The sequence below is a fragment of the Amblyomma mixtum genome, chromosome 3 (genome assembly GCF_055824585.1).
Source record: "Amblyomma mixtum isolate Tamu chromosome 3, ASM5582458v1, whole genome shotgun sequence".
In the NCBI taxonomy this organism is placed as follows: domain Eukaryota; kingdom Metazoa; phylum Arthropoda; class Arachnida; order Ixodida; family Ixodidae; genus Amblyomma; species Amblyomma mixtum.
Genome location: NC_143014.1, coordinates 105980312 through 106051798, shown reverse-complemented (window position 1 = coordinate 106051798; position 71487 = coordinate 105980312). Strand labels below are relative to the sequence as shown.

Genomic DNA, 71487 nt, shown 5'->3' with positions numbered 1-71487 from the left:
TTCTCGGCTTAGTATTCTCTGATGCGTCTGGCCATGTTTGAGGTCCTGCTTTGCCTCACCCTTTTTTTTTTTTCCCCCGTTAGTTATGAAGCGACCACGCGGGGTCTCCACCGACGTCAGCGCTCCCCGCAGAAGGGCGCAGCTCCTGGCTATGCGCGTCAGGAGGGCTGCCTGCCGGCCAAAGAGGTCAGCGGAGTCCACGCTCGAAGAGAGCAATAAACTTGTTTCAATCACTTTCGAAGCTGCACCTACCCGCGTGCGCAACCTGGACGGCACGATTGACTCGTTATAACTGCCGCGGGAAAGAAACATCCCGCCTCCGTCCCAGCGAGATAAGTAAGCAAGAGCCCGTGACAATGAAATCTGCTATATGCACATGCACGGAATAGGGCGACAAACGAAACCAAGAACGAAACCGAGCTTGTAGTAACCTTAACACGATGACTCGAGTTACGGGAGAGATGGAAGCTGTCACCCCCCCTTCCTCCTCTCCCCGCCCCGTCTTCCGTGACGAATCAGGGCCGCCAGTCATGCCCGAGGCGCGCCCGCGGTATCCTCCTGACACTTTTCGGCGCACAATGTAGTCCCGATGGCGCACTTGTCTCATTTTGCTTCCTTCCCTTATTTGGTTGCTGTTTCCCGGGCGTGCGAACAGAGGTCCGCGCCGCCAGGAAGCGGCCCGCTTACGAGCGCGGCCTTGACAAGGGCAGAATTTAAATGCTTTTCCCGCGCGAAAGAAAGGAGACGGAGCCGTCGTTCGCCCACCGGCACACGTCATCATCGTGAACGCAGTGCGCGGGCGTGGGCGACCAGCGGCGCCCACCGGGGGCGCGCGCTCCGCTCGCGTCCCGCGCTTCTGAATGAATGCGCCAACCCCTCGGCGACGCTGCGGCGGCGCCACCGGATGCTGGCGCTTCGGGACGCATACTGGCGGGTCCCTATGCGCCTCGCCGAAACGTCTCCTGCGCGGTTCCTCGCCTCTGCCCGTGAACTGATTTGCCCGGACGTGAGCGAACGGCGCAAGCCCGCGTCGATCGTCTTTTTTTTTTTTCTGCACAGTGACGTGTGCTCAGCGCAGCCTTCGCAAGCGTCACGCCATGAACTGTGCGGTAATGCAGGGCAGGCGGGACAACGCCGTGAAGCTCGGTCGCGCAGCCATAACTTGTGTTCTTCGAGAGTGGGTGAGGAGAGGAGGGAAGGAAATACAGCGCTTTTTATGAGGCCGGCGGCGTTTTGAGAGCGTGTTTTCCAACTCCATGTGCTCATCTCTATCTCTCTCGCTTCTTCTCTGTGCGCCCATTGCGACAACTACGAGAACTCAGGGGTCAGATGTCGTTCGTCCAAAAATCTATAATCTGTAGGGAGATGAAATTCAACTCTCATTGACTCCCACGAGGCAGTTGCATCACGAGTGCACAACCGGCGTCAACAAGAAGTCATCAAAATCTTAATATATCCCCGTACTTTGCTCACACTAATGTGCATAAATAGTTTCTTTCCGCGTACCATTGAACTTTGGAATACGTTCCCCTGCCCAGTGCGTTCCCTCCCAGTAGGCAGATTTATGCATGCCTTAACTAAATGATAATTTATTTATTTTTTGTTTTACCTGTTGTTCCCCACGTACTCAATATGTGTAGATTTCTCTGTTTTCAACTTTGATATTTTAGCTTTTGCTGCCATACCTTATAATTTTCTCTGTATTTACGGCGTTTTGCATATTACACTCCTGCGATAGCCCCTTTAAGGCCTGCAGTATGTTCAAACATAAATAAATAAATAAATAAATAAATAAATAAATAAATAAATAAATAAATAAATAAAATTTGACACCTGAGTACGGGCATTTTGCATCTTATTATTACAGCGCTCCAGATGCGAGCCGCCATTGCGTAACGATGCGAAGCCGTCAGAAGATTTCCGCACGTAAAAGACGACACTGGCGCGTTCTGCACTATCATATCACACCGTGAGTAGGTCCGCTGCGGTGCATCAACTAATCTCTGTCTTTTTTTTTTTACTTTGTAACTGCATATTCCGCTGCCGTGCCGGCCTTTTTCCACTTGGACAGCTTCAGTGGAGTCCCTCGTTTCCACTCCGACACCGACCACGGACCTGAAGATGAATATAGACAGAACGCCTTGCTGACTAGTGGTCAACTTTTTGTTCGCAAGTAAAGGCTACGTTCGCCCAATTCCCCCAAGTGGTATATTATTTTCTCTCCTGCTTTCGGGAAATTTTAACCAGCAAAGCCGAGAGCGAAATGAGGCATACCGCATTGGGGGGCTACGAATAAACTTCGACCACGTGCGGCTCTTCTGCGCGCACCAGAACTCAATATAAGAGCTTTTTCGTATTCCCCTTCCTCTTTATACGACCGCTGCACCGACCGTGTTCGAACCCGCTTCCCATGCTCGCTGAGCCGCCGAGGTACCAAAGCTTGACAAGGCGGCCCTCTGTGTGGATAACACTTAGCGCGCCGTGCTACTGAGCGCCGCCACTTCATGTATATACACTGTATCTTGCGAGCTTATGGAGAAAGGGGAACGGCGCGGGATAACGGAGTAATCATTTTCTGTTTTTGAAGGCAAGAAAAAAGAAGAGAGAGGGCATTGAGTCTCGAATAAATGGAGCGCAGTCACCACCACGACGTGGGCGCGATGTTGTCGAGCCGCTGTCAGGTGAGAGTCGCACCTCAGGACCAGCTGACGTGCGATCCGCGCACAGCAGCACGTTCTTCCTCGAAAGTTCGAAAGTAAAACGCCGGAAGCGAGAGAAGCGTGACAAGGGCCGTGCCTCGGAAAGTCCCTTGGGGCTGCCGAACGAAATACGACCGCGCAGTCGTTTCGAGCGGCGGTGATCATTGCGGGCGGGACGCCGCCGCAGCAGCGCTGTCGAATGTGACACTGCGTGCTTGCACAACGCGTCGACGAGTGCGCGGCGCTGGTCGCAGCGCACGACTGCACGGGCGCAGCGCACCGGGGTCACGACCCGACCGGCAGGTTTCGGTCTCGCGCCGAGGAGACGGGAACAAGAACAAGAGAAAGCCGGAAATTTCACTGCGCGAGCTCACGTACGCACACACAGACAGAGGCTTCCGGCCCGGAAGGCGACTGGTCGGCCCGCGCTGCGGCAGCGGCGTGCATTAGCGCTGTGCAAGCAGGCCTCCGCGCGAGGCACGGTGGCCGAGGTGAAAACTGACTCCCCCGCCACCGCTCGCCGCTCGGTTCATTTAATATTTGCCACCCATCCCGGATTCGCCCGGCTTCTCCGTGCGGCGTTCGAGTAGGTTCAGGAGGTCTGCTTGAGTTAGTGCACGAGGCCGTTAGGAAGTCGCGAAAGCAGACGGGGCTGCGAGACGAGAATCGCATTTATGCGTTAAGGAGCGGGTGTTTGTTCAGCGCGGGATTTGGGTCATAAGTTCATTACTTAAACAAAAAAAAAAAAAGGCGGGGGGGAGGGGGGGGGGAATCGTCTTGCGCCAAAGTAAGCGATCCATTTCCACTAGTATAAAAATTCCACAGTTCGTCGCCTCATTTTTTTTTTAATCTCTTGCCGACTTCAGCACTGGAGTAGGAATTTACGAGCCGTTGCGGGTGCATAGAAAATAACGTAGAGGCTCGAGGAACGACTGTGTTATAAAGCTGGAAAGTGAACTGGAAAGGTGAGTTTTCCAGTTTGCTTTGATGTAGCAAACGAAAAGAGAAAAATACATGATAGAATTGAAAGAGAAAAGAGGCAAACGGAAGGGGAATGCTGTATCCCGCGGTAATTGTCTGATAATTTCAGTTTACTAAAGCGCTTTGACAAAAACTTCAGTTAACGTTAGTGTAACTTTAAAAAAATATTGCATCGTCAACGGGCATTACTATGAAAAGGGCTCTGTAAATGTTATATTTTTCGACAATACCAAGTAAAAAGCATTTCTTCATTTCGAGATCATAAGCACTTTCTCTTCACTGTCAACCACCAATAAATGAAAATAAAAAAAGACATATACGTCTTCGTCTGTCAATTCGAGAGACCTTGTGTGCTATGGAATGATGCAACAAAACAACAATACTCAATCAGCATACCAGTAGAGTTATGCTTAATGGCGCACTATGAGTGTTTATGGAGGTAAGTATTTTACGGAGGAATGCTTCGAAACAAAATTCGCGTAATTCTATAGACGTCGCAAGCAGGGCTGATGTTTGTGTTTAGGTCGGAAGGAAGTACGGAGCACCCAATTTTTAAAGTTAGGAGGGGTGTGAAATGTGAAATCATGCCTAAAGTCAACACGATATGTTTGCGTCGTGGAGACAACACAATTAAAGGCGGATGCAAAGAGAGAGTGGGGAAAGAGAGAGAAGAGGTAGTCTGTTTAGAGAGCGGCACGTAGGCAGATTTCAAGATGGCGTTGCGAGAGGTCAGCCTTAATGAGAGAGAGAGAGAGAGAGAGAGAGAGAGAGAGAGAGAAGCTTTATTAGGAGGAAGGGTGGAAAGGTAGGCAGGAAGAATATGCTTCTGGCCTGCTACTCCACCCTCAAGAAAGGAAAGGAGGAATCAAGGAAAACGACAGTGAAAGTGAAGCTGGGCGATTCAGCTTGATATCTAAGTGATTTTTGAGCGATTAAGCTGCCGCTGTTCGATAGGTCGCCGAATTTGCGCGCGAAAACTCCCTTTTCCGACCGCTCTCGATGGGTTGAACAAGAAAAAGGAGAAAGTAGTCAGGAGAGCTATCAAACCTTTTTATAGTACCCTTTCAAGTTAGCTGATGCTCTTCTCTCTGTGGTCTAGTGCCCCTGAATTTTCTGAACAAGTTTGCGTTTGCTCCTGAACGTTAATACAAACGCGTTTAAGCCCTCACCACTCTGCGAGGCGCAATTAGGAGATAGCGACCTGTGTCAGGTAATTACTATGGCCCTCCAACCAGTAATTAACGCAGCAGCCTGTTTGTTCCCAACTCTTCATCGCATCGCCTCTAATAGCCCTCATGCTCCTCTGAGAAAAGAAACACCCTCAATTATTGCCATCATCTAACCCAGCTCCGATTCGATGAAGAGATCAAGCGAAGACAAAAGGCTCGCGATCGTTGCATGCAAACGACAAAGGGATGCCTTTGAGCTAAAAAAAAAGGAGTTTACGCCGAATAGCGGTGGCTTTTCGCTCATCCGTCATGAGTTTCATCCAGGCAGCCTCCGTTGCTCGAGCGTCCGCCGGGGCCCCGCGCTCCCGAGTAAGATCGCGGAGCGGGCAATTACGGCGGAGTAAATCACTCCGTCCTTCCCGTTATGTTAAGGCGGCGATTACGGGCGGCGTCGCTCGGGGGTTAAAAAGCCACGCGCCGCGGTGACCACAGGCGCATGTGCGGCGGCGTGTCGTGCGAGCAGCGCGGCAGCCGAGCGCACTTGAGGCAACAAGGGCGTGCAACCCTCTTGTATAATGAATCTGCCGAGGGGCGCGCATGTAACGGATGATTCGCGATAAGCCCACTCGTGTAATTGAACGAGGCACTCTGACGGGTGCCGCCTCCATTCATGGCTCCGTGCGGCGAGACAATGAACAGCGGAGCCGGCGCCGGAGACGCCGCGCCGTGACCAGGCGCGCGAGCGACCGGGTGTTGCGCACGACCGTTTGTTCTGCGTCCGAATGGCAGGTGCGAATATTGCGCTTGCGGCGCCTGTTTATAATGGAGCTTATTTTTTTTTCCTGCTTCCAGTGGAAAAAAGAAAAGGTGAGACAATCGCCCTAGAACCAGCTTGTTCGGAAAACGCGTACATAAGAGGCGCCTTACTGGTTACCCCTCAGAGAGAAACGTTGCATCGGAAGGGCATCGAATCCGCGGCAAGCGGCGCATGCAGTTAAGCCGCACGGAGATTGATTGCGATTTTATGCCGCGAAGGCCTATGGCATACACTCTGCGGCGCATTGCGTGCGAGTCAAGCTCGGAGGAGTGAAGTCATACTGTCGCGGAGTTTTGTTATGTTTATCTCATGGTGGTGTCTGGTTCACTGCCGCCCACATAAACCTTATAACTTTGTTCTCCACGCTAGAGGTGACCAGATTGCCTTGGAACCACCGTAATCATGCGCATCTACTGACGGGATGTTCGAAATTGCTGTCGTTGTTTTTCGGAGCTTGATCTTAAAAGTTAACAGCCAACTTTAAAGGAGTGCGGCCGAGAGCGACGAACGTTCGTAGCCCGACGACCACCTATATTGCTCTTCTATCGCCGATACCGACTTGCTTTTTTTTGCTTTGTGGGCGCCGGTTCGACTAATACGCAATTTGCTGCTAATTCCTTCGTCTGCCAATCTGCTGTTGTGGCCACTACCACGTGACATTAAAAAAAAAAAACAGCAATAATTTTTAGGTGGCTCAACGATCTTTCGATATGAGTCGCGATAAGCGGTAGTATCTACCCTAGCTTATGTTAAAGCAAACAAGCATGCCTCATAAAATTGGTTTAATTTCTCTCAATTTCTTTGTAGTAACATTCACGACAATAAGCTACTCGGTTACTCCTGCGGCACAGTGATTCTATACCCGTCGCCCATTTCTAGATGCTTGGGGTAGCCATAAGCGTTGACTGGAAAATTCCGGCTTCTCTTGCTGCATGTGATGAAGGAAGTCCACCGATCGTCTAATGCGCGTCAAGGCGAACGTCCATGCTCCGGTCACTCTTTGCACGGATGACGCATGTGCATAAGCGCGCGTACAATAGACATGCGAGCATTCCTGTCCTTCGCGTTATCTGGGCAAAGCGGCCTCCTCCGCATATTCCATTAAGAGCTGTTATTAGTTTACGGTTGACTCTTTTCTGATCTTCTTTCTCACTGCTCCTCTTCTATTACACCAAGGCGTCCGCGCTGTACTTAAAAAAAGAAAAGAAATGAAGTGTCTCAAATGTAGAGGTGTTTTCTCAGACTCCCCGACACAGTTCTAGACATCTTGCAACATTTAGGAGCGTCTGCAAAGCAAGCGCCATTGACGACGAAATCCAGAGTTTGCTACTTCCTAAAATGCTACAGGAATTAGTATTCGTTTATCCTTTTTGCTCCAATACTCCGCGCTTTTCCTTTAGCGTTCGTGAGCGTACAAGCCGTGCGCTCACATTAAAGCTTATGGCCTGCCAGGTCTCGTCCGCTTTGGTTTTAGCGAGGCCGTCAAGAAGCCAGCAGGCTTTCGCCAAGTGGTTATTCGTCCTTGACTCGGCATTAATTGTTGAGAGATGCGCGCAGAAACGGTTGGCATGCTTGCCTTCCGAAGGTACAGGTCGAAGCGCTGCCCCCATGCGGTATCTCCGCGAGCGCATCTTTCTCTTCTTTTCCTGCCGGAAGCGCGTGGTCGTGCAGTCGTGCATATGCAACTCGCAGCCGTGCGCGCAGAAGATTTGTTCCAAAGAACAAAAGAAACCTGGCGCTGTGTTTTGTAACGAATCTTGTTCCGATCCATTCCTTTGCCCCTTGGCCAATGGTCAGCGCTGCCTTTGATAGCGCAGCCGGCGGGTTACATTGCTTCATTAATCCGAACAGCGCCAGAGGCAAGGACGCGTGTTTATGACGCCGCGCTGGTGTCGTCACTTCGACCTTTTCTTCGGCAATGTTCGCATTAAGGGACCAAAATCCGCTAGCGCGAGCCAGTGGACTACTGAGATACAGTCCTCGCTAAGCATCAGTCCTGCCGACAAAGGCGGTGGCAACGAACAGTGGAGAACCAAGAAAATGAAGCACGAATATTATGCCTGCAAAATGCAACCCCGGATGATGCGACATTGCTCGAGAGGACTGCACAAACATGTTGCAGAACCATGTTGGACATTATCATAAGCCTGAAAATTTCGTCTAGGAGTTTTTTTTTTTTTTTTTGCGAACTCAAAGCAGCCGTCGTTAACCAGTTCGAGCACAAATGAAACACAGGACACAATTATAACTCAGCCAGTGCCTGCGCACCAGGCGCCTCCAGCAGGATTCTCCGTGTGAAGCAAATAAGCAGTCCTCCTGCTGTAAATTTTCACTAAAACTTGTCGAACGAGCCCATCGTAAAGAGTGCCACTTCATGTGGACGGCGGTCGGAACGAAGTTTCAGGAGGATATAACTCGATACAACGACGCGCGCTTTGAGCTTCGCTTAACGCCACGGCGCTAATCGCCCCGGAGCGCGCCAAGCGGGAAAGCGGCCGGATAATAAAGTTAATGTATACACTTCTAAAGGTTAGAAACCTTGGCCGTAAGCGGCACTGTATGTGCTCTGGCGGCGCGCCAATGAGAGACCGAAGAGGACGCCGGATTCGAAAGAGAGTGCTCCGTCAGGTTATCAAGCATCGAGGCCGCGCGGCCATCTCTCACTGACCCCGACTCCATCGCGGGGTCGGTTTTCCGGTCAGGATGCTGGCCGCTTCAGGAAGCTCCCGCCCGCCGCCGATCAGCCTCCCGACGCATCCGCGCCAGCGCGCGCCAGATGGATGACGCTGCCGACCGAAGGTGTGTGCAGACACTGGCCGCGTCGCACTGCGCCTCCACGCGATGACGACGGTGCCGCCCAGCAGTCCCTGCGTTGCGAAAGGAAAGGTCGCACATGGGCAGACACCGAAGAAAGAGAACTGGGTAACGGCGATTTGTAATTAAATCCTTCGTTCCCCAAATTCTTCGGGCTTCGTCGTATGATGCCGGGTCGCCCTTGGGTGCAGAGCTACCGTTATCCTTCTTGCGCTGCTTCCGTTAATGTACCACAGCGCCAACGTCAGAACAATCGCTTGCGCTTGCGCGGCTTGGAGCGGTGAGCTTCACCTCAGTGACCTTGCTAATCGTGGAGGTGACCATGGAAATCCGGCTGCAGCAACGAAGGTCCCTGCGCTGTTTTCGCACATCTGTGCACAGCCGTGCAGAGTCTCCCAATTCCTCTGAGACGCCCGTGCGTATTTGTGACTTGCTCATGCTGAATGTTCGCTGTTCTGGAAAGCCTAGCAATGCTCGAGCGATTAACTTTTCCTCGAGACTCTTCATTGCAGTCACACCAGTACGAAGTAATGGTATTGTGGAAAGATCAACATTTGACTTTCGAATAATAATGTAAAGTCATAAATGCATCACTCAAAATGCGTGTTTTATATGTAATGACAAGACGCATTGCGGTGTTTTATTATTAACAAGCCCCCTTTTGTACTCGTCACACCTCCCTCTCATCTTCCCCTCAAAATCGTTTCTCGACGAACCAGCCCTAGTGAGTTTCCCTCTTTCTACTTCTCTCTCGCCTTCTTGTCCTACTGTCCGGAAAGTCATTCATCCTTGTCTCGCTTTTTTATGGCCATGATTGTTGCATGCGTGTAATGTAGCGAAACAACTGGGAAATGCCAGCATTTTTGTCCAACAGATTTAATTACTGCACTGACGCGAATCTAGCTACCCCTTCTTCACCACCCGGAGGATTCTTGAACCAGGGGACGACCGACGCTTGCAATCGAAGTGTGTCTATGTCCAGTACTTCATTTTTTTTAACAAGTTTGCCAAGAAAGCGGTGATGCTGATAATCACAGAGTTTAATTTAATTTTTTTTCTTCTCGAGCAGCCGTAACTGTTTAATGCAGAATAATCTCAAAAGTAAGCTTCGAGGATTGAAATGTGAACACATAAGCCTTTTAAATGGCTGAAGTTTAAATGGCACTTATCTTAAAGAGCTGAATATAGAATTCAAAAATGCATATGAAATGGTGGATCAGATCGTTTATGCTGAAGGAGCCTGCTGAAAGCCGGGGATCTATGCTGTTTTTTTTTTTTTTTTTCACTCTCAAACCAGGAAACTTTGGTGCCGTTCGACGTTTACATTACAAATAGCTGCTATACACGGGATCGTTTACGCTGTAATAAATATTACCCGCCACCCCTTCATTACCACCATGCGTTCGGAAGACTTAATGCAGCAAGCGTAGCACGCACTGAATGCAGGAGGAGGAACGTAACTCACGTACATCACTGCTAAATAGACGAGGACGACCATGATGTGCACGCGATGAAACTTGAAAGCAATATAGCTTGTGCGGTTTTTACGACTCCAGCCATGCACAGCTACACTTACGTGACTACAGAAAGCGCTATATTTTCTTTTTATTATGATAGATGTGCCTGTACGCTACTGCTCCCATTATGCTAATCAGTACGTCTCGCTGGCAACATGCCAGTATATCATTCGAAGTGATACATGACAATGAAGTAACTTCACACGTATGAGCGAGCACAACAGAGCCGTACAACTCTCGTTACAGTCCAATGGTTAGAGAGTTTCCCGAAGTTGTAAGGTAATAACGGGTTAATTTCTCATTAGCATTCACCCAAGCGCAGCCCTACTACTGCCAAGGAAAGCTATACAGCTTTCGTAGGAACTTCTCAGTTGAAGAAAAATTAGTCCGGGTCCGGGCAGCACTTAGATGGATGCTAATGAGTAATTACTCCCGTATGACCATAAATACAATAGAGCACTCCAAGCTTAGAGCCATGCTTCAGGATTATGTCATTCGGACACTGTGGGCAGCCTGACGTGCGGGAAGTGTTAGACGTAATGCAAATTGAGAGAACAGACCTTTTTTTAGGGTGTTTTATTCGCAGCTGCGAAAACAATCGACAAGACGTTGCTTCTGTACCTACACCCCCATCCTTCCTAATTTCTGAACAGCGGCCGAGAGCCATCCCTCTCTTGCAATAAAGGTTTTATTCATTCAATTATTCGTACATCATCCCTTGTTGCTTTGAAAAAAAAAAAAAGAATAGCAACTTACGCGTTCCCTCAGTGACTCAGGGCATGGCGATGAGCAGAAGTGGGCTTCAGGAGTGGTGGTTCAGAAGCTTGTATACTCCTGCGGGTTGTACTCGTAGGATAGCTTTTCCGCGTGCTGATAATGGGTTACAACCCCATTGCGAACAACCTTCCGCTCCTAGAAACCCACAGGAAGATTACTTCTTTGCTATTTATATATAAAATATTAAACAGCCAACCGACCTTAGCCCTCCACCATGTCTAAAAGTTCTGAACATTAGGCGAATACGTCATCACCGAAATCACGCAATACAGCCAATCCTTGGAAAAATAAAATCTTTTACGCGCAGTTTTCACCCACGGACAATTTCTGATTGGAGTTCCCTTCCAGAGTGCGCAGTTGAATCATCAAACTTTGGCCAGGCAGTGCTACAATATCTGTTTGGTTGACAGTATGATGCATTGATTTATTTTGTATTCGCACTACTTTTTTTTATAAATTGGTTGCTTTGATGTCTTCACAATGATGTATTCATAATAACTTTTCTGCTTTTTTTCCTTCTCTGGCTCTAGGCTTACTGATTAATGCCATTACATGGCCTCTGTTAGTTTCGCAGGTGACTTGTGTCATTTTCATTCTCTTGCTTGTACTTACACAATATTCATGTATGCTACTGCTGCTAGGGCCAGAATACAGATCTGCACTATTGGGAAATAAAGAAATCAAATAAATAAAGAGTGCATAATAATGTTGGCGCTGTTGTTCTTCCGTATCGTACACTGGAGCATAAACTATACGTGCAACGCAAAGTGAGAAGCAGAGTGAGCGCAGACAGCAAACAAAAACATACAAAAAAAAAACAGAGTAAAAAGGCTGCCATGAAAATAGGCGCTCATACCTTGGTAAACATCTAAGAAGCAGGTTTGCTGGCAAGCGGTCAAGGATAAACCATCGCGCGATAGATAAAAACAGGAATATCTAAATGCACACGAATTGCCTTCGAAGTCGACTAAAACGAGTCAAGAAGCCATAAGGCACGTGTAGCATGGCAGTGCAATGCCGAACCCTCTAGTCGGCTTCAGCGTTATAAATAATCGCCCTATGGATAAAATCTACAACGTGTTTCAAGTTATTAGAACCAACATTTTAGGAGCAAGTGGTACACACGTAAGGAAAGGCAAGAAGTAGTCCTTTCGGTTTTTAAACGCAATGGCCAAATGAAAAAAGCGGTTGACAAGCTTGTGTTTTTAGTAAGCACTTCAACTGTGAAATTACGCCCCAGGCAGCAAATATTAACAACAATATATCAGCATCAACATGTCATGTCAACAGGCGCAGGAATGCGCTTCAAAATGGTCTTTTTTTTTAGGGGTGTCAGTTTTTAACGAATAAAATCGAAACATAGTTCTTGGTGGTTTCCAGTAATAGATGATGTTATTTTTCAGTCTTTAATTAGCTTTGTAGCTCATCATCATCATCGGAAATAGCAGCCTGTCTACGCCCCCTGCAGTACAAAGGCCTCTCCCATATCTCTTCAATCAATCCGGTCCTGTGCCAGCTGCGAACACCTTATTTCCGCAAACTTCTTGATCTCATTCGTCCACCTTACTTTCTGCAACCCCCTGCTACGCTTGCCTCCTGTGGGAGTTCAGTCAGTTACCCATAACGACCATCGGTTACCTTGGCTTGGCAATAAATGGCCTGTCGAGGCTTAATTCTTCCTCTTCATTTCGGCTGAGATATTATTAACTCAAGTTTGTGCCCTGATTCACACTGCCCTCTTCCTGTCTCTTAATGTTATACCTATCATTTTTCTTTCCATAGCTCGCTGTGTTGACCTCGATTTAAGTTGAACCCTTTTCATAAGCCTAAATTACTGTTCCTTTCCGAGACTGTTGAAGGTTACTTTAGCTTTCTGCATATCAATTTTTAGAACTACCTTCTGCGTTGATTTCTAAGTCATTGATCATGCTTTGCAATTAGTTCCCTGAGTTACTTTGCAAAGCAATGTCATCAGCGAATCGCAGAGTGCTAAGGTATTCTTCTTTAGCTTTTATCCCCAGCTGTTGCCAATGCAGGCCTCAGAATAGAGACATTTAGAATAGGGTGACCCTATCGGTTAGGGGCATAGGGGAGCAGCGGAGCGCCAGTGCGCAGGCGCAGGACAATAAGGTCCCTCCGGTTATTCCTTTATGCCCCTAGCAGATAGGGTCACCTTATTCTAAATGTCCCTAATACCTGCTGTAAAGACGCGGTGAATAGCATTGGAGAGATCGTACCTCCCTGCCTGACACTTTTCCTTATTGGGATTCTATTACTGAATTTATGGTGCACTATGGTGGCAGTGCAGTCGCTATAGGGATCTTCCAGTATTTTTACATATGGCTCTTCTGCACCCTAATACCAAAATGCCTGCATAGCTGCTGAGTCAGACTTTGTCAAATGCTTTCTCGTAGTCTATGAGGCTATGAAGGCTATATATAGCGGTTGGTTTTAGTCTGTGGAATTTCTTTCTTACCTGTGTAAAAGTGTGACTACGGTCTATTTTCAAGTAGCCTTTACTGAAGCTTTCCTGGTAATTTGGTTGATTGAGGCGTAAGGTTTTCCGGATTATATTAGATATTGCCTTAGTGATATTTCGTAGGAAACGAATAGTACGCTGTTCGGTCTGAAATTTTTGAAGTATTTTTACGTCTCTTTTCTTATGGGTTAAGATATGGTTAGCGATTGTCCAAGATTTTGATACAGTCGACCTCATGAGGCATTACGTATAGAGGATGGTCATTTTTTCCAGCACAATTTCCCCACCGTCCTGCTACAAATCTGGAGTTACCTGATACTCACCAGACGCTTCCCCACTTTTCATTGCTTTTAAAACTTCCTTTACTTCCTCTTTTGACACCGGCGGGATCTCCAGTAGGTCTGCACTACTGCCTTTCTCATTATCGTCCTGATTGCTTCGGCTAATGCATAGATCTGTGTAGAACTCCTCGGCTACTTTAATTATGCTATACATATCGACAATGACATTTGGTCTCTTAGCGCATACGACTGACTTTTGCCAATGCCTGATTTCTCCTTGACCGCTTTGGGCAACCTCCGTTCTTGCTAGGTTCTCTTGCTAGGTTCTCTCCAGAGAACTTGCTAGGTTCTCTCTACATTATACTCCCTTACCTCAGTTACCTGACGTTTATAGAATAACTTTGATAGCTCGGCCAGTTTTATTCTGTCGGGTTAGAGGCTTTTATGCTCTGGCGTTTCTTAATCAGATCTTTTGTCTTTTGAGAGAGCCTATACAGGTACGCTATCTAACTATCTTAGTGCCTACTCCTATTGCGCACACAGCAATGATGCCCCTTGAGATTATCGTTGCTTGCTCGTCGTCTTCGGTTAAAGACGAATATGTGTTCTGCAGCGAGCGCCTGAATTTCTCTACTTTCCTTCTTATCGCTAGCTCACTGATCGGCTTCTTCCTTGCTAGTTTTCTCTGTTCTGTCTTCAAATCCAGGCTAATTCCAGACATTACCCTCCTATGGTCACTGCATCGCCCAATTCCGACCACCCCCATATCCTGCACGATGACAGGGTGAGCACACAAACGAAGTCTATTTCATTTTTAGTCTCGCCATTCGGGCTCTTTCATGTCCACTGCCGGTTCTCCCGTGTTGGGAAGAATGGTTTTATGATTTGTAAATTATTTCGCTCTGCGAACTCTAATAATAACTTCCTGCTGCTATTTCTAGAACCTATGCCATAGTCACCAACTGCCTGGTCTCCAGCCTGCTTCTTGCCTACCTTAGCATCGAAGTCACCCATCGGTATAGTCTTTTTACTTGACTCACTGCCTTTCCCGACTAACTGGTAATCATCAGTTTGCACCTCTTATTAAGCTTTATTACGATAACTGCCACCCTCTCGTTAATGCTATAAAATTTCTCTGTGTTGCCAGCCATGTCCTTATTGATCAGGAACCCTGTACCTAATTCACCTCTGTCCGCTAAACTACGATAGCATAGTACGTGTCAACCCTTTAGGAGTGTATATGCTTCTCCTATCCTCCTAACCTATGTTCCATGGCATCCCATTTAATATCCGCTATTTCCTCGAAGAACACCGCTAGACGAGCCTCATTGGACAAGGTTCTAGCGTAGCTAGTTGCGTAACTTTACTGCTAGTTACAGTTAATTAATAAAAATTTCAACTTTTGGAGATGAGTGAGAACTTGCAACTAGACTATCGGAGAGTGTCACAAGAAACAACTAATGGCGCCAGTTCTTTACTATAAGGCTTATTGAGAGTGCTAAAAAAACGGGCAACGGTTAGAAGAATGCGCTGTCGAGCTAAAAAGTGTGGAGCATTAGCAGGTGATTTGCTAATCCCACACTCCGTGAGCACATTTAATCGCCTTACCCGTGGTGCGGCCAAGTTTGCTCAGTCGCAGTCGTCATTAAGCTCGCGGAAGCGGCTGCAATTTCGGGCATCCTCAGGTTTCGTATGCTGTGTTTACCCGAGAAAAAAAGCATTCAGAATAACCGCACATCTCTGAAAATCGCTGTTTTGCGCTTTTTTTTTACACCATGTAAAATTTCAGTTGGAAACGTATCTTCACTGCATTGAACTCAAACGACCATACATGACTAAAAATGAGACAGTAACAAATACATAAAAAAAACACCTGTGTGCTCTAGATGATCACATAAAATAGTGCCTTGTTCACTTGTGACCAGTGAACCGATAATTCATTAAATCTTGCTTCAAGGGAAGTCAAACATTCTGCATTTGAAGAAGCATTTATGCATGCAGACGCGCGGCTCTGCTGAGCCAAGACCTCGCATTATGGAATGCGAACGCAGATATCACTGATGTATTGGTGTATTCGGAAAACTGTGAAGAACACTCAAAGCGCCCGAAGATGTTTATAGATATTAATTTTTCTAGTGCCAAAGCAATAACTGAGACAAAAAGAGGTGTGAAGGAAAGTGAAAATGCTCAAGAGTACGTGGACAAAAGACTAAAAAAACACCGAGAAACTACGGCGCGGGTTTCGTGCCTCGCCTACTTCTGGTCTTTATTTCCCCGTTCTTTTTACGCAGTTTACTTTCCTTGGCATGAACGAGCCAGCCCATGAGCACGTTTTACCAAAGGAGATGCACTTGTGTAAGATTTCTGGTCTGCTGTTTTCTCATGTTTTTTTTTTCCTTTTGTAACGGAAAAAGCTGTAGTCCTCGAAAGAAGCAGCGTGCATTCGGACTTCCTCAGAAAGCACTACACTGCCCCTCGGAGCCGCTTCATCTTTTTTTTTTTTTGTAGCAGAACTGCGAGCGTTGAACTAATAGGCTATGTTTCATCAGGAGCGAGCACACTCTTGCATTTTTTTCCTGCGTGCAAATATTAGTTGCGTACCATCCATCGTATGAACCCGATGAAGTCCTGCCGATTTCATGCGCCGGCAAACTAATATTTAAGCCAGGTAAACCGCTTGAAATCTTAGCGAGATGCAACGCCTATGGTCCAGGAGAGTCAACAGGCAGCATCGCCAATATCTCTGGGGAAAAGACACATTTTGCGCCCTAAAGCATTGGAAATGAGTAGTGTCGAAAACTTCTGTATCTTCAAGCGGAGTTCTCATCTGCACGCGAAACTCGCTGCGTTGAGGGCCTCCTGCTTCCATTGAGAACACTGGGCGCACACCCATGCTTGATGTGGTTAGACGGCACAGTTCTACATCTATCGTGGAAGGAAATGCAGCTGCTCGCATCCGCTAAACTAAATGATACAGTCGTGAGCAATATTAGAGGCAACAAAGTTTGAGCATTCATTTTTTGATTATTACATAATTATTTGTGACAAGCACAGCTTTTTTCTCCTTTCTAACTAGTCTTCCTCTTGGCGTATAATATCTTCAAATTTAGCGAAAAAATAACCAGAAAATGCGCAATGTTATGCATAAAGATTGTTCGCTGTCATATTGCCCACAACTGTGCGTGAGAAGCCCGCATGTGACCCTGAAAACACGCGGTATTTCATAACGTACTTTGTACACTTGATAATCTTGGGGAAATTGGCTTAAAAGAAGAACACCATTTCGTGGAAAAAAAAAAGAATTACTGCCTGGCTTCTCGCCTGCCTACCGGGCAGCACAAGTGGGAACGACGTAGTTACATCTCCTACAAGCTGCTGACATGCCAAGTTTTCAGCGGCGAACTCTGTTCAAGTTTCGTCGAAAATCAGCTCTTTTGTGGTATGCCTTAACCATCTTTGAGGTGAGTCATCTGGTGACCTGTGAAGCTCCCACCGTATTCCACTCTTGTATGGCACTCCTTTGTTGGTAGGAGGACTTGTGGCACCTGTGCTATTACCCTCTTGAGTAACGCTGAGCTGAAGCTAGTAACCTGCTGGACACCTCCGGTTGCTGCGGTATTAGAGATGGTCCTGCTACTTCCTTGTGCTCTTTCTTCATTACTTGCAACCAAATCTATGATCAAAAAGTGATACGATTTCTTATAATACTGCACCCTTCGGTTATTGTAGAAAAAACAATTGATAATAGAATGATCTTTGCGGGTTTCGATCCGCAAAAAGAGAGTAAGTGCCACAGTATTCCGCAATAGTTCGTGTCCTGCACATAACGCCGAATTCGTGACGCAGAGCGCGGTGCAACCGGCTGGGTAGATTGCGATAATGTGGGCAGCGAAACCTTTCCTACAGGTTCCAACGCCGGGGATATGGTGTTCAAGAAGCAGGAACGGCCATTTTTCATACGTACGCATGCATAAATGACACGGCCCATGCAAACTGGAGGTACACTGAACGGCTGACCAACACGTTCTCCGGGCGACTGCTTATTCTTGTTACTCATAGCGGGGGAGGTTGGCAGGTGTACGGCTAAACGTGAGTATGCGGACGTCTCCGCGTGGCCTTTGTATGATCAACGACGCGCAAAGCGGCAGCCTGTTTAACCGACCACCCGTGTGAGTGCAGGGGTCGCTCATGGTAGGAATAACTTCCTGTCACTGTACCTGCCGGTTTGAGAAAGGCACCTTGGCCATTGTGAGGCGCCTTGAGTTTGTGTTCCCCAGGAAAGAGCTGCATTCTAGAAGCTTTCTCACAGTCGGGCGCATTTGAAGCCAGCTGTCTAGTGTTTTTGAATGTTCATTTCCGTTATACGTGAAAGCAAAGCGACGCACTACTTAGCTGCTGACTACAATACCATTCAAAAGAAGACAAGCGCGACCACGAGAGTTTTATTACTAATTTTATGCTATATTTTATCGATTACGAATCATTACGAGCGAACAGTGCAGGTGCTTCTCTACACTTGTGCATATGATCGATGAAATTACTTGCTAATAAATCACTGGCATCGATGCAAAATACACTTAAACGCTGAACGGTTACGAATAACGAAAGCTAAAAACTTAAAAATCGTCGTTTGCTCTTTTTGTTACTTGAAAAGCGACTATGATGATATGTTTCGTTCATGTGCCATATATACCTCCAGCTTCCGGATGTTCAGTTAAAGAAAGTCATTAGAAATTCAGGGTATCTATGACACCCTGAAATGGGAACATGCGGCCTGGATGTGGATTGTTCAGCAAGTTTTTATTCGATTAATCGGCTCACGCCGAGAAGTTCCGAGTACGCTCTAAAGGCTGCTGATTGTCTAGCGATCGCTGTCTTCTGCAGGCGAGGCAATGTTCCAAAATTACTCAGTAAGCATTCGCGCTTACACGAATTAGCTGACTGTTGCGCTGGCATGATATGCTAATATTAAATGTCGGACACTTTTAGCTGACTTTATTGGCTGACAAAGAAAACCGCAATTCACAAACTTATGAGGCTTCAAGGTTAGTTTTTAATCGCACGTATCCACAGGCATTTACATTCAATGCTACATATTCGAAACCGTTCCTGTTGCATTCTTTTGAGTCGAGACCTTCCGCTCATCTATGTTATTTTTTTTTTAATCGAGAAGCTGATTCTGTGCAGTAAAGCACTGAGCAAGAAGACTTCATTGTCTGCGATAACCATGGCTTAGCAGACTGCAAGACTCAGTGGCAGACGCTGTTGGCACGGCTTCTTAAATACTCTGATAGTTTTCCCACGGGGCATCTATGATTCAAACACCTGATCTAGCATTTGCACTTTAACGCAGTCGTTTGAGTTACGTCACGTAGAATTTTAGCGACGGCTTCAAGCTGCTTACGTTGTCATTTTTTTTTTAGCAATGTAAACGATCTGCATGCGTTTGTTGTCTCATTGTCTTCATTTCAGAGCCTGCACACGAAGAAAATTTCTGTGGTGAAGAAATAATTGTTGGTTAGCCATAAGCACTAAGCCGTCGCCTCGTGTCCGAAACCTCAGAAATCCTTAAAAAATCCTCAAAATCGTAGATCTGCGCCCCGGACTTCGCCCTGCTGTGCGGCTACCGTGTGCGACGAGCAGATCTGCGCCGGAGCCTGCGGGCGCGCAGAGACGGAGGAGCGCTCGGCGCGGCGGAGGCAACCTTCGGGGCGGAATCCGCGAAAGCGCGGAAAACCAGCAACGCACAAAAGCGGAGAGCGCGGCTCTCGAAGGCGGAACGAAAACAAGGCAGAGAACAAGCGTCGGTCGTTTTGGGAGCCGGAGTGAGGGGAAGACGAGTCCCACTTGCATAATTCCCTCGCGGCAAGGCCCCCGTTTCTCGGGACAGCATCATCCTTGGACGTCCGTCGACGGAGGGCAAGGAGGCGCCCTCGAACCGCGATGCCCTGGGCGAGTGAGACCGGGGCCCGGCAGCCGCCTATAAAAGCGGCTGCCGGCGGCGCAATGGCAGACAGCCGGAGCCAGCCCTCGGGAGAGCCAGTCGACAGTGTGAGTACCGGCACACGCCCATGGGATACCCGGGCGCCGTCCATGCAGTGAGGCCGAGACCGTGCACCAGCGCTGACTACGCGGACGCCCAGCCGCTGCTCGCCACGCGGGGCTCGCACTCGGGATACGGCCTCGCGCAGCCAGCCGCGGCGGCGGCTTGCCGCTTTAGCGCCTCCGCGCACCCCGAGGGATTTCCCCCCAGACAATGCTCAGCATGACGCCACTAGGTGCTCCGGTCGTTAGCTCGCACCGCGAAATTCACCTGGGCAGGAGCTTTACTATGTTATTGTTTTGTAGCAAACCGGCAGCGCCGTCTGTAGCGTATATAGCTATAATTGTCAGCATACGTTTCTAAAAATTATTATTCACATAATCCGAGGTTAGGCCATTAGTCGACGTCTAGCTGTCGACTGTGAACGACAGGTAACATATTCTGTTAACGTTCCGCTCAAAACTTTATTGTAAACTACATTATTAAATATAAATAAGTGTAATTCTCACCTGCGATTTGCTTTCACTTATTCACTAATTTGCTCGCAATTTGCAAATATCAGGAAGCAGGCGCCTGCTTTCTTTTTTAATTGGCGGCTTTACTGAAGGCTTGCGAGGCTTAGTCCTTCAGCTAGTTTTTTCACTCAAAAAGGTAAAATTTGCCTCCCCCTAAAGCATACCGAAAAACAGCCCCTAAGAGAACAGAACCTGCCATAACTGAATAACTGAAGAGAGCTAGGCGGTTAATGGCTGGCAGTGCCTCTTCTCCTCTTTCACCCTTCTCCTCTGCAGCTAATTGAAAGCTTGGTTTTGCTTTGGGACAGTCACTGACAGAAACGAAATGCTAGCATTATTCTTAGTTTTCTTCTTCGTGGAGTACATTTAATGTCTTGTTTTGTACTGAACGCACGGAATAATTTTTTTTTTTTTTGGGGTGACTGCACGTTACATGCAAAACTTCCTACCTTTGCTACTGATCACTCGCACGTTTTCACCTCTAGTAATTGCGTTCTTATTACCGCTGTTGGTGGACGTTAAGGAACTTTATCATCTAGCTGAAGTTACCAAACACCGCGTTAACGCATGTGTCCTGAAACTTTCTTCATCCCAGCAGAGTGGCCGTTTTGTGCACAAATGCAATAAAAAAAAAGTGTCTCATATGCGGCTTTTCTTGTAACAGCCTGCACATTGTTCGAATATTGTTTTGGATTGCTTACTTTAATTACCTCTGTTTACTTGGAATACTAACACTTCTTAAAACTAATAGGTGTTTTGTTGTCGCATTTAAGTAAACGCTTAGCTTCATATTAACAAAGACAAGATTAAAAGCCATCCCCTATTTTTTTTTCAGGTATTTTCACCAGACCCACAACCTCCTTGAGCAAAGATGAACCACTACCTCGCACTAGGTGAGTAAATAAAGGAACACGGCAGCTTCGCGCCTGATTTAAGAGAGAGGGCACTCTCATGCCAATCACTTCGCAGCCATTAACCAATAGTGGTCTTGCAGATTGAATGGACGCCCTGAACCTTGGAACGTAATGTGTTAAACCATATTTCGATGCTAATTGGAAAGAAATTGTCTTTTCACTTTTTATTCGTTAATTAGAGTTTTACGTGTGATGGAATCGTTCTAGTCGAAGCCTCGAATTTTGGTTACGAGGTCCAAATTCGGAGTTTTTTTTGGTTTTTGGACGCAACTTACGAAAGTTAGCTCTTTAATGAGAGAAAAAGTGCTTCAAAGTATACCGATAAGTTTCATCACAGACACTGACGCATTCATGCAACTGCCGGATTTCTGAACCAACAAGCACATGCCGAATTGTATGAATAGTACCCCTAATACACGAGTCCAGTGGCGCCTTGCGCACGTGTGCGGCGCAAGTTTCCTATACAGACCTCGCGCCTAGAAGTAGTCAGATTCTGGGAATTAAAGCAGTCGTAGTACTCTGGTATGTAGGATGTAGGATCAGAGGAGTCCTTTTCTCAGCTCCTTGGAAACTGTCTTGCACAAATGAAAAACAGCTGCTTCAGAATAGCTGTATGATATTCGCGGAATATTTGTACTCTCCACGTTATTCCACTAACACTCAACAAGAAAAGCTAATACAATTGAAATTATTTTGCATAATGAATGCGTCACACTAATTTGTAGGTAAGCTCTACATATCCAGCACTCTTTCGATTCCCAAGTGCGTGCTGCGAATGCTCTTAGGAGCAAGCGTTTATATCTTCCGGGCCTCACGGCAGATATAATGCGTTGCTCTTGGGAGATTTGAGCATGTACAACTTCAGGCACACGAGTTGCGCATAAAACGTCTAACCGCACCTTACGCGGAACGAGTTCGACTCTGAACAGAAACGACTCAAAAGACGTGCTTTTAAAGATGGTATTACATTCAGCCCAAAGATATGCTCTAGCTATCCTCCGGCACAGAGGAATAGTGTGTGAAGAAGTAAAAGGTGGGCAGTCACGTGACCGGCTGCAGTTTCCATTGCGGCATGTGGAATGTGAAGAGGGAAAGTAGAGGTTATCCTTCGCAAACATCTTCCTACATCTTCCTACGTGATTCGCCCGTGCGCTGGCCAATCACGAAAGCCAGCCAGGCGGTAGTCGCGGCGTCGATCAATCGCGAACCGGACTTGCTGCATGTGAGCTAGTTTTTAAATCCCCTGTGCATTTGTTTTTTTTTTAATCTAGCGTCTTAGAGGGATCAATGTTTTATCCGTGTTGATCGCAAGAACAGCATGCACACAAACCCTGTCAGTTAAGAAACCTGAGGTGCTCAGTCTTGGGCGTTAAAGCAAAAATGAATGCAGGATTGTTGTGATCAGTCGATGTGTGTGTCTCATACATAGGAACCTCATATTGGTTTCATGGCCGTGTGATTAATACGGCACTAAGTGGGACGCTTCTCTGGAGGCAAATGGCGGTGTGAAATCGGACTCCAGCCGTTATGTTGCGTACTTGCTCAGCTTTCAAGCGACCCTCTTTTTTCATTTCTGTGTAGAAAACTGGGATTCTAAAAGTTTTTGAGTAGCGGGTGCTCTGTTATTCCAGCTTTCTGTTGCACTTTATTTCGAGAAAAGGATCAACATACCCTATTTCTAAGCTGTTAAGCAACAGACGGGTCAAGGTTACGGCCCCGCTCTCTTTTGTCTAAAAAAATAAGCAGGCGCCAGACAAATAAGTTCGGGGTCATGCTCATCTCAGAATTAGGTAAACAAATATTACATGAGCTGCACCACCTGAAACCCCTTATGTTGACGTCACGCTGACGTCACGTCCCCCTTTGGAGAAATTAGCCGCCGCAGTTGCTCCACGGTAAAGATAAAGTATGAGCTGCCATTTGCGGTTGCCCTGACGGCACTAATGTCGTAGATTGTGGGATTTTCACTTAGTATTGCTAGGTCTTACTGTTCGCACTCTCTGGTTTATAAAATTGGTCCAGATACCTTAAGCTTGGTCCTGCTTGCTTGCTTGGTCCAGCAGTTGAGCTGAGGATGATTGTTTCGGATAGAGACAGCCTCGGACAAAATGCGGTGAAATTCAAGCGAAAGCATCGCCTTGAAAATCTTAAAAAATCCGTGACATGCTGGAAACTTTTTCATGATAGTGTACTGTAGCACACTAGCGGTTGCTGGAACGCGGCCTCGTGGCTGATCTCGTGACGCTCGTGACGCCCTCGTGATTCATGAAAGCTTGCGAGTGTTCGGACGCAGATCTGATTTAGTACAGCCTAAGGAAGAAGGAAACGCCCGAACGCTAAAGGTGCGATTGGTTTTTTTCAGTTCCTGCTGTTCCCGCGTGTAGGGTAGGTGCAGTCATTACTGCTAGGAGATGCTTTGCCTCTGCGAGAGCTCCTACTCCGGGCGTTCCCTCTCTGCGTTGTAATCATTCACTGTCGCCATCGTTGCCTGCAATTTTTGGGAGGCGCCAAACGTGACGCTTTCTAGATGATCTAGTTCACTGACTTTTTTTAAGAGTGAAGCACTGATGGAATTGATGTTATCTTGTGAGAATGTGTTTTGTCTTACGCTAAAGCGCAAGATTTTAACGTCATCCGCTGACTTAGCAGCCCTGATTTTTCCTTTTTATTTGGGCAGATATTTATGCACATGTTTCCTTCTTGCATTCTTAGCTCTTGCCCTGACTGCTGTGGCCGTGGCGCTACCAAGGGTAAGTGGTTTTGCATCATAGCTAACAGGTAGCGATAATAGTTGAATATGAAGTGATAACCATATAGAAACATGATCAAATTAAACTTTAAAGTGCCAGAGTGCTTTAAAAAAAAAAAACAGAAATTGAGCCATTACTCAACCATAAGTACACACTATTGCGCAGAAAATAAAAGACATACAGTAAGGTCGCATGCGGGAGTATGTACTCATTCTCAGACGGTGGTGGCCAGGAAAATTGTAAGCTCAGGCAGGACGTCTGAAGAAACGATGATGGTAAGCAGCGAAATATTGCTAGCACTTCTGCAACGAGCAATTTCAGCTCACGTTCATTAGTTATAGCAACGGACGTGATGCGCTTAACCAGTCAGAGACAAACAACGTGCGTCGATCTACGGGAAAAAATTCTCTTGAGTTGCGGCAGGGGCGTCTGCTTGCTTGCATATGAAACATCGCCGTCGGATGCGATGTGGGAGCTTTTAACGTCGCGCCTTCGTTACAGGGACGTCTATTCTAAATGGAAAAGTGTGGAAAGTAAAAAAAAGCAAAAGAGAAAAACGAATGCTCGCCAAAGTGCATCGGAGGTTGAGGGGCACACAGGCTAGTAACGCCGGAAAAGCCACGCCAGACGTAAAGAGCCCATCATCTGCGAACATCTATGCCAACAGAAACCTCACGGTGTGACAGGCTGCCCCATTTTGTAGGGCACTCGCCGCGAGTGCGTGTGAAGCGAGGGGAGCGTCGTTGCGATGTTTTACGGCACCAATTTCTTCAGCCGACGGGAGTATCTGTCAGCTGCTGTCATCGCGGCGGTTTGATGGGCCCGTTCGGACATCGCCGGAAGTGATTAACCGTCTTCCCCGAACGATGACAGTGGGTGGGGCGCCGCAGGATTGCATCGTGTGCGCGTCCATTTGGCGAATCTTACGTCCGGCCGCTCCTACACCGCGGCGGCGCGGCATGCCGACGCATAGGTCCATCCGAGAAACGGAACTGTGACAGCCCGCAGAAAGGCCGGGGCGTGAGCGCAGATACGCGGACTCCTGCATTTAGGCAGCCTGCCCCGAGTCGAAAGAAAAACCGGAACATTCGGGCCTTCGTTCACACAGGAAGCTTGGAAAGATGGCGGTCGTTCGTGTTCGGGGGTCTGTCACTTTCCACCCTTGACGGAGGAATGTGACCGGAGCGTGTGATACTTAGCGTGGTTTTTTGAAGTCGCGTCGCGAGCGGAAGCTCTCTTAAAAGCGTACTGCGGACTAATAGTGACCAACAAACACTATAGTCGTTTAAACTGTGGTAAACGATAAAAAACTGGTGGCAGCAATCGGCACTCTAGAAATAAATGAGAAAATTGAGGCCATGAACACACAGCGGACCAAACAAACGTTGGGTATTTTTGTTAAAAACTGGGGCTCTAAAGGCGAGGAAGATGGACAGCTGCTCTAGAGAGGGTTAGTACTGCTAACCTGGGCTTAGTTCATAAACCTACCATTCACAACAAGCGCGAAACATAAACGTTGCCTCTAGAAGACTGCAGAGCATTCGACCTTACAAGCAATTGTTTAAGGCACAGACAGACCGATCGCCACTGTATAGTAACCGCTGCAGCATGTGCACGCTACCTGAGGCGTAAATGAACGCTGCCGACGTGTCTTACTAACGCCTGAATGAAGTACCGTCACGAAACCGTGGCGAACGCCAGCAATCCATCACGCCGCTCTCATTCAGCGGTGAATGAAAAACTCGTCTATCCTTTCATCGCGCGTCACTCGTGAAAGGCCTGGGAAACTCGGCCGGCCGGCTCTCTGAGCCGGACTACGTCACGGTCACGTGACTGACAGCGTGCCCATTCTCTGCCGTCTCCCATGTCCCTCTATCACATCGAGCCAAGGGGCTTTTAGTAGTGGAATATTTGGCGCAAACTTCGCTGTTACAATGAAAGCATTGTAGCGAACTATAACATAGCTTTGTCGTCAAGATTATTCATGTGACGCCCGTTAATAGTCCTGATTCTGAGGTCTACTCTTTAGCTATTTTGGCCCTGCTATTCAATGCGGATACAAATTGCGTTCGGTCCTTTACCAAGTCAGTACACGTGCACCGTAGTGCCTATGACTTTCCAGCCGAAATATAACGAGGCGAAAATTGCCGGCGAGAGATGGAGAATGGCATTTGAAAAAATGCAATATATGAACTACCTGTATTTTATTAAGCTTCTACGATGCTTTGCCCGCAGCGGCACCAAGAAAAAATATATATGTGATTAAATTATGCACAAAACATATGTCTAGAGAGTATCTGAAAATGTGTGAGGGAAGTTTCGACATGTTTTCAAACAGGGGTGCTCAAATGAAGCTTCGTCTCCTAAAGTCGCGTCAAATACTTCTTTATGGCTTCTAATTATAAGTAAAACTTTTTTCAAATATAGCTGTCCTCTAAAAATACGTGCGCAACATAGAACCTCTCGCGCATATTTCAATACTCCGATAAGTCTGTCATGGCTGCACGCGAAAAGTCTCGAAATTTTAAAATGCGTCTTGCTAGTAATGAGAACAAACTTGCGTGTGCATCTGCACTATTGTACGTATATATTTTGCCCCAACCATCGCCCTTGAAGCCCCTGTGTTGTGCCATCCTACGTGCGGCATGGCTCAAGAAGCCCTCTTACGGCTTCTTTCAGCTGCTCGCTCGCCTACACTCGTGAAGAGCGGTGCGAGCCCACACGGGCGTATATTGATTAGCGCATAGAGAAACGGCACAAATAAGTAATGCGAAGCCCCCACGCAACACGCCCGCCGTGAGACACTTCCTTTCGCGGCTGTTTCTGTCGAGAAAGTACCTGTTCTCGCAGCCACGTGCCGGGCTGCAGCGGTTCTTTTAAGAATTGCATAGCTTGCTTCATACCGTTATGCTGCTGTTACAGCGCCACTCTCGCAGCATAAATTATCCCCAACCTTCTTTCTGTGGAATGTTTTTGTTCCCTGCATAGTTCTTTTCATTTTGATGTGCTGCTGTTTTATCCAGTAAACATATGTGTAGTAGTAAGGGCTTCGGAAAAGAACCACGTATAAATAGAAAATTTAGCGGCAAGTTTTCCGTTCGATTTTAGGCATCATAGAGTCAGCGGTACTCGTATTGTGGAGTGAATTTCGGCTTAGTTTTTACCACCCCAATTGTTCACGTAACAGTGTAGAACGGGCAGTTTTTCGTCGTATCTGTCTCTTTATGCACGAAACGCAAAGGGTTATCGTCGTGCCAAGGGTTGCACAAAATCACGAAGCCACACAGCTTGAGTATATAAGTACTTACCTCGTCTGTCGAGCACAGGTACAAAAACGCGTTCCTCTGTGAAAAACAGCAAATAAAGCAGTTTACTTCAACGTTCGAGAAATAAGCAAGTGATTCATTATTCTAGCCCTGCAAAAAGGCAGCGTTTGAGGTTTAGCTCTGCTCATTGGCGAACTCTGTTTTTCTCTCCTTTTTTTTTATCTCTCTGCAGTCAAAGCGGGCAGCCTACGAGCTTCCGGACGGCGTCGAGTTCCTCGTCGGATCCGTGAAGACATCGTTCACCTGTCCCGCCAAGAATGGCTACTACGCCGACGTGGACAACAATTGCCAGATCTTCCACGTCTGCAACGTGGTTCCCAAGGACGACGGAAGCACCGAGGTTCAGCAGTACAGCTTCCTGTGCGGCAACCAGACCGTGTTCTCCCAGTTCTCGATGACGTGCGCTCTGCCCGAAGACGCCATCCCCTGCGGCAGCTCGGCCGACTTCTTCTACCTCAACGACAGGATCGGCCAGGAGAAGGTTAACCTGCACGACGACGCCGACCTGCAGCGCGCCGTCCAGATCATTCCGCGATACCAGCAGGCGCCCTTCAAGGCCTGAGCCCCGTCACCGCCACGTTCACGCGAACGCGACACCGTACCGTAGCCAGTTCGAATCGAGCCTGTGACCGTGTGGACGAAGAGTCGCGCAGACAGGAGAGGCGAGAAGCCCGAAAGGTGGCCACGCGAGTGTCCCGCCGCTCACTTCTTCCTTTCTTATTACTTTCACTGGGCTTTCATACGGCTTTTCGCCGCCTGTTCCTTGATATCCGCGCAATACCTGGCAATGAATCATGGTTACCGTATTCGTCACTAACACTGTCATATGCAAACGACAGCTTTTTGGGGGCATAGAAAACAGCGTCAATCTTTAGGGCGGCATCCGCCGAACGATCGTGCTTGATGTCGCAAAAGTAGCTTGAAGGCGACGAGTGAGAAAAAAAAAAAAGAAATGAAAGAGAGGAAGCAACCTCGCGACGCCGCCTCGGCGTTCCTTACATATAGGCACTCGAGTAACGTACAAAGTTCCAACGGCAACTCGCCTCGCAGCGATGACGCGGAAGGTGCACACCACCGCTCGCTTGTATTTTAGCTCGGCTCACCACATTGTCGCATTCGTGTCGACTCCGCCACCGAGGCACAGAGATTGGCCGTCTTTCGGCGCTAGGAGCATGGTCCCCGCTTTGGGTTGTACAGTCATAAACCTTTTTTTTTTTTGGGCTGGAATACCGTACACGCCTTCCGGTAGCTCCCTGCTGCTGTCAAGCTTCCCTACGAGGTTGTGGGTTCTTCTCCGCTTTCGGGTGTCGGCTGCGCAATTGAAACTTCTGCAGTGGGTGGGAGCACAGTGCCTAGAAGCCATACAAAGTCGCTGCTGTGGGTTCCCTCTTCTTAGTCATGTAGTCAACGTCTTTGCTTGTCTGCAGTCTTGTGTAAGCTCGTGTGTTCAAGAAAAGAAAATGAGTTCTCGTTTGCCTGGTGACTGGATGACCCTCCTGGGGTAATTTAGCAAATAGTGAATTCTTTTGCTGCCACTGAGATCTTGAAAACTGCGATGTTCTGTGCAAGTGAATCAACCGGTGTTCTATTGTTGCATCGTTACTGTCCAACTCGCGAGCTTCTCTCACACGCTCACGCATAATGTACAAAATGCCAAATGCTTTCTGTGACACTTTTAAAATACAGCGTCATGGCGAACTCATGGTCTCATACGCTTTGCAAGCAAAAAGAATAAAATCATTGTTGGTCGTTCCCCTTGCTTCTTTTTTGTTGGGAAGATGATTTATACTACGTATTGTATCGTACACTCAGTTTTATAAAATACTTCAGCACTGCATCAGCACTTAAAACGACAACTTAGGATGAATCGAGTGAAACAGAAACACAGTGTCTGTACCTCTCGTCGTGGGCTCAGCCATAGACCGACATATGAGATCTGAATGATAGCAGTTGACTGCCGTCAGAGTTAAAGTGCTTGCTGCGCACTATGGCTTCACGGCAGGACACCCCTCCGTGAGGAGAAACCATGTTTACGAACTCTGGGCGGCATTTTGAGGAATTTACGCGGTGTCATTGGCATTCTTTTGAATACAAACAGTGCCTCATGTTCCTTTCCTTTTCTTGTACATCTTATGTGGGTGTGTGTGTGCGAATTCGTACGCGAAATATTGAAGTTGCACCACCGCTTTGCCAAATAGCGCCCACCCTTCGCAAACGTACTTTCCCTGTATGAAAGTTACGTACCGCGCGCGCGCATACATACACGCGGAAGAAAGAAACTTGTGCAGTTGGACGTAATAAAAAAAATCGCGACAAGAAAATGTGTAAAGAATTGCAGGCAGCAGCTTCAGCACGTTACGCACTTTCTCTGGACCACAGATGAGTATGCCAAAGGTTTACCTGCTTTTTAGTGTTACTGATGTGCACGATGCTCAAGGTTGACCCCAAACTAGGGCCCTAAGGGAAGCGCTAAGCATCGAATTAAATCAATGTTCTACATCACGGGTTACGCGGCAGTAGCAGATCACTGAAGCAGCGTTGGAACACAGAAAAGAATGCGCGAGAATTCATTTTTGAACCTAGATTAACTGTTTTTTTTTTTAACATGCCTTTAGTGCCTCGCTCAGCTGCCATAGTGTATTCGTCCACCGCTAGAGAGAAGCACCTGGCATGCAGCGCAAAATTTTGCTGAAAAAACTAGGGAGGATGTACATATGTTAATATGTTAATATGTAAATAGATTTATTATAGTGTAACTCCCCCTATTCTTTATAACGGTCCCCTCACTTATTTCATTTCACGTCTACACACTGCCTGCTATCCTTTATTTCCGCTACCCCAGCTCAGTTGCTTCCAGCAGCGATAGCAGATGCCAGGGATAGCAACAATCTTTTTCCTTCCTTTTACCATGTATAATTAAAACCACTTACTACTACTACTACTTACCATCTCCGTAAAATGAAACGCGCGAAGGATTACTGTAACTAGAACAAAAAAAAACAGCAACATCAGCGTTTTGGAGGAGACACAGGCATGGCCCATTAACGCTTTCACGCAATAGTTTTCGCGCTATCGAAGGGAAAATCAAGGGCACTAATCTTCAGTCTTCTTCAATTTAATCTCGTTTTGCTGTTGTCGTTTTAATTGTTTTGTTCACATTTCATTTCACGCTGACAGTACATTGCTTTCAGAAAAGAAAAAAAAAATGATTTTTTCTTTTCGGCTGCTGTCTGGCGGATAGCTTCGATCGGTACTTTTCATTCACAGTGTCCAGAAAACCAGCTTCAAGTAAATGCTACGAGCTACAAGTAGCCTGCCGAATCAAGGCAGTTCTTATTGTGCATGACCACTTCTTCTTTCGGGAGCATAAACATGACGGCTTGGGCGTTATCTGCACAACGAGTTTATGAACCTCAAAGCCCTTAAGTCCCGATTACACTGTGTTTATTTCACGTTCATTTCATTGTACTAAAGGGGGTGACAAAATATTGGTCCCCGATTTACTTGGCTAAGATATATGCGACTTAGGTGGGCTAGCACGTTAGCCCCTTACCCAACTATTGTTGACGCACTAAAATTACGTACTGGAGGAGGTCCCATGATTCACGGCAGTATTGGGCTTCTCTGCTTCCTGCTTTCAGTAAGAGAAATACTGGGCGCCGATGTAAAATACAGCCACTGCAGCAGTGTAATGGATTCTTCTAAAGGCGTAGCTTCTTGCATATTGGGGCCAATGCATTTGTTTGTTCATAACAAAAAATTAATAAGCGAACACCTCACCGTAAGTAGCACCCATATCAGTTTTTACAATTTTGAAAATGCCATCACCCTCTGCGCTGTGGCCAAACAAATGTTGCCTGCATCGCGCCAAAACAGATGCGCTTTCAAGAAGCTCGCAGGCAAAGCAACCCCTCCAGTGGGCGTAAGTGCCGAAATAGCCAAAATTGGTTAGGCCACAGCGCCGAGGGTAACTGCATTTTTGAAATTCTAAAAACTGATGTGGATTCTACTTACGCTGGGATACACGCCTCTCATCAAATGAGGAGACTAAACCTAATAGTCAGAAAGTTCACTAATCAGTATTAATTAATCTGGTTACTGGTTAGCACATCATATCGGTATTCTGATGCACTGTACCACTGAAAACGCTTTCCTGAGTATATCGCCCCTCTAGCTCACAAAGGCAATTTTTAAAAATTGCAGAATATTTAAGGAGAAACATCCGGTACAGACTGGCTGCTACAAGAGAACATACATATGCCCCAAAAGTAAAACAGGTCACGCGAGTAGAGAGAAACTTGCATTGCAGTGCGCTGTAGTGGCGGATGATCGTGTCTATACAGCCTGGGTTCACGTGGCATACCGAAACTGGACAGCGCTATGCATTTAAGTGCGCCTTATTCTCTCTCTCTCTTATAAGCGCCCAGGACGAAGCAGCGCAATTTCTCTGCCGACTAATGCTCCGGTTTATTTTGAGGCACCTGTACCTGAATTCGCGATCTTCAGTGAGTTGAGTATTGAATATCGTTAAGATATTGATTACGAACCCCTGAATAAAATGATTATGGCTCTAATTTTGAGAAGAATATTCGAGTTTGGTTCACAAAGGATTATTCTGCATTAGTCTGCAGACAACGACCCCATTTCAAGGAATAAACTTCCGACTTCGAACCGTAGCGACACCTAAATATGGAGCTGGGGGGCTCAGAACTAGTCAAGCTGAATTTTCAGCTTTTTTCCCCGCACTCCGTCACCTCAAGAGCGAAATAAAGAATTTATTGATTATTATTAATTATTTATGATGCCTGCAGGTTGAGGAGTCATGAGAGCCAACGAGCTCACCAAGAAAAGCAACCGCAAATCGACGAACCCTTTTATGAATGAAAAACCGCAATTTCGCCCTCACACCGACAGTAATGAGATATACACACAGAAAAAAAAAATGCTCGGAGCAGTTGCATTTGAGATGAGAAGCGCCTTTTGCACCACCATCCATCTTTTATTGTCATTGCAAGCCGAAAGTGGCCGAGCTGCTGGCCCGGTCGATGACGTCGCATGTATAGCCAGAAGTTCCCAACACTGGCGGCACTCTGTGAAGCTTGTTTCACGCCTACAGAAGAAAGAAAACTTTGGCTTGCACCGAACTGTAACTAGAAGTTTAACGTGGAAACATGGTCGATTTTTCGATGTCAATCTTTGCACTTGGAAAGCATATAAAATGCGTGATTAGTGCAGTATGAAAGTATCGGGACAATTGAAGGCAGAAGGGAGAAAGAAGAGAAGACAAACGCGCTGGTCACGCATGTAGAAATCCCGTTTATGTAAGAGAAGGTTTTTATCTTGCCTGTGCGATCTAGCTCCTCGCTCAACGCCTCTGGGCTGTACTGGGCTATGATGGGCTCACTTCGCCAATTAGTCCAAGGGTTGAGGTTTTGATAACACTGCTTAAAACTTACAGACTCATGGTCGTTTTGGTTGTCACACCCTTATCTAGAGTTCAGTTGAGTTGAGGTTGCTGTAAGCTAGAGGTAAGGTTAGCGTTGCGATTATTCTGCCGACAAAGGCTCTATTTGAAGGAATAAACTGCAACTTCAAACCGCAGTGACACTTAAATATTAATTACATGCAATAGTTTGTGCACAGATCTGTGAAATAGCAGAACTACGCCGCCACTCACAAGCACCCACAAAAGTCACCAGCTGCTGCTGTCATCATTTCGAGTATGAATGGTTTCCGCCCGGAATAACAATGTTTTGAAAAGAACCGCCTGGCGCACCTGCCCTCTCGAGGAAAGCGAGTAGGACGCACCTCACCGCGTTGTAATCTGGTCAGTCCATAACCTAGTTGTCTACATACCCGCGAACACCACATGACGTATACAGCGGTGACGATCCCAGACCCTTCTCTTGCATCCACGCTAGGGCATGAGCAGAACCTGTGTGAATGCGGTGCAGCAGAGTGGCTTGATGTCTATTTCTTCCTTCGGCCACACACAACTGCTTGGGTGGATACCACAGGAATCTGAAATGGCTGTGCAGTGTTTTTTTTTTGAAGAATCTCTTTGCACCTTGAGCAACCTTTCTTGACGAATCAGCAAACGGCGCTTCATATGGACGAGACTGTCGGCCACCTTGTTGCCCAAGACACCTATGTGCGAAGGAACCCATTGGAAACATATAGAGGAGTCTCTGCTGTGTGGTTTCCGCACCAAGTGCAGAGAAGAGGGACAGCCTTGTACGGAACTCAGGCTCTAATATCAGAAGGGCAGATTTCGAACCCGCCAGGATTACAAAAGGTTGAGCCGGAAAAAGACCTTAGCTACCGTAAGGCCACCTCTATGGTAACGCTTTCAGCCATATGGAGGACACGACTGAAGTAAGGCGGGCAGACCAGGCAGTATTCAAATGTGGAATATGGAACGCCGCTGTGCTGGCTCCGCTTGCCTTGTCCACGAAACCATCGGTGAAAACTTTGAGATGGTGGGTAAATTCTCTTTCCGAATGCTTGAGCATGAACGAACGCGCTTCCACCAAAGGAGTACTCCGGTTAACGCGAACGTGAGATATGCTGAACGTGCAGTCGAGACTCTTAAGTTACTATGGCGCGTTGAACTACTTTTCCGTCCCCGAAAGTTAAGACCTAGGGCGCTTAGAGTGTTAAGTGCCAAGTAAGCCCAGCACTCAGACCCGTTTCGAAGACGCTACAGAAGAGCTCGCCCGGCTATCGTCTCAAGTTGCATTAGTAACCTTTGGGCAGGAAAATACTAAGACGTTTCATTAGTAACTCACGAAGAACTTGATTACTCGGAGCCGCCTGCGGTACTCCAAGGGCTCTTCTTAGGCTCCTTCGGTACAAAACTTCTAGACGATAAAACTATGATACAGATAAAAAGATCAGATACTTGGTACACTATGTGGCTCCTCACCAGGGCTTCGTGGAGTCTGACCATCGAGAAAGGATTATTTCCCCATCGTTCGCCTGCGATTCTGCGGATCACATTCAGGTGCGAGCATAAAGATGAGACAACCTGGTCCACAGCTCGTCGCCACTGGAGACTAGAGTCAAGAACAACGTCCCGAAAGCACATGTGACTAAAATGGCGAATGCAGGAGCAGCCAAGGGTTGTTTTCAGGCGCGCATAACGTGCATCTATACTTGGGAACAGGACAAAGCTTTAATTTTACGCTAATATAACTTGTCCCACACCTTTAAAATAATCGTGTAACGAAATAAGGGCATATTAAGCGATCAAGACTAGGCGCTTGTGTTGGTAGCCGGTAAAACCAACACAAATATCGTCTGCATATATTGGCATGTGTACCTTCCAGCAATTTTCCTTCAAGGCCTCGGGAAGACCAGTCATTGCCACGTCGAAGAGCGTGAGGGAAATAACACTTCTTGAAGCACACCTCGCGATATAGCCGTTTCATAGCTTAAAGTGCTCCCTATAGCCGCACTAGTATTGAACAATCAAATATGGATAAAGCCTAGATGATAGCCAGTACACCCATGCCTTGTGAACCATTTAGTATAGAGCCTTGAAGGACACTTTCCTAATCTTTAGTGACGTCAATAAAAATGGCTAGTGTCGAAAGAACAAAATCTCTCTGATGTTCAGTGTGGCTTATAAGGTCCAAGACGCTACATAGCGCACTAAAACCTGAGCGGAATCTGGCCATGCAATCTGGTCACTGAAGGGTCGCGAAGGGCCTGATGGGGTTTCGCTGTCTTACATACCCAACAATACAGGACAAAAGCATTTTTCAACGAAAAAGAGTTTATGAACTCAATTTTTTCAAACCTTCTAAGATTTTTCTATAACACTCAACGTATTTACAGATCTCTCCTCGGCAGGCTTGCACTTTTTTTGGTATTAACGTTTTTGCTTTCGTCGAAAACGTTCCCCATTGTATTTTTATGGAGGTCTTAACTCCTCGATACGAGCGATGGAAAAACTTTAAAAGACACGTTCTGCTACGAATCAAACGAATGGACACTTACCTTCAATATTTCCAAAACAGTACGTTGCAATATTCAAATATTGAAAATTTTTGTCAGAGAATGCTGGACATGAATCGATCCCTTTCTCTGTTGGCGAAACTATTTCTATGTTCGTTGCTTGCGATGACGCCCCAATTTTAATCCCTCGTTGTCGGACATATCAGCGACTACCTCGTCCCTGTCCACGATAGTTGAGTCATCCCCACTCAGCGACGAGGGCGAGCTGGTCTGGTGGTCGACCCAGTAGTCTGACAGCTCCACGCCCTGGGAAGCCATGGCCGTCTCCTCCGCGCTGGGCTCCTCAGGTTGCCGCGGTCCCTTTAGAGACGACGGCGCCGGAGGAACCATATTCTTCCCATAGGGAAAGTGCCGAATTGAAAGCATCACCGTCTTCCAAAACTATTAAAACAAGAAAGTATAAAATTGGAGCTGAGGGCAACGCACGTCGAACCACGCCTCCTGCGCAGACATACGTAAGTACCGTTGTCAGTGGTCGCTGAAATTCAAACAAAGAAAAGGAGAGGTAAAAGGCTCTTATAATGGGCCTATATTCAGTTTTTATTCGTACTAATCGGACGGTACTATGTGTCAGATATACCTTAAAGGTTTTGCGATTAAGATCTACGAAGTCATGACCTCATCAGAAGGGCTGTGTCTTCCAGTCTATCAACTCACATCAGAAACTCCGAGCAAGTGTGTAAGGAAATTCCGAGTTTTTCAGTAAAGGAATGATTCGTACAGAATTTGTTGAGTTCCGATGTCCAAACTGCCTCAGTGTTTCTTTCTCAATTGCGGCATATGCTAAAATGCCATTATTGCCGAAAAAATCATTTCCATTTTCTAGCTTTGATTTGCTTAGTTGGTCGTGATGACAAATGATTGGTGCAGAAAGGCCACGGCGCGGCCTCCAACAAGTAATGTTACATATTTATTGTTGTTCATTAAGTCTTAGTTAAAAGAGCTACCTAAATGGTGCCAGGCTGTGTGTGGAAATCAAAAGTTTGACCGTGCTTGCGGATAAATAAAATCTGTGCAATCATTCGGATCTGAAAATTGCGCTATGAATCTGGGTGAGGAGTCACGGAGTATTAAATCAAGGCCGGTCGTTAAAAATTATCAGTATGCACTGGAAAATTAAGTTAAAATGTGGCGCATGACGATAGCTTGTATTTAGACTAAATCAAATTACGATCCTTGCAATCACCACCAGCATAGTCATGATGATCACAGTTACATTAATGCCGTTGCCGATTCTTCCTGGCCAAAGACAACCTCTTCCATTTAATTGCATGTTCATAAAGTCGCATCTACAATAATACGAAGTAAACTTCGGTGTTCTAGCTATTCACAGCGTTAGGCAGAAGAGAAAGGAGAGTTTATTCCGTTTACACTTGAGTACACCAGCGGAATTTTGCTATCACAAGTAATAAATGCTACCTAATGTTTGCTAGGCAAGGCGTGAGAGGTGTGTGATCGCCGGAGCATGCTTCGTGTTATTGTGGCCGCGACTGTACATAGCGCTGAAATTCCATGGGGGAGATATTCCGCCCAGAAAATTACATTTGCTTGTGTCATTGTGGATACTTTTGCATTTGTATGCGCTATCAAGGAATTAGCGTTATAGGATTGCCCATAAAGTTAGCAATACGAGGATAAATGATTGTATTTTTGAATTCAGAACAGGCAGCAGTCTCTACGTGGATAATCTCAAGTGCCAAATAAGAACAACCAGGCTTTCATTTTGAACTTGTGTTCTCATGTTAAAAAGAAACAAAAAAAAAAACGTAACAGCATGGAACCTCAAGCAAAGCTGGGCACTACACAGCGCTGACTGCCAGCAATATTCACCCTGGGAACAGTCAGCATATAGCATTATATTATATGTTAACTATTATATGTTATGTTATACGTATGTTAAGTGCACTTAACAGCCAGATATGTGTAGAGTCTAGTTCTTGTTGGGGCATGCTCTTGAGCTGTTTGCTTCACCACACACAACAATCTAGCCCAAACGTCGACTATCGTTATCTATTCCAATTCTTAGCACGTACAAGTCTTTTGTCAAGATCTTATAATAAAAGCCAGAATTCCAATTTGTCATCACTTTCATAACCAGTTAGAAAACCGAGTTTCCACGAGGAGGCTGAACTATATTTTTCTTATACGAGGGAAACAAGGGACAAGAATGCTTGCATGAAATATTTAATGTTTTGATACTGACAACACTTTCGGGAGCTCGTTAATCACTTTATCTTCATTACAATATGAAATAACTCATTATTTTTGCTTCTACTTATTCGCTTCACCCTCGAAGAGTTGGAAGTTCCTTTTTTGTTCAAAGAATTTTATGCTGAAAGAAAGCGACGTCAGAATCCAGATACGTGGCACTAGGCCGACATAAGAGACTGGAGATTACAGCGTGTTGCTTGGCCGAAATTACTTAAAAAAAAAAGAGGCACATGGCTGGAATGGAAAAAGAGGATCACCGCGACGATAGGCCGATGCAACCGGACACTCGCAGAAGGATTCACAGAACGAACCGTACGTGTCTTAGGATCAGTTCCTTGTTTACTGCGTGACATACCTTCTAAATCGATATGGGTCACGAAAGTAGCGTTCGCCGAGCAGTCAGCGCGCCCGGATATCCCTGAGGCGACTAATTGTTGATGCGAACTCCGGTAGCGCCAATCAACGGCCACGCAGTGGTCAAACGGGCTCGCCGGACCTCCTTGGAACCGTGCTCGTCCTGGCTGCATCAGAGCTTCCCGGACGCCGTACAAGGTCGGCAGACTTTGGTCTTCCTCGAGAGAAATATTGACTGAACGAGGTCGACGCCGCTTGAGAAGTGGACAGCGTCGACGCCGGCGATATGGCCTTGAGTTGGCTTCGCGTAATGCAGGAGGCCAGAGGTCCCGATAGAAGTGTTTCTTTTCAGTTCAGTATGCATTTTTTAAGAAAGGAATACATGTAACGAGTGGCCAGCGGCGCCGCAGAAGGCAAATAAATGCGTTCGCCGTTCATAAGACAACCGTTCACACGGGTTTAGATGACTAAAAAAATGGCTCAATACTGAATATAGAAGGACCAGTGTACTTTTCGTTTCTCATTAGTGCCCACTACCTCCTCTGGAAATTCTCGCGTGAATTGTTAAGGGCGCCAAGTTGCGTGCCGTCTTACCTTACAGGGGGCAGCTAGTAGAAAAGGGCAAAATGCGACAACGCTCATGCATGTAATTAATCTCAAGAAGAAGTGGGCCCGCGAAAAAAAAATAACTTCCGTGTTTGGTAATGATCCGTCCCATTGAGGCTTCAATTGGAAGAATAAATAGTTTTAAGCGCCCTTCTCTTTCTATTGAATATTTACTCCTGACGTAGCCCTGCTTCGCTCAGCGCTCAATTGCTGTCTGCAGTAATGTACTAATATGCATGTTCTTCGACGCTCACTCATCTCAATTATCAGACCCGCGGAACGCTTTCAGCCGCTCCGCTCAGGGGGGACACTGATTATCTGTGTACAAGACCTCTGTGGTGTCCTCGTGTGGAGCCAAGGTAAGTCCATTATCTCCAAAGAACAAAATATGAACACGAAAAAAGTGTAGCGCGGAAAAATACGACACGAACACCATGAATGCTAGCTTCCAACAGGTCTTATTTTAAAGCGCTAGGATTAAAAGGGTATGTGGAAGAGGAAATGGCGAACGCCGTCACACGTGGCCGCCTCGAATATAACGGACCTGAGAACGAAGCCTCGGGATCAATCATTAATTTAACTGCCACTTACCATGGTGGGTAGTCCCACGGTGCCACCTGCCCGGGGAGCCCGTGTGCTCGGGAAGGGCAAGCTGCGTCTCACAAGCCCCACCGGTGACTATACATGAAACAACCACCTTCCGGGGCAGTGGCGCATTGCTTAACAGCTGCATCACTGCACCAGGAGTGGTATGAGGACTCAGCGATCCATAAATGTAAAGTAGATAGTGACCAATTCCACATATATGGGCATTAGCTAGTACAGAATCAGCAGCAACAGAACATGCGAACGCATTCAACTGGTCCCCCGAGATTCGCCTCTGAGCTTTTTCTGAAGCAGAACATTAATACGCCAGAATATGATTGCATGTAATCACATAACATGCGATAAGATCGGGTTGTTTAGGAAGCTACTAATTTTAAATTCCCTAACGTTTCGATGTTTTTCCTTACTATTTCTGTCAAAATTCATTGACGACTGAAGATATGGGAAGAGATAGCGGTAGATTATAACGACAGTATGCATGATCTATTCGCAGCAAAAAAAATTATTTACTGAAAGAGCAAAACCTGCTTTGTAAACAGATTTGCCTTTATTGTTTGAAAGCGCGTTTTTTTTTTTACTGAAGTCCAGCTTCCAAACGAAACTTATTAAGCGATCGTTGCTTCTTCTCTTCCAGCTATTTATTATGGGCGGCTATCCTTTTTTTCATTCTTCCAAACATCAGCTGTTTCCACTAAGTGCATGTGAATATCAAATTTTTCAGTTTTGAAGCGGACAAAAGAAACAACAATTCAGGGGGCACTTTGACTGTCTAAAGTGCGTAGAGGCGAAAGCGTTTTCCGCACCACTTTGACTGCTTCTGTGGCACTGGTGGCGTCCCATGTAATTGAGTACTAATTGCTAAGTGACGACAAATCACTAATTAATGGTTAATTACTGATTTGTGCCTGAATACTAATTAACTGCTAATTAATGACGCTTCAGCTTCGCCTTTAGGAGTGGAACGCGACAGCGTGTTGTAGCGCTGCCAGGCAGTCCACGGAACGCCACCACCCGTTCGGCGCGATGCCTTGCCCTTTGAACGCTTTTGAGAAAAGGAAAGGGCGCAGTAATTCTCTGTCATCTCGGTGGACACCTGAACCGCACCGTAGAGGAAGGGAGAAAGTGGTAGTGGAAGAAGGAAGACAAAGATGGCCCGTAATGAAGAAAATGAAAATTGTATTTGAGGAAAGGAAATTACGCAGTAACTGTCTCACATATCTCGGTGGACACCTGTCAAAATTCAGGGGGGCACTTTTTTGACCTAAAATGCGGTCACTGATGTGTGGTTAAGATGTTAAGCTTCGCCTCTAAGAGTGGAACGCGACAGCGTCTTGCAACGCTTCCAGGAGTCCATAGAACGCCATCGCCCATTCGGTTCTATGCCTCGCTCGTCGGTAAATTGGTTTCTGAGGAAAGGAAATGTATCTGTCCCTCATATCTCGGTGGACACCTAAACCTCGCCGGAAGGGAAGGGAGGAGGATGGGAGTGAGCGAAGACACCGTATTCAGACGCACCTTTGTTCTTCCCAAACCATCGAGCTGGCATGGCGGAGTGGATAGCATGCTCGTCTCGCACTCCGAAGACCGGGGTTCGATTCCCGAGCTCGACCAATTTCTTACTCGGTTTTATTTATTTATATGACCTGACTAGAAAAGTTAATTAGGCTAACTGAGCAATTAAGCAATTAACTAAGCTCAGTCCCACTTACTTGGAGCATCACTATACGATCCCTTCAATTGGTTGCCTGGTTACTAGCCAAAGTACAATTGGCCCCGTTTGAAATTCGCGCACTGTGACGTCACGACCGTTTGGACCAACTGAAAAGCGTGACAATTTCTGTCGACAACTGCTGCTTACAACGATGAGACATTAAAGGCTTTCGCCTTAAAAACTCGCTGCAAATACAACTAAAAATTATCGAGCAGTTCAAAAATCAAAATAGGCAGTTTAAGTTTCAAGACCAACGCGTTTCCACAAAATGCAGCGATGAAAAGAAACAGATATCTTACGCAAATATATCCTAGCACCTAAGGGAAATCATTTAGAATAGGTGAAATTCATACGAAGCAAAGCTGTGTTCAGGGGAGAAAATAGCAGATGGTTTAGCATGCCTAAGCCTGGGATATCGTGCGGTAGCACTAGTTAGGGTCAACACTTAAGGGCCTTACGTGCTAAAGACATCTGACCTAAAGGCCTTTACCATAAACCTCTTTGGCCTAAAGGCCTGCTGCCTGAAGGCCTCTACCCGGAAAGCATTAGGTTAAATACCTAGGTAAATGCCTAAAAACCTTCACCCAGTTGAAGGCCTGCCATCTGTGCACACCTGGCAGGTTGCGCACAACCCGGTGGGCACGTGGGTTGCCTGCCACGAAGCATGCTTCAGGGACGTATACGTACAGTCTTCGTCAAAAGTAACCAGGCTCCATGGTTTGCTTCTCATTCGTATAACACAGCCCTCATGACTTCCCTAAAGATCAAAAAGTTCTTTGAAGGTGAGAACAGGGTTTCTTCTAACCGTACAGAGATTTAGAGCTTGAGGGCTGGCATAATAGCTTTAATATACGACTGAGAAGAAGAACATGCAGCCTGTGGCAGCGGTGGTGGCTTGGCTAGAGCCAGTAGCAGGCCCGTGCAATATCCTTTTCATCCTTCTCTGTCACAACAACAACAACGACAACAACAACAACAATGCAGCCTTGTTACTTTTGACAAAGACTGTACGTACATACTACGTATGCCCTAAATCGAAAAATGCGCTTAGTTGTGCCACAGCTCTAAAAGCTTTAATACCTTTAGTTTGTAAGATGCTCAACATTGTCTACAAGTGGAGACGCTCTTCTCCTCAGAGTTAGACACAAAAAGGCGTATTTCCTGCTAGTGGGTGAAGTCAGGTAAACTTTCGAGAGACATGACATGGTGCATTGCGGAAAACGTAAAAATAATGCGCAAAATCAATGAAGAGCAGCAGCTTCAGCTACAACGCGAGTGAGAACTTTAGCAAGACAGCCCCTACCACGCTCCACTGCGATACCTAAAGGTACAGCTCTATCTGGGGAACGGCGCCCCAAACGTAGCATTCTGGACAGGTCATAGCCCGCTTAACCCTTGCGTGTTGGTTTCACCCTCCTTCAATCCCCAGCTGTAAAGCGCCCACAAATGCTTTCACACTTCGACTAAGAATCAGCGCAGCAATTTCGGCAGCAATGTTTCTTCTCAGCACACCAAAAGTGCCTGACTGATCTCGGCTCCTAGGTCAGGGAGTTCGTTAAAATTAAGCTCACCAGTTAGCGTGCCCTTTTAATGGTTCACAAGAGTGTTGGTAGTTTGTGACGGCGTTACGCGTGCTTTCCCAAGAAAAACAGACAGCTCCACTTCGAGAAACGTCTGGGAAATTATTCAGACAACACACTTCGCGTGCTCGCAGGGCTTTTTACACTTCCCATTGTACCGCCAGATGTTATTTCAGGCTTTTAACAAGGAACTCTTGAATGAGAGGGCTAGCTGACAAAGGTTGGTTGGTGCATCATCAGTGAATAGCAGACTTTTTGCCCGTCACTCCACTGAAGCCACCCTTTGCTCACTCTGGCGCCACTTTCGACAGCAGCAATGCCACGGGACAAGCACAAGCTGAGTTGCGCCAAAAATGATTAATTCTTGTATCACCTCATCATCACAGCTAGAACCACACAGAAACTAGGCTCTATTTGTTCCAGTTTGTGCATGACCTTCGATATCGAAAGAATTTGTCTAATTTGTCTAGGAAGTTGTCTAAGCCCAGCTGATCCTTTAAAAGCACTGTCGTGTCTTGGGAGGGGAACGACACTGTAGCCGAGGTGTAACAAGAACTCGGGTTTTTTTGTCAGCCGGCCGTCAGACCGCGCGTCCCGCTGGTCGACGACTGGCCGCACCAAAGAATGCCTCCTGAATACCACCTTAGACGCCTCGTTTGTATTCAATGCTGTCAACAAGGCCCTACTTACCATTTGTTATATCCCTGGGGATATCCCTATAACACCGGTATGCTGCATTGTGTTATGGTAGCGTGATGTGGACCGTCGTGGAAATTATATCACTGGGATTGATGCAGAACATATGACAAATAAACCGCGGCAGAAAACGGATAAAGCAAAGAAGCGCAAAATTGGCACTGATGCTGACTAGAGAGTGGTGACTTAAATAAATATTTCAGTACTTGTTGTTTCTGCCACAAGTATGAAGTAAATATATGTTTTTTCTTTAACCTCAGATATCTCAAAATGTCATTTCTCGTTACATTTTACCATTAGGCTGCAAAGGAAATAAACTAGGATGATACGCAACTATGCAATAAGTTTGTTTCTAGAGGAGCTTTAGTTTATGAAAATAGCTAAAGGAATTATTGCTTTGAAAAAAATTCCTGCAAAATTGCGAATATGTGCCAGAAAAACATATTTCTAGTTCAATTAAAAGAAGACAGAATTGGAAATAAAATAAAACAAACCACAGTCTTAAGTATGCCTCACAATATATAGGAAGCATGCGGCCTGTTTTGAGTTCTTTAGCGCCTCACATTTGCTTAGTTTTCCAGTGCAGGGAGCCCAACAATATAAAGCAGTGTTGTCAGCGACTCAGTGCGCTTGGAGGAATTTTATACAAAACAGTAGAGCTTTTCATTGCACCATGTCAAAAATAATGTTTTATCATGCGAACATCGCTTGGTACAAAATTGTGAGACACTCCCGGTAACACTGACGCAAACAAGGTGTCTTGCTTCTTAAGAAGAATATGAACGAATTCGTGCAAGTTCGTGCAAGGAAGAACGCTTTTTTTTACCGTTTATGATTTGCTTTTTTGCGACATGCACATTCCAGCTGAGGTTGGAGAAGACGCATACATGCAGCTACCCGTGCTTTGTGAAATGGTGCGCTTGATTTCTTTGTAACGGGTAGGAAAACCATCTTATCAGTGTTATCAAGTCTTACTTCGTCGTTTCACAGCGTGACAGAGTGCTCAGTGGTCTGAAAAGAGGCGATTGGTGACACCGATCTAAACAGCGATGCTCTTTATAAGCAATATAATACTAAAGGCAGTCAGAGCAGACCCCTGATGGATACTAAGCAGAACCAGGAGGTAATTAAAATTACGACCAGTGTAGTGCACGTATTGATAACGGTTTGGTCCATAATTGCAAATCCAACGGGTGAGCAGCTCATCCTTAAGTAAAAGACAGGTGAGTTTACGAAGAACTTTAACGGGAGAGATGTTCTCCAGTGCCTCTAAATTCATAAAAAGTATGAAAATCTTTGAATGATTGTTCGTGCTTTGGTTTAAGACGCGATTCTCACTTTATTAATTTTTTTCATACCTGTGCTGTGATTCCGTTGCTCCCGCGTGGCTCATTGGCAATCAGCCGCAGTCTCGATTTCGAAGAATATCGCTCGCGTGTCTGCCTCCTACAATAAAAATAAAACACGTGATGGTTCATCAGGGCGTGACTTACACAATGCATGCGAAGTGCTGAAATCAAGGCGAGCAGCAGCACAAAAGCTGGGTGTAGACGAGAAAATGGAGATGTTGGACTCCTTGTGAACGGTAAATGAGTGACGGTGACGCAAGTTTTTTTTTCTTCATTTTAGTAAAGTATATAAATCAGTAAACGAGACCGCATAACCTTTAGGCTTACATTGTACTACACCTGTCCCTTGCAAAATACGTATAGTGCGAACAGTCTAATATTTTTATTTTTTTGCAGCCAGAATTGAGCCTTGCACACTATCCGCCCAATGCGGATCGTAGCCCGGAATCACGGTGATTTGTACAACTTTTCATTGAGGTTGGGTTGGGTTGGGTCAGGTTAGGTTAATGGGACAATTTAAAAAAAAAAACTACTCACTGGTTCTGCATTCCGTTTCAAACAGTGATTCGGAGTTTAATTTGAGACGATACTTCTCATTTTCATCCAGATTCATAAAAATCGATTATATGCCAGATTGTGATATCATTGAAACACATAAGTAAATTCTTCTATCGCTATGGAAAGGTTCCCAAGGTGCCAAACGTACCACGCCCGATCTTGAGTAGACTTACAGGAAAATCAAATTATTTTTGGCTACATGCACTTGTGTCATAAGCGATGCTATGTTTTGCTTAGACGCCATTTCCTAACTTTTCAAAGTCACTCGGCGTGAACTTTATTAGATATATTCAAGAATTATCCTTTATAGAGGTCCTTACAACCCTACTAACGAAACTATCTAGACCAGGCTACACAATGAATTAAACTACGAGTCGGAAGCTGAGAGTTCGTCTCGACGTTTGAATGCTCACCTGAAACACGGTTGTGATATTCGTGAGCAAGCTGGGTCATTATGGTGGCGTCGTCTAATCTGTTGAATGCAGGCACTCGACTTAAGGTGACGAGGAAAACTAGAGAAAAATTGCAGATACACCTTCGAAACGCTGAAAGTAACTGCTGTAGAAATGCATTCGAAGAGATGGCGCACATAAACATCTGTATTCTATCCAGGTTATCTTCTTCTACTACTTTTTACTCTTCTTCATATTCCTCTTGGTTCAAGCTCGAGTGGACAACATGGATGACGTTGTATCCCTCTGTCTACATGTACGTGTATGCCATACGCGCTTTTAAAGACATGGGCAGTCTTTGCTGTCGCCTCTCAGTGCGAACTCAAAATTGTTCTCGCGAAATACGGACGCAGAAGTGGGTGAAAATTGGGCGTCCACGTGCTAGAATGGACATCCGCATTAAAATTGTAAAGTGCAGAAAATCACCTTGGGGTCCCATGAGTTTCTGTCAACATAATATAAAGCAGAGCACAACACTGAACTGTACTTGGATTACCAGCTACGAGCAAGTGATTAGATGGGAATAGAACGTCTGTTGTATTACGCACCTCAGCTTACGCACTGAACTGCTTCAGTCTCGTCCCAGTCCGCACATTCAGCATAGCTTGACGCCAAGTGAAAATCTGACCGAAAAGCATTTAACGCTTGAAGATTTTTATGTAGTTGCTGCAAAAATAAATGCATCATTATTTTGCTCCAGCCACTACCCTGGGCCGAAAGGAATATTCTTTGAATCCTTATTGTATTCCTAACTATACCAAGAAGACTGTGACGAAAACTTTGTTGCGACATTTAAAGTCGTTCCTGGAGTCGTTCTTGGAGCATCGAAATCATGAATGCTACGAATGTTCACATAAAATCCCCTGGTGGAGACCTATTGTGGTTGAGAACAATGTCACTTTTCTTCCTGCTTCATACACTATTCAACCATTCAAAATATGTTGGAAAACCTCTTTGCCCCATCGCCAGCTCAATACAGTTTCGCTGTCAGAGATTTCGGCTTCTACAGTTGCCTGTTACAATTTTGATTGGCTGTAATAAAGAGGTCCGACACGGCTAATTATCTGCCTATCAAATGTGAGGCTATTAACACGAATGTGTTATTATAACAGTTTAAATCAGTTAAAGATAGAAATGCTAATTATTTTTTCGTGCGCACTCCTGTCGGCGTTATAGTGCAAGTCGGACGTCCACAGGAATAATGATAAAAAAGGTTTTTGTCGAATAATAGTCTAAAAGCACTAATATTTGCGCGCAAAAACTTTACGGCCACGGTCACTCAAACTACTCTGCTCCACGCAGTTGGATGCAGTCTTGCGAAGAGTTCCCAAGAATTTTGAAAATATATAAAGGTTCATTCTACATGATACAAAGTGAACGTTGATTTTCTTAACTACAGTAGAAACAAACTTGCATACGTTTCCAACACGTTTACTGATTGCACACTGTTGCTGACCGCACCGCTTGTCGACGTGACATCGTCAATCGCGCATTTGCAGAGTGAAGCCGTCACTCTCCTGTAGCCCTGAAAGTTTCCCCATGGCTTCGTTAAAGCTCTCAATTACCTTCTTGTGCAAATGTCAACTTGCACTGCAAAACAATTTGCAAAACAAGAATTATTTCACAACCTGGAAAACGTGCTAGTGCTGAGCTACTCAACAAATTTGCATCTTGTGTTGTGTGTAAAGCTGAATCAAGTGTCTACATTTGATTCACCTTTACATCAATTTCTTGCAGCTTAAAGAGAGCAATGATTCTGAATGAACAATGCTTTGCCGCAAGCAATTCAAAGCTTCTTAGTTTTATAAGGCATGGTTCTCAAGAGGCTGAAACACAGGCCAGTTTGGTGTATTTTACTGAAGTCTCAATAAATGTTTTAATGTATGTGTTGTCTGACTACAGTTTCCTATGTGGTTGCGTGAGAAGTTCGTGAGACTATCGCACTTGAAGAAGGCATCGCCTTGCGCTCGTGTATGCTTTCCACTCAATTGCAGCAACTTGTGAGATGGAAAGCAGCGTTACGTTAGCACCACTGAGCAGATATCGAGGATTGATGCAGTCGCTATCATTGTGTTACATGCTTCCGCTCCCAGGCAACTTTTGTTTTGTTTTAATTAAGTGAGATGTTGCTGCTCTTGTACAGCACTGTCCGTTCCTGCTTCATGGTAACTACATTAAGATTTACAAATAACTCCACGCTACGCGCTACTTCATGCTGCTCCTCCAGTGTTACAAAATACAAAACGAAATAATTCGAGACGTGTTATTTTGCCCCTCCGAACTTACAAACGCTGCCAACAACTGCTTTAGAAGCAACGTTACACCAGACTATCTTTGCGCAAGGATAACGGATGCGCGAAATGGCAAATTGTCGAGGAAATTCGAGTTCCCCGCGGCGTCGAACACCTCACTTCGGTCACCACATGTTTTCCTGCTCTTTATATTTATTATTTTCTGCGAAAAAAAAAGAAGAGAAGGAGGTGGAGGCTTACGCGCGCGTTGGTCGCCGATGCTGTAACGTGCGTCACTCTGGCGCGGTGCTCCGTGCCTGTCCCGAAAGCGGAAGTTTCGCAGAATTTGACCCCGGATAAGTCGCTAGTGGCTCAGCCAACCCAGCTCTGAACAGAAGAAAACCATAAAAGAAAGGGATGGATAAGACTGTTTATAAAGGATGTACGCTAAAGCGAAACCTCGAAAAAGGTACGCGCTTGCATGACGCAATTGTCTCAACCTACGAGCGCGCAACATTTCAGACCACCGTTGATGGTGCGAAGGTGAACGTGACGCGTGTCCCAAGTGGAAGGCTAGCAGGAATTCCCCGCGTAGGAGACCGTGACCTTGTGCCACTTCGCGCCGGCCACGAAGAAAGTGAAACCGAAGGTTACGCTTTCAACTTAATTAAAATTCAAAAGATACAAGTGATTCTGAGTCCGGCTATATGTTCTAACAGATCATAAACCACAAAGGCTAGAATCGCGCGCTTGGACAGATGTTCGCATGAATACTCAGTAAATGTAATTACGAAACCGGTAGAGCATCCGTGTTTCAAGAAATTTCCAGACACCTGAGGCATGAGTCAGGAGCGCGGACTAGAGAAGGTTGGCAGTTGATCAGCGGAACTCATGAGCCCTATTGGCCAATATGATGGAAGTTAATGAAATGCGAAAAATGTACAGTGGATTTCTTTATACTTACGGAATAAAGAATTGGAGAGCGGCAGAAACTGAACGCTTGCAGCGTGCATGGGGCTGGTTAAGCGACGAAACCTAACAGGCAACATGCAGCTGCGAACGTTCAAGATTTATGTAGATATAAAGTACCCCCCCCCCCCCCCCCTTAGATGATGTTAATATTGACCACTGAAATAGCTATTTTATTGATTAAAAGAACATACTTAACTCAAGGGAATTGGTTTTTTTGTTTATATTAGTCCTTTGCTCTGGTAAGAGAAAGCTCTTACGCACCAATGTCTTTAACTGCGTTTAAAAGATAAATGATTCACTTCTGAGCTAAGAGCCAAACAAACTGTCAAAGGACCAGTTGATCACGGCAACAATTTTATAGAAACCAACCAAAACAGCGTGGGCGCATAGAATGAAAAGAATGCTTTTGTTTGCTGAGCGTGTACGGGGAAGACCACTGCAAGCATACTGAAACAGACAGTTGTAGGAAAGCACCATGAGACTTGCAATTCAATATATTGTTTTAGAGCATTCACAGAGGCAACAGGTAACTACATCTCCGTACTTTTTTGACATAATAAGCAAAGCCTGAAGAACACGTAGAACCTTAACCTCTAATGGCCACCCGAAGAAAAGCCCTGCAGTAGTGCTGCACTAGTTTCATCAATATAAAATTGTTTTTAAAATAAAAATCGTGTTACGCGAGGCAAAGACAACGCCTCGGAGAGAGACAAAACGCGATTGCATATATTCCTCACCTGCTTCCAGCGAGAGGTGTCCAGGGCCTTTAGATCAGATGCTCCAAATGTCAAGCACCTTTCATGCCCAGGAAAATTGCCTTTAGTTAGGGAGTTTGCATTTTTCGCGCTCGAGGCGCAGCTGCGAACGTCATGGAAACTCTGATGGATGAGGTCTGGGCATTATTTGTTGCGATAGCAGTTATTTGTTTGTCTCGACCTGCTCATGCTGGCTGAGAGCTAAGAGGACGAACTGCTTTTTTAGATAACATACCAAGGTAACAAGCCAAAAAATAATTCGCGATCTATCAGACGTCACGCGAGTAGTTCATACCAGCTGCAATTTTGCCGAAAGAGCACTAATTTTGCTCTCTGCGTTGTTTAAAAAAAAAGCCGCGGATAAAAAAAAAATGGACTAAAAGTATCTGATAGTAAAACATACAACCATTATAAAAATTGCCGTTAGTATTCTTGCAATGCGTGTTACATAATCGTCGTAGACACAAGATATGAGCCGCAACTGACTTTTTTTGTGTATTGCGACATGCTGCAGAAATGAGAAAAAAGAGAAACATGCAGAAGAATAGAGGAGGTTTTGGTGCATTTGGCAGACAGTCTTTTCTTACGGCTAGCGATATATGCTGCTCTCACTCAAATGGCACTATTGAGAATACTCGCACAAGGAGGCCAAACTCGAAGAGTAACGAATGAGCTTGAGATGCGAGTGAGGGCAGCACAGCGAGACAGAAAAAATAAATGTGGTACGTGCAGTGTCAAAAGTAAAAGGGTAGCGGGCATTAAACTATAAAGGCGAATTCAAGGTATTGTAGGTGACGTGATATTAAACGGGCAATAAAGTGAATTTCAATTACATATGTATTCCGTTGAATGAGCAGCGTGAAGTTTTCTAAACTGTACGGCGATCAACGAAGCAGTGTGGAGTTTGGTCGTGCTGAAATTTCTCTTTTTTTTTTCTAAAATGCAGAAATAAACACTCCGGCAACCTCATTGGCACTCGTATGAATTGTATGGGTGACGTAATTACAGACGCATGCCATTTTTGTCTTGACGGCTTGAGATTTCTACCTTAACCAACAGGGTACACTCTTACATAATCAACACGAACGATTGTAACCAACAGGCAGCTTCTATCACAGTCAACTTGCATCAGGGGTTTTGGGGTGACGTAATAGATGACATCACAAACAACTCTGAGAGTTTTGCACATTCTAACGGCTTTTCTAAAGCTTTCCTTGTTAAAAAATGCGCCTTACGCGCATGAGAGGCCGTGAGCGCTGTATAGAGACTGCAGACTCCTTGTTTCTAGAAGCAAGTGGATGATATTTGAAATCATTTGCCCTTTTTTTCATTAAATTAACAAAGTGCACTAGGGCAGGGTGTGTAATGCGCAGGCAAAATAACCGATGGTGTATTGGCGTGTGACCTCAAGGTAACGGAACATTGTCGAGGGCAGCAGAAAATCATGTGGAGAGATGAGGTCAGGAAATCCGCATGGGTAGGGTGGTTGTTGCTGCCGCAAGACAAGACTAATGGGAAATCAATCGAGTAATTGAGGATGAATTGGTGGCAACAGCAAATTGATGCTTTTTTATGCGATGAACTCGGCTGATGAGGTGATGCTGAAGACGACAATGCACAAAGACTAGACCAAACATAACATCCCTGTACATCTTTCTATGCGCTGAATCTCCGATGTGCTGAATATAAGGCGCCGTATAAACGCAAGAAGCAAGAATTGCCAGGTACAACAAGGTCATCCTTATTTGTCTCTATTTTACTCTTCGAACTGTTTTTCTTGTTTTCATCATGGTCGTTTGAATGCTTATGGGAACTTTGCCTATCTCCAGTCATTTAACAAGTCGCATTGTGTGCCGCTCATTCAAGACCTTTGCCAGGTCAGGAAATCTGAGGATGATGCATCGTTCGCAAACTGCTGCGCACTAATAAACAACATTAACAAGAAAGGAAGCCAAGAAGCCTTGTCGAGCAAATGTTCAACACGGAACGAACGTGTTCGCAGTTACGGTCGGGTCAGAATGTGCGAAGTGTGCACGGAATAGAAATTCACTTTGAATGAGAATCCGACCGTAAATCACGAAGCATACAGGCGATATTTTCTCTTTCTCCTGCGCCCGTCCTATCGACATTTTGAATGAGCAGCCGACGCGTGAGAAAAATGGCCTTGTAGCAACGAAACAATGTATAGGGCAAATATCGAACCAAGAAGAATATACATGCAATGTCTTCTTTTACCTTGTCACTGAATATAAAACATCAAGTTATATCTTTGGGAAGTCTGATCATTTTTCTCACAACCTTGTCTGAAAATTAAGCACAATCTTAAAAAACCCAAATGAGGCACACGACTACACACATGCTCTTCATAGCAACGTGAGCGCCAGTACGTGGGAATGCAAATAAACAATATTCTACGGGTTTACATATCCGTCTTGCATCAAGCCTCATACAACTTTGATGTTTTACTCTACGTGGGCTGGGATATCTGAACGCGTGGTTAAAAAGTGCGAAATGAAATAACACGAAATACAGGTATGCTGTTTTCCTGTGAACAACTTGGGAATTCTTTAGAACTTGGGTATTCCGGCAACCTTTATCATATACCTCAGAACATTCAAATACTGTCAGCAACCTCTTTTATGAGGCGTTACTCTTAACTATCATGAAATCTCCTGCGAGCGAAACAGGATAGTGCAGAAAACCTTAAAGAATTCATATAGTAATTTTCCTGTAAACTTGGCAACCTGTCTACATGTTTCGATTCCTATTTCTTATGCGCCATAGCTTGATAATGCTTGGACGCACTCAAGAGGGTTTGGTCGCTTAGTGTGTTCCTTTATGTTTTTAAATTACACTTATACTCAGCAGTCGGTTGCCATAATGTCTGCCAGTGGCTTCCGGCCACATTTTTTACTTTCATGCAAAAAGTGTTGAGATCAAATGCCCTAGAGGTATTAAAAAACGCAAAATAAAGGTACCTATTTTATTGGACACTTTTCATTACGATAAAATTGTTTTTTGTCGGCGTTTGACCCCGCTCCTTCAACTTCATTTTGCATTTAGAACACGGCACAATTGATCCGACTGAGGGTGGTCGTTGCACCCTGATCGGCGCGATTGACCAAAGCAAAGCGGTTGTTCGCCTTCTGACGTGTGCGGAGGAGGCGAAGAGTTGCAGACACCTGAAAGCATCGCGTGAAGCCTTCGACTCCTAATCGCCGTTTTCACGTATCCCGCGGAACGTGTCAGCTGCCCGCCTGCACACAAAAGAATTCGAGGAACGTAAAAGAAGAAAGTAAGAAGGAGGAAAAAGGTAAGAATGTTGCTGTCTCTTACAAAATCTTCTCCGCCACGGGAGCCGGTCTCTGATGCCTCGCCGGAAGCAGCCCCTGCGTCGAGTTAGCGTGTGAACGGGTTTCGTCTCGGAGGCGGGAACGCATTTGCTCATGCGGACAGAGAGGGGTGTTGCATAACGGCGCGGCGAGCCGCTCCGGAGCATCGAGAGGGGGGAGTCACTTTCTTCAGGGGCACAGGGTCCAATAGGGCACCTGGTTAGGCCAAGGATGGATCGCGCACAGCAATGAGCATGCGCGGAGAGGGGAGCGCTTGGGGGAGGCGGCTCTTTGGAAGGTTAGCGGAAACGAGAATGACGACATTTTTTCAAGTGAACCCTCACCTGGCTCGTATAAAAGGGATCTCATCGGCACATGCATGCCGCACAGTCCTCACGTCCGCCCCATCACCGGTGAGTGGATTGCTCCTTTCCATTGCCAGAGCCGCAGTCCAAGGAGGCCCCGGGTGCTGGGCTCCGCAGTCGTTTTGGGAGCTTTTCATGACGCACATGAGAAGAGCCCACGACGCCGCTCTTTTCGCCTTCGCTTTAGCTTGCGCCGATTGTGCCCTATGTTGACACAGTTTCTTCAAATTTATGCTCCAGAATAGAGTCACTGATTGAGCTAGCCGAGAACCCCTGTTTAACGCGATGCCCACCTAATTGCGAGGTTTAAGACTGCGCGTTTCTCCAAACAATTCCTGTCGATAAATATTCACTGTAGCCTTCAGAAAAATTTGGTGTATACAGGTTAAGTAGGACAACGCAATACCTGAGTAATAAGTACCCGCGCTATAGCAGTGCATTACAGCATGTGATTAGCGGCATTTATTTTGTGCTCACATAGAAATGCAGTGGTTTTTAGGAGCTTTTAATGTTTTGATTGCGTGGTATGGAAGGGCCATGGTAAAAAACGCGAAGAGGTAGTTGAATTATAATTAGAAAGTTGTGGTAGAGTTGTGGTAGAAAGTGAATATAGCGGAGTCTTTTTTTTTTGCCAAAGACGCGTTGGCAGAGTTTTAGAGCAGTTGTTCCTAACTAACTTGTTTTTCTGAAACGTTTCATAGGAAATGCAAAATCCACTGCTTTTTGTGTCGACTAGTTCAGACGCCGTAACCAGATAAACAAGAAATTGTACCAAGCAATATGCCTTAAGTGATCTCCAACCGTATACCAGTCAACATTTTCGGCTAACGTGCTATCACCTAGTTGTTACGCAATACACGCTTTAGTTCTGCGTAGTATTGCTAGTATGTAAGCACCTTTTCAGGACATGTGTCATGTAGCGCTCCTGTTCACACGTAAATAGCGCGCATTTCCCAAACCGTATTTCTCAATTAACATATAACCTAGGAAGAATGCTGCAATTGCGCTGAAAGAAACATTCTCAGAACCCGTGAGAAAATTGACCATGCGGCGGCATCTGCTTCCATCTGAAAGTTAGGCCCGCAGGATTCGAAATAAGGCACAATTTTTAATCACGGAAACGGGCTGTGTTAGAAAACTCGAACGAGAATTTTATGTATCCCAGGAGGTTTATTCCTTTTCGGACACATGGCCTTTCATAAACGCAAGTGCCGAGCATCCGTGCAGAAAGAAATGCGTTAAAATTACCCTATCTAATGTACAGTAGTGTTTGCCGAAGTACCTTGATAGTCTCAAGCGTATCGCAAAGGAGCCTGCGGAAGCCGTGGCCAATGGGTGTAACGGCTCGTTCGGTCAGATTACCATGATGAATCACGGCAGTAGGAGTTGAGGAGCGCTTACTTTCTCGCTTTCTGTTTTGTTTTTTGCACGAACTGCTTGCCACTGAGTACTCGCGTTATGCTGGGAATGCTAGGAGCGCTTGTGGGCACCGGGGGCAGAATGCAGACAGCTGGAGAGGAGTATTTCTGCTGTTTTTGTACCAGTATTGTAGCGTCACAAGTGCATTCAGCAAAAGCTTTGCTGAAATTGTTTAGACTAGAAGTATCCTCATTTCATTTATATACCTTTCGCTTTGTTCACTTTTAAGGTGTTAGTTTATATATATGACGCTGTCCGCTGCTTCCTTATGTGGGGTTTGTTTTTCTGCTCGTGAGCTTTTTTGAGCGAGTGGTATCGAGAGCAAAGTCATTATTCTTTCGTACTTACGACTTTTTCACGAAGAGGTAACTTTCGCAATGAAACGGTTCGCGTGGATTCCGAGACAACAAAGATATTCTAGATAATTGGCTACATAATCATCACGGATGTGACCTTCGATTTAAGACTGAGTGGTTGTCCACAAACAACGACAGCGCTAACCTGCCTCACATAGCAATGTAGATTGCGATAGAAAATGGTGATTTAATATGCTGAAAGTGAAGCAATCGCACGCACTGAAAAAAAAAGAAGTCATGAAAAAGCGCAACTTCGAGAAGGTGGCTTTGATTTTTTGTACCGTTCTTGATCCCGACTGGATAGCTACTTGAAGCGTCGGCCTAGTCTACGTACGCATACTTTTGCCGTAGTTGCATTTTTTTTAGGGCAGTTTTCTAGTGTCTGTCTCTTTCTTAGGCCATCTATGGACTTGGAGTTTTGCCACTCGCCAGTGACGTGCTGTTCGTTTTGTGCTTGTCAGTTTAATAATGAGATAAAGAAGTTGGTTGTGACAGTTTTGTTCGATGGGACGAATTCAGAAGTCCAATTTAATAATTAAAAAAGAAACAGGCCGAACGTTGAGCTGCTTGCATCAGTTATACGATATACCTGCTATTTGCATCTATCACTTCTTGCTTTTCACTCGATAATAATCAAGTGGGAAATCACAAACTTCCCGCACGCTCACTTGCGTTACTGCAGGATAATTACGAGAAGCATACAGTATATTGTTCATGCGTTAAAAGAACACGCAATACTCATAGTTGCTCCTTATAGGAAACCTTCAAGCTTGAGGTACAAGATTTTCCCCGATACCATGCGCCTTATAACGCAAAGCCCCACATTCTTTCAGGGCACGTGTAGAAAAGGGATACTAGCGCACTTCTCGGCTGGTAGCATAGCGAATGCTTGGTTAAAAGTTATTACGTCCTTAAGAAGACGGTTTAGTTTCTAGAGTTAGCTGCAAAATGAATGAAGCATGATTCTAGTGCTTGACATGGAAACGCTTCTTTCTTACAAATGCAGTGCCCACGTTTCGGTAGCAGGAACTGAACATCCATCAAGATGAAGTACATCATCGTAGCAGGTAAGTGGGCGAAATCTCTATGCTCTTTTATGAATGCCGGGAAATGAAAGCGCAACTTAGAGTGGAAGTGAAGGGAGGGAAGCTTTCATAAAGCAAAGGAAAAGCAGTTAAGTGGAGCAATTCGTGGATCACAAAAAGGTGTATATCCGTCCGTCTGCTCGGCAGGGAGTGAACATCCCGATACTTGGCTCTTATTGAAGAAACTGCGCACGGCGAAAATAAGTAAACATACCGAGGTCAAAGCGATAAAGTGCTGCGAAAGCGGAAAACGTTTAACTGAAGCTCTTTCTGTGAAGTTGGAAACACTCCAAAGGGACGTAATTCTGTCGTGCGCATCGGCCGTGAACTAGATATATGATCTTCAACTATAGTTTTATGCTCGGCAACTCGTGGTGGAAAATTGCGTCTTAAAAGTTTCCTTTCGCGAAGTTTCACAAATGAACGCCTCGAGTACATGATGCGCCTACACGGCAAGCACGAAACTTTCTACTAATTCTAAGCTGCAGTAGTTTCTGCCATGAGGAGAGCAGCGGCAGGCCCATAGTAGCACCCTGTTTCGACGCAAAGTTTGATCTGCCACACCATCTCGGTTCTATGTGAGTGTGTTTGCTTCTGCATCGAAAAAAAAAAAAGACACGTGAACTACCGAACAGTGATCTCTCTCTCGTCTGCTGTAAGCATATGTAATATTAAAATCAGAAAATGCCCTTTTAGAGCCGGAGCTCCTCCTTGCACGATATCGGGGTTTTAACGCCTCTTTTTATTTAAAATCTCTCTCGTTTTCGTGGAGCACAGCTTCGTATGTGAATTATAAGGAGAGATTTAATTAGCGCTGATGTTATTCCTGAGGTATTCCGGAGAGAAAATCTTGACAAAATGTATTTTTGGTCATTTATTGCTGCTAAACGAAAGGAAAACACCAAGTTAACCAACTGCGTTACCTTGGTAACTGCGTGGCAATGAAGACCTTAACAGTCAATTAATATTTTTGTAGCCGTCGGAAGTTCTGCAAGACCTAGCAGTAGGGCAATAGCCAAACCTTTCTCTTTAAACGCAGATACCAAGAACTACGTAAAGAGCAAAGGATGAATAAGAAAACAGCTTAGCGTAATATCCATAGCCACCGCCCATCTCTATCACCGGCCATCACCAATCATCGATTATGTCAAAACCTCCGAGGCATCGTCCACCCCTAAACGAAGTAAACCGCAGACCTCGCAATTTTCTTAAAAAATACCTTCCTGAAAGCAGCGACCACAAAAAAAAAAAAAAAACGAAAGAGGACACAGAAGAACTTTTGTTCACACATCCTCCCGAATTTTCGCGAGCCCAAGGTCAAAGGATGGTCGTGCCTCGACGCGCTCGTCACTTTGCTAACCTGCAACTGGGACGTCTTTCTCCTTCGGCTTTTGCCCGGTTGCTCATTCTTTCTTCTTTTCCTTTCTAATTTTTGGACGACGTTTTTCTTTTTGTTTTATTTCGTACTGCGTTCGCTTTTTGGGCGCAGGCTAATCGCAGTCACGGCTTCGAATTGTACTCTTCTGGAGGAGCCCTCGCGCGACGCAAGCAGTGGATTTCGCGGACAGTAAAACATTGTTTTATGAGTGTTGAGAGCAAGATGACATCCCGTGATTAAAGTTGAGCGTATCTCTTGTAAGCCAGGCTAGCTGCGAACAAAAATGCATATTTTATCGTTTTGTTGTTTTGTTTTGTTCGGTCCCCGAGACATGGCTCAAACCACTTTTTATATAAATTTCAGGTGGCGGGGGAGGGTTGGCAATGACTCGGGATATTGCGGTACATAATATTTCTGTGAGGCTTTTAAAAAATTGACCGAAGCTTTAAAAGAATTGTCCAGAGCTTTAAAAAGGGCTTTGCGTTATGCGTCGGTATGGACCTAACTGAAATGGTGCAAGAAGGATGCATGTGCCAGTACTACATTCCTGAATTGTCAGCTGAAAGTCGTTCCTGAAACACCCAAGCTTTGCTCGCCGCGTGACGGCTACAGGGATGGCATTGCCATGATGCCTCGCTTCTAACTGCTATTACATCTCCCTTAGGAGGTACCACTAGGCCTACCGCATTTTTACGCCCTTTGTCGTGGCAGGTTCTTTCTGCTTGAAATGGACCAATGCAAATATTACGCAAATTACTGTTCTCATGTCGTTCTTTACAGCCATAATACAATGCTATATAACAAGTGAAGGTATTTTTTAACCGAGGAAAAGAAAAACAGCTGTAGACTGTGGTGCAGCTCTTATAGCATCCGTGAAAGTCCAAAGCTTCGGGTGGATGAGGATGAGAAGTCTCTTTTCTCTAAGAGATTTGCAACGCTGGTGGCACGAAAGGAACCGCATTTCATGACACAAAAGCAAAGACGGTTGTCTGTGTAGTTTTCACAAAGGCTGCAGCGTTATAGAGTTGTCTTGGGTTTCTGAAGCCTGGATAGTCTAGTCAATTGGAGCCTTTGATAAAGACCAAGTAACCCCGAAGAAAGCCAAATAATCATTAAAATTTTAAGGGAATAAGTTCTTCCTTTAAAGACGACGGCAACCGCAGATTACATTGTATAATCAAGAAATAAAAAAGGTCACCATAGAGAGGAAGATGGTCGCGGCAAAGTAACGGTTGTACTTATAAGTTTGGGAGACCTCCACTATGGCACCTCTTTCTCTCTTTCTTCTTTCGCTCCCACCTTCCTCCCTTCCCTTACGGCGCGGTTCAGGTGTCCAGCGAGATGTGTGTGATAGGTACTGTGCCATTTATTTTCCTCAATAACCAATTTACAAATTTACTTTACTCATAACTTTATGAAGCCCGCAATAACTGCTGAAGTCAGACAAATTTTACTTACCGATTTGTCATGCCAGCAGCTGTGGGCGTGATTAATCAATGGCAGAAATAGCTCACGTAATGTGCTTTGTATTTTGCAGTTGTTGCCCTCATCGCCGTCGCCGTTGCCCTTCCTAGGGTGAGTAACGTGATCTCAGATAATTGCTATTTTACTGGCAGGCTGATGTTAAAGCTTCAGCAGCATTATCTTTTTGCACCGTGTTAAGGCAGGATAAAGTGCGACTTATTTTTTCCAAATTTGGGCTCTCCACATTCAGAATCCCTCATACCACGCAGTAATGTTCCATTCGGGAAATTTTCCCTTATTCAGGGAACTGGAGGAGTAAAATTTGGCGGAAAGGGAATTTTGGCAAAGTTTCAGGAAACTTTAAGAGTCTAAATTCTTCCTTTTTCTAAATTGACGGAGTTGTAAAGCTGCTGCAGTAAGAAAGGGCCTGAAATAGGGACTGTTTGGTCTGAATGAGGGAATTTCCGGCTACTGCATATAACATCACACATACCTTAATTATATATACAACTAAAAGCTGCTTCAGCACGTATGCCTTGAGATAATTGGGATTATCACAAATAGTCCTGTGCAACACAACCTACATGGGCTTATACCTAAGAAGAAGGCTGCGTGGGGACTGAAAAGGTAGATTTTGTTATTCTTTTATGTGCAGATACTAAACAACAGTACTTGTTTGGTAGAACATCTTCTTTTTCTCACTCTGTGCCTTACAGAGCCCGCCGAGTCGGGGACGTTTGTAAGCTTTGGATACTCAGGTTTCTACATTACCCGGGGGCTCCAAATTTACAAAATCCATTTGACAAGGTGACAAAAAATTAAAAAGAAAATCATGTATTCACTTCAAACAAAGAAAGTAGCAGAATTGCAAACTACTCTCCTTGCATCACCTTCTCTTGAGTACAAAGATTTGTCGCTAAGCGTTATACCACGTTAATAGGGATTTTTAAATAGCTATTGTTCTTTCATTTTGCTTTATTTTACAAAAGCTGTTTACTCCCTAGAGTTGTCCTTCTCACCCTTTATGTGAACCATTGATTTAAGGATATGCGTAGAATGATTATGCTTTATCAGGCATTTCCGCCATCTCTTCAAAATAAAGGAAACAACAACAGACCAAACTTTTACCTTCTGCAGAGCAAGCGAGCCGCCTATGAGCTCCCGGATGGCGTGGAATTTATTGTGGGATCTGTGAAGACCTCGTTCACATGCCCCGCTAAGAACGGCTACTTCGCCGACGTGGACAACAACTGCCAGATCTTCCACGTGTGCAACGTGGTTCCCAAGGATGACGGCAGCACCGAGGTGCAGCAGTACAGCTTCTTCTGCGGCAACCAGACGGTGTTCAACCAGTTCTCGCTCACTTGCGCCTTCCCCGAAGACGCCGTGCCTTGCCGAAGCTCTCCCGACTTCTTCTATCTCAATGACAAGATCGGCCAGGAGAAGGTCTTCTTCCACGACGACTCCGACGTAGCTCGTGCCATACCGCTCATCCCGCGGTACCAGCAGGCCGCTTTCAAGGCCTAAAGCGCAGTCGTTTTAGCCGTAGAGGAACCCTAAAGAACCCACGACATCGACCTGTATGAGGAGTCACAACATGAACGTTCTGGTCTAACGTGGCTCACAGAGCTCGCTACCACGAGACGCTAATCCTTTCACTCTGGTCTTCAACATCGCGCACCCAACAAAACGGCATCGGGCACTGTGGCCACGCTCGAGAATAAAGATCGTAGTCCCAAGAATGCTCGGCCTCCGTTTTGCGGAAAGAATATCCCACCTGTATTGATTCTGCTTCAGGCGACATATTGACGGATACGCGATAGTTGAGATGCCATGCGATGAGTCAGAAAGTTAATCGACAGAGGCGTGAAAAAAAAAAGAAGTTACTGCCAAGTTGGGGAATCCACGGTATAGTCGGTATCGAGAAGTGGTGCCTTTATTTATGTCGCAATATTACTGTCATGACTGTTGCTCTCATTAAAAATATACACGAGACACTTTAGACCCGGACGTTAATGCTGGAAGCCTGACATGTGTAAGACCTTTGTCACCACCCCTGGATGGTGACCAATGTTTTTTTTTTTAGTAGCTTTAAGACATTTTCTACTTTGGTGGCGGCACATGAAACTCCGCACGTTGTAAGCCAAAACTATCCCAGCCTGTGGTGTGGCCTATGAATATAGCTGTCACGTAACTTATATGATATTAAAAGCCGTTGTGCTATTTCATTTTCTTCCCTGAATATTCACCTTGCGCGCTCTTACAGGCTTGTGTGGTGGTAAGAGTCAAGCTTACTCGGTCAAAACTGAGTGGCCAGTCTTTCCCCTTAACGGTGTGTGCTTCTTTTGTTCTGTCATGTGAACATGCGCAGCCTGGTCATGGAACCAACTTCGGACTTTCACTTTGCCGTGAATATATTCTGGAGGCTTCCCTGTCACAACCAACCAGAGGCGTTCTCCTCGTTGTTCTGCTCGAAATGTGCTTTAAGCAGCATATGCCATCAGTCGGTGGGCGTTTATATCAGTGCAAATATTTCTCTGTTCGTCTTCATACCTTTGCTGGTCTCTTCCCCCCCGTTTTCACTTTGTTCACAACAGTCGGATGTATGAATTCTGTTGTCTTTGATTTCGCGGCGTGAGTTTCTCAATACGATATAATCTCATCATTTGAAATAGCTTCACCTGGAGCTGTAATTTATCGGGCATTCTTTTCTCCCGTTGTTGGCGGATGTGCACGACGACCTGTCTTTACGCTTACGCGTCTTTGCAAGTAGCGTTTCTTTGGAGCTTGCGGTGAGAGATCGCGCATGCAGTGGTTTTGTTTCGGTGTTTCCTGGTTCACTGGGTACAAATGTATATATATATATATCCAACGAGGAGCATCGCCACACTTAACGACAACGTCCAGTTAGTGTACATACCTAAGACGTTGTTTTTTATGTTCAATTCTGTTCGTCCTTCGAAGATTACCTTTCACGGCTCTTTTCCAATGTAGCCCTTTTCTTGCCAATAAATAGCAAGCACTTGCCTTGTTTGTTTGTCTGTTATTAAAACTTTCGAAGTTGTGCTTTATTACGGCACTGAAAGCCTGAGGCGAGAAGTTTTGGGCCCACATGAAGGGTTAAAGCGACAACCACAGAGCCAACCTCATGAGACAGCATTAAAGTCATGGATCAAAAAAGATTTTTTTTTCCGTGCTTCCTGCTATTCGGTGACACAAATGCCAACTATTAGTAAATTGCACTGCTAAAAATACGTCACTGCGTTTTTAGCAGGTCCCGAGTTACATTTGTGGGCGCAGTGTGCAAATGGATGGTAGATGGTTGATGGGGGTTTAACGACCCAAGGCGATTCAGGCCATGAGAACCGTCGTAGTGAAGGGCTCCGGAAATTTCGACCACCCGGAGTTCTTTAACGTGCACTGACATCGCACAGTACACAGACCTCTAGAATTTCGCCTCCATCGAAATTCGATTCCACGGCCGGGATCGAATCTGCGTCTTTCGGGTCAGCAGCCTAGCGCCATAACCACTGAGCCACTAAAAAAAAATCCACTGAAAACCACTGAAAAACCACTGTCCCCAACCACTGCAAAAAAACTCAGGATGGGGCGTGACGTCACGCGTTCAGTCTTCGCAAGCCAAGAGCTCATGAAGCCGTTCCCTGTCACGGTTTTTCGTTCTCCTAGTCAGTCCCTCATGTATTGATGTAGGTGTGTTTTAGTGCGCGTCTGCGCGGCCAATGGCACGGGCAACTACTGCAAGGAGTTTTGTCTACAGTCAGTTTGCGGCGCGGATCCGCTCATACGCGCGAGCAGGGGGGATATATATCATCGCACGCTATCACGTGGTGTGATCATGCGGGGGACCAACTCTGTCGTTTTTACTTTTCATGAGTAGTCTTCAAGGTTATCGCCGGGCGCTCCCTTCGGAGTTCCCCCGCCCTCTATGTTGAAAACAAACCTCCAGCTCCGACTGCGCATGCGCAGTTCATGTTAGTAACCAGTGCAAGCGACAGATGGCGTCAGCTGTCCAGCCCAAATATGCTACTTGCACGCACAGTACGCACCTCCAGAAATCAGATAACTCCTCCGTCACGCGTGTGCATTTGTTTTCAACCAGTTTTTCGCCCACTTCCCAAAGGAAGCCACATCTTTTGAATATGGCGGATTGAGGTATGGATGCCTTTCAACATTAGCCATTTAGACTTACAGACAATATAATTCTCCCAGTGTTTTAGCATGCTATATAGTGTCAACACTGACACTGCGTAATATAATGCAATAATTGCAGCTACCCATGAGAAAACTGGAAAACAATATCTTGAAAATAACAGAAAGATCGCTTGCAATGCACTTATTATTATCACCTAGCTCTTCGTTCTGCTCCCCTACGATGTCTAACAGGGCAAGTCCCAGCTAGTCATACAAAAAGTACTTCAGAAAGTGTAACGCAAAAGTTATCAGGCGACCGTACAACTCTAGAAACGCAGTGTGTCCCTGAGAAAAAAAAGCGCTACAAAGGTATGTTTTAAAACCTTTACGGTGAACCCTTGAATATCTTCAAGACATAATACTATCAAATACTCTCTTGCGAGCCTTTCTACCATTTTATAAGGCACTTACTTGGCTGCGTTATCTTTTATAATCACACAGAAAATTTCCGTGCGTTTTCCAATGTGTGCCTCAAGCCCCCAGCAGTCATAGTGAAGAGGGATAACGAGCGCAACCATGATTGCGTTTCAGGTGATTTTTCTGGTATTTCCAGGTTTGTTTTAGAGTTCTCACGAACAAACACATAATATATCTTACACACTGTAATTGATAACAAAGCAGAATATGCGGAAACTCCAGAATAATAAAACGTATTTCCTATAGTTGTAAATGCCTAACGTTCCACGTAACGGATGCCTCGACTGAGCCCCGTCCGTACGCCTTGGATTTTGTGCTAGAGCCTGCAGAAGTTCGAGCATGTTATAGATGTGTTTCCTCATATAGTCCCTTTTGCGTAATGTGCGGTGCACAATATCACTATAAAAGGACGTCTCCTATAGTTTGCAGATGACAATTAAAACAAAGTTTCAGGAATTGCATGAACAACAGTGAATTAAGCTATGAGGCGAGGATTCCAGGATATCGGTCCGTACGTGTTAAGTGCTGCAAAGTTAGACAGCCTGCTTTCAAGTAATACAATCACTATTTTGCTGTAAAGATGTAAGAAACCTTATATGGCCCAAGTATAGCATGGGCGTATACAAATTTAGCATATTTATCCTTATAACTTCTGCTGGCATGCTTTTGCACATTTGTAGCGTAAACATAAGAATGATCGATAGGCAAAAAGGACAGCGCAGAGGCATTAACGACCTGCACATTTTATATGTAATTTCTCGTTCAACTTATCTAACCATGTAACGCATGCAATGAAGATTACACCAAAAATTAAACGGGGCGTTTACGATCCGCCCTAAGGGTATGACGCGATAGCGTAATGTGTTAATTCTCATATTAGAAGACGGTCATTCTCTACTTTGAATTCATAGATCCCTGGGAGTCCTCATACCCTTCTGCTGCAGTGGTGCAGCGGTTAAGAGATGCGCCACTGCCCTGCGTTGGCAGGTGCTCCCAGCGTTGGGACTTGTGCGACCCAGGTTGCTCTTCCCGAGCGATCAATCATTAATTTAACTGCCACCTGCCACGGTGGGCAGGTTGTGATGACGCCGCAAGGTCGCGTGACCTAGGTGGCCCACCTGCCTCCTAGGCTGCTCCCTGGGGACCACCTGCCAGAGCCCTGCCCGTGATTTTTCGCTCTCAACGCCGGCAACGCATTTTCTGGAGAACTGGGACTTTAACGTTATCGTGTTAAAAGGGCTGAACAGGGACACAAACACACGCGCTGAGCTGCCAGCACTGGTTCACTGAAGCGGTTACAGGCTGGCTGCATTACAATGCAGGGTACAAAGAGTGGCTGTTGGCTTTCTTTATGTTGGGCAAGCAAAGGTAGAAAAGCTGTGGCCCATTTATGTCGACAGTTTCTCTAAAATAAACAGGTTTGGTGTCCTTGCGACCTTGATATGCGCATGCCACTCATTCAAATGAACGAATTGAATTGATACCTGCGTGTTCTTTCATAAATTTGCTCATAATTGACAACCGGGTGATAAAATAACCTGATGAGTACATTAATTCGTGCGCCATTCATTGCTGCCTGTCTACATAGTAACATGTCGTCGAGCAGCCGTAAGTAAACTCAAACCTGCGTTGCTGCGCTGAAGGCATAAGTGAAATCTAAATCAGAGAAAAAAAAACTGAAGTCAGAGAAATATAGCCGACAAATGCTTTCAGGCAACACGCAGTTAAGCGTGTATACTGCAATAGTGGAGTACTACAATACAGGAATATTTATTGATATTCACAATAAATGATATTACCGTTGGAATGACAGTAACCTGCTGCTGCACAGGGATATTTAACCTCATGCCAGCAAAACACGTCAAATCGAAAAGTTATTTCCTTAGTTTTTTTTTTTTTTACCAGACCTGATATTTATTTCAAAAGCCAGTATGTACTACACGCTGTCACAAAAAGCCACTCTTAATCTCAGTAGCACGATATTACATAAGTCCTACATAACATTAGACCTACATTAGTCCCTCTTCTACTAGCAGCTGGGGCAAAGTAGTTGCGCCCGTTTAACATTGAACATCTGGACACATGGTGAACTGTAACAGCACGAGAACAACATTTTCTTTTAAGGGACACAGGGTAAGAACCACACAACACGAGCGCTGCACTTCAATTAATGAATGCCCATCCTCGACTACAAGCTGTTGTTTTGCTCGGACATGTCACAACTACAGCACAATCTGTATGCGGTTGTGCTGCATAGCGGACATAGAATGTAATGTAGATCTTAAGAGGTACGCCTGCAAACTAAAAAGCTACGAGCCACCTCAAAACACGCCATCACAATGGTCTCCTTTACATGCGTCGATTCGACACAGTTGCAACAATGAACCCACGGTGCGTTACGACTAAAAACAAGTAACATGCTGCGTGTCACAATGTCTGCGTTGTAAAGCAAATACGAGAGTTAGGCGGCGTCTTCCAGAGCTGGAGGGTTGGCTCGCGTAAGTGAGAAGAGAATACCAGTGGTAGGCGCTGCCTGGCGCACGCAGGGTCCAAATCACTGCTATTAAGTTGTGAGATGCAGTATAAATGAACTTACAGGGCTTCACTCATCGCATCACAACATAGGTAAAGTATCTGTCTAGCGCTGCACTTATATTCATTAGCAATCACGGCAGGTCGCTTCTTCAAAACAAGGCAAGCCGGCATGGACGTTAGGCGTAGATGCCCAATGGCAAACGAACTCTTCAGGCGAACCTCAGGCGTGTCAGAACGTAGTTCGAAGCGCAGAAGTCACGCATCACTTCATTAGCATAGTCACACAACGGAGAGCATCACATTATCCCAGAAGAAACAATGCTCGAAAGAAACACCATGCTACAAACCAGTGCCTCCATCAGGCGAAGTGACAATGGCACCGAGGCCTCTGGAGCGATTTCGAGGGAGAAAGTTTGAGAGGAAGAGGGTAGAATATGATGAGAGAGTAGCTGCAATTGAGTATGACATAGACATTTTAACTGGAATAAGTCAAAAGTAAGCGGTCCAGAATTAGTTTAATAATACGCGTGTTCCACATCAGCCCGTGTCGACAACATATTATGTCGTTGTCTGTCGTCTGCTTGCGCTGAATTCTAACTATGAAGCCACTCCAACTCTCCAGTGCAGCATCCTCTTGACAACATATTAGCTGTCCTTTCCACAGAAAAATAGCAAGCACAAATAAGAATAAAGCTTGAAAGCAAGAACTGAAGGGCGAGTTGGTTATGCATGCTATAAGAATCCTTCGCGCTCCACTTATTGCAGAGTAATTCACCTAAAATCTCCCTTGTTCAACTAAAGATGCAAGCCATCCAGTTGATCTGGAGCGTAAGGGGAAGCTGCAACTGAGTATGACATAAACATTTTAAGTGGAATAAGCCAAAAGTAAACGGCTCAGAATAAGTTTAATAATACGCGTGTTCCACACCAGCCCTTGTCGACAACATATTATGTCGTTGTGTGTCCTGTGCTTGTGCTGAATTCTAACTGTGAAGCCACTCCAACTCGTCCAGGGCAGCATCCTCTTGACAACATATTAGCTGTCCTTTGCACATAAAAATAGCAAGCACAAATAAGAATACTTCGCGTTCCACTTAATGCAGAGTAATGCGCCTACAATTTCCCTTGTTCCACTAAAAATACAACCCATCCAGTTTATCTGGAACGTAAGTGGAACCAAATTAAGAGTGCACGAATACTGCGACCGTTGGCGGGATTGGTTACGATTCCAGATGTTTAAAGATCTAAATTACAAAAACGTTGAATTGCGCTTTTTTTCCGTGCCGTTAGTATACATCACGAGTAATGCTGGACGAAACAAGACCAGGAATTCCGGCAACTGGCCATGCCGCAAAGAGTGGCCGAGTATACAGCACCGTGTAAAAGAACTGACCTCAACACAATAGTAAAGTTCCAGCCATTCAACTAGTCAAGAAAAAAAATACAGGGCTGTTTAAAGAATAACACGACATAGTACGTCGATTACAATATGGCGAATTTCGGTTGTCTGCTTTGGCATTAAAACGTAAACGAATTAGAAATGAAGAGCGCAAATAAACCGAGTGTACTGCAAAATTTTGACATTGCTCCGTTATAGACGCAGTACAATTATTTAATTCTCTAGTAGGCTTATTTGGATGCAGTGTGAAAGAGAAGCTTCTCAGCGCTTGAATGGGGTAGCAAGTTTCTTTACAGCTTCAAGCGCTGTATATTTATTGCTGCTATTTCCGCCTAAGACACGAGAATTTGCTTTTCTTGCTCCAACCGAGTTACAGGGTGTCGTGCGCTCGGCCACCGAGAGATGGCGCAGGGAGTCCTAGAGAGTCTAGGGGGCCTCAACGCGCCAGCTCCCCCGCATCGAGGCCCCCTGTCGAGAGCCATGTCCCATATTTCGGAGCGTGCACTCCTGGTGAACAAACTGATCACTCCAATCTAGGAAAGGATGGCTCACGCGTTGAACCCAGGATCTCATGCATGTCTAACGTTCTTTAAGAAAAATTTTGAATATTGAAAAATTGTAAGATACTGTTATGGAAATATTGAAGGTAGTGGTATATTCTTCCGATGTACAGCAAAACCATTCTTTCAGAGTTTTTCAGTTGCTCGCATCGAGTAGTTAAGACTGCCATAGTAAATCAATGAGGAATGCTTTTGAAAATAGCAAAAACGTTAACAGCAAAAAAAAAAAAAAATCCGAGCCTCTCGACGGTAGATCTGAGGATATATTGATTTTTATAGCGAAATTTTACAGTGTATAAAAAAATTGCGTTCATAAACTCCTTCCCGTTAAAAACTTTTTGTCCTGAATTTCTGGCTACGTGTGCTCAATTACTGGGTAGAGCATTTTTCTGACCAATTCTGACGGTGGTTTGTAAAATGAGAGGCTGGCTACCTAATAAACTTCAACCAGGAGGTCAGCCCCTGCGCCAGTGTCTTGGTACCTAAAATGAACAGCAATAAAATAAAAATAAAATGCCAGCCTTACTCGTATGATAGTAAGTCTCGCGTTACGTAACATGTCAGATATCACACTACAAAAGGCGCCCCGCCGCGGTGGCTCAATGGTTACGGCGCTCGGCTGCTGACCCGAAAGACGCGGGTTCGATCTCGGCCACGGCGGCTGAATTTCGATGGAGGAGAAATTCTAGAGGCCCGTGTACTGTGCGATGTCAGTGCACGTTAAAGAACCCCAGGTGGTCGAAATTTCCGGAGCCCTCCACTACGGCGTCTCTCATAGCCTGAGTCGCTTTGGGACGTTAAACCTCAATAAACAAACACTACAAAAGGATCCTCGAAAGGGCTAATATAATTTTTTTGAGGAACGGGGGGGGGGGGGGGGGGATCTTTAAACAATAAAAGAGTAAAGGCACTCGGACAAACGGCGCTGGTCCTGTATACATGTGTTCTGAGTGATTTCGTTGTCTTCGCACTCAAAATATTCCTAAAACACATGCAAACACAGTTGACTAACTCCACGGAAGCAGGCTTAGCATGCATTAATTATTTAAGAAGTACTTGCAGCCGGGCTTGTTGGTGCGTATTCGTGAAAGACATGAGCGCGCAAAATGGCAACACGGACGAATAAGGGAACAGGACGAGCGCATAAATAAAGCTGCCTAAGCATGTCGACTACGTTGAAGACAGGCAAGGCGTAGTTCAGACATGGTGACATAACGCAGCAACAATCAGAATGAGTGTAATCTCGTAGGTTACCCCAATTATGCCTCACTTTACACAGGAACCATCGGACACTGCGTGAGGATTCACGTTGTCGTCGACAATTTCAGTGGGGACAATTGGTTCTTTTGGGGAGTTTTGATAGCACACAATAAACATTTCTGACGTGACGAGCTGCCTTGAAACTATAAAAACTATAAAAAAGGAAGACACACCTAAAATATGGGTCATTTTAAATCCAGGACGCCGGGGCCACTGGGTAATATTCGCGGAATTTCGCTTAGTAAAAGTGTCAGGGTACTGGTCGCCGCAGGATATGACGGCCAACTGAAGGAGAGCCGAAATCATGAATATCAATGAAAAAAACCTGTGAAGCTCTTAATTACGTAGGTGCAGAAGAGAACACCTCGAGCGATATTCGCAAAACTTGTCGCACTTGGCCTTTGTCTTCTTTCATGTGTTGTCATGACTGGACGGTGCGGTGTTGTTGCTAACTCATGTGGTGCACTTGAGCAGCAGAATCAGGTTTAGCGAATTTAGCCGCCGATTCTGGCAGTCACACTCTTTTCACCTGCGTACTGCGCTTACTTGACCGAGTTTCCTCATAAATGTATTTGCTTCAAGGGGAAGACGGTGGATTGCAAGCTGTTACAAATGGATTAGGGTTGCGTCTCCCGAACAGAAGATTATGTGCCGTACAAAAGCAAACGGAGGAAAAAGCGAACGCAGCAGGGGGTAGCAGAGAGTCCGGTACCGCAGCTGCGCGCAGGTGAGGGTTAAATGGAGATCAATAGAGGAGGCCTTTGTTCCGCTGTGGACGTAGCTGCCATGGTGGCCACAGCGCGCCCACCTCGCCGGCACGAGTGCCCTCATTCGCGACCTCACTTGAATGATATGTTCACAGATGGCAGCACGTTCTTGAAAGCATCCACTGGCTGGCCCATGTGTCTCTACTGGCTCGAGACCGCCTGGGTAGCATTGTTTTTTGGCAGCAAACGAATATGAACAGTTTGCGGTTACGACCAGGCCGATGCCCTTCACCCCGAAGACAGACCCTCAGGCAGCTAAAGTTGTCAAAAGCCAGTGCAAAAATAGGAGGCTTGACTTGCATAATATAATGCAAAACAGCAGCTGTCACGAACACGTTCAGAAGTGGTGAGCGCCCAGCAGGTTGTAAACGCACTTTAACAGGAGCTTTTTGCAGTGCCTCAGAACGTAGGCTTCAGAATGTCGCTTATTTTAGTTTCCAGCGGGGCACTGACGTCAACAAGAACGCACTGCTGGGGAGCGTCAGCGCTCCATTCGGGCTGTCTCCTATTTTCTTCCATTTTTCTCGCTTCGGCTGCTTTGATGTTACCCCTGCACTGCCTGCCAGGTCCTCACTTCCTGATTTGCGCCGAGGAAGCCGTTCCTCGGCACTGCAGCAGGCGTCTACGCCTAACGTGCGCCGCAAAGTGAGACCCATGCTCTGATCTCGATCGAACACCTCCCGACTTCATTTGCATAAAGGCACGTGACAGGGCCCGTCTATCAGCTAGTGAAGAAAGATGAAGTCAGTGCTCTGTTAGTGCAACATTCTTTCTACGAAGGTTAAGCGGAGATCAACCATGCATAAAAAAAAAATGCTCTTCAGCGAGGGTCGCTTCCCGAACTCTTAGCGCCTCTAACTGTTCCGTCGGTGAGTAATGGACATTCGAAGCCGGGGCCCATAATCCGAGGCGCAAGGGAGCGGCCTGCAGCGGCTCGCACTAATCGCCCACGAGACACAACAACGCTCCGGGAGCCGTCAATCCCGCAGTCGTTCGGTTCTAATCCTCGCCAATCCGGCGAACTCGTCGCGCGGACGAGCCCGTCACCACGCCCAGCGGTGTAACGCAATCAGGAGGATCCCAAACAAACCGTGAGTCAAGCGCCCCGAAGAACCTTCCTTTAGCGCGGCCGCAATCCGCCCCGCGATGCCTTCGCCGTCCCGCGTGGGCACGAAGAGGCCTCGTGCGTAGCGAGCTGCGCGGCAGCACTTCGCCCTGTGAGCAAGCTGAGGTCTGGCAGAGTGATGCCGGAAGGCGGCCGTATTTTCGCATAGGGCCCTGATCAAGGGAAAGATCGGGGTCATTAATCGGCAAGCATCTCTCCTTTTTGCTTTTTTCTCCTGCCTCACGTCTCCCGTGGTGTGCGCAGGTTGAAAAGCTGGGCTCAGGGCAAAAGCGGTCGAGTTTACCTCCAACCCGTTGTTTTGTTCATTTGGACTGCGCATATCGCGCGAAGCGTAGATTTCAGTCCTTGGGCACCAACATTGTAGTCTAGACTGCAAAGGATTCTTTGACTGCGCCAGCTCTTTCTCTTCCTTTCACTTGCCCTCTCCCCACCTTCATCCTGGTCCTCTCTCTCTCTCTTTACTTCTGGAAAACAGGCTAAACGGCTACAGACAAGAAGTTCACATGTTTTACATGTGGTACTAAATACATAAACAGTTGCGTGTGGCTGCCAGAAGCAGTATCTCGAACAATACATACTTTGAAGAGGATTTTTTTTTTACAAAGCTCTAATACTGCAGCGCGAGCAACC

General features: G+C 45.7%; 2 protein-coding genes and 2 long non-coding RNA genes across 4 annotated transcripts; 2 read left to right on the top strand and 2 right to left on the bottom strand.

Annotated features, from left to right (window-relative positions):
• The first annotated feature begins 19524 nt into the window (after nucleotides 1-19524).
• Nucleotides 19525-28835, top strand: LOC149351258 (uncharacterized). Its single transcript, XM_089580538.1, has 4 exons — nucleotides 19525-19585; nucleotides 20928-20985; nucleotides 23719-23756; nucleotides 27255-28835. Exons 2-4 carry the CDS (start codon nucleotides 20964-20966, stop codon nucleotides 27642-27644), a joined length of 450 nt encoding a protein of 149 aa, XP_089436664.1. The 5' UTR covers nucleotides 19525-19585; nucleotides 20928-20963; the 3' UTR covers nucleotides 27645-28835.
• A 3232-nt stretch (nucleotides 28836-32067) lies between these two features.
• Nucleotides 32068-39758, bottom strand: LOC149351257 (uncharacterized). The gene is made up of 2 exons (XR_016290559.1): nucleotides 35255-39758; nucleotides 32068-32192 (listed from the first exon to the last, which is right to left on the bottom strand). It is a non-coding gene; the product is annotated as an uncharacterized LOC149351257 (long non-coding RNA).
• A 12393-nt stretch (nucleotides 39759-52151) lies between these two features.
• On the bottom strand, nucleotides 52152-52927 carry LOC149351256 (uncharacterized). Its single transcript, XR_016290560.1, has 2 exons — nucleotides 52519-52927; nucleotides 52152-52439 (listed from the first exon to the last, which is right to left on the bottom strand). It is a non-coding gene; the product is annotated as an uncharacterized LOC149351256 (long non-coding RNA).
• Nucleotides 52788-61608, top strand: LOC149351255 (uncharacterized). Its single transcript, XM_089580537.1, has 4 exons — nucleotides 52788-52927; nucleotides 55661-55721; nucleotides 58655-58692; nucleotides 59719-61608. The coding sequence occupies exons 2-4, from the start codon at nucleotides 55700-55702 to the stop codon at nucleotides 60106-60108; spliced, it is 450 nt and encodes a 149-aa protein (XP_089436663.1). The 5' UTR covers nucleotides 52788-52927; nucleotides 55661-55699; the 3' UTR covers nucleotides 60109-61608.
• Nucleotides 61609-71487: the final 9879 nt, after the last annotated feature.

Bases quoted from the DNA above. Each gene is read 5' to 3' on its own strand.
- LOC149351258 (XM_089580538.1), top strand. From the start codon at position 20,964: ATGAACCACTACCTCGCACTAG. The intron at 20,986-23,718 runs GTGAGTAAATAA...TTGCATTCTTAG, and splicing joins GAACCACTACCTCGCACTAG to CTCTTGCCCTGACTGCTGTG. The intron at 23,757-27,254 runs GTAAGTGGTTTT...ATCTCTCTGCAG, and splicing joins TGGCCGTGGCGCTACCAAGG to TCAAAGCGGGCAGCCTACGA.
- LOC149351255 (XM_089580537.1), top strand. From the start codon at position 55,700: ATGAAGTACATCATCGTAGCAG. The intron at 55,722-58,654 runs GTAAGTGGGCGA...TGTATTTTGCAG, and splicing joins GAAGTACATCATCGTAGCAG to TTGTTGCCCTCATCGCCGTC. The intron at 58,693-59,718 runs GTGAGTAACGTG...TACCTTCTGCAG, and splicing joins TCGCCGTTGCCCTTCCTAGG to AGCAAGCGAGCCGCCTATGA.